Below are 72,089 nucleotides of genomic sequence, written 5' to 3' on the forward strand. Positions count from 1 at the left end.
CACACACATTCTCTCTCACACACACACATTCTCTCTCACACACACGCATTGTCTCTCTCACACACACATTCTCGCTCTCTCACACACATTCTCTCTCTATCACACACACATTCTCTCTCACACACACGCATTCTCTCTGACACACGCATTCTCTCTCTCACACACACATTCTCTCTCTCACACACACATTCTCCCTCTCTCACACACATTTTCTCTCTCACACACACATTCTCCCTCTCTCACACACATTCTCTCTCTCACACACACATTCTCTCTCACACACACATTCTCTCTCTCACTCGCACATTCTCTCTCTCACATACGCGCATTCTCTCACACACACGCATTCTCTCTCACACGCACATTCTCTCTCTCACTCGCACATTCTCTCTTTCTCACACATGGATTTTCTCTCTCACACACACATTCTCTCTCCCTCACACACATTCTCTCTCACACACACACATTCTCTCTCACACACACATTCTCTCTCTCACTCGCACATTCTCTCTCTCACACACACGCATTCTCTCTCACACACGCATTCTCTCTCACACGCACATTCTCTCACACACACACATTCTCTCACACACACATTCTCTCTCACACACACGTTCTCCCTTTCACACACATTCTCTCTCACACACACACATTCTCTCTCACACAAACTTTATATCACACACACATTCTCCCTCTCACGCACACATTCTCTCTCACACACACATTCTCTCACACACACATTCTCTCTAACACACGCATTCTCTCTCACACACACATTCTCTCTCACACACACATTCTCTCTCTCACACACACATTCTCTCTCACACACACATTCTCTTTCACACACGCATTCTCTCTCACACACACATTCTCTCTCACACACATTCTCTCTCTCACACACGCATTCTCTCTCACTCACACACACGCATTCTCTCTCTCACACACACATTCTCTCTCACACACACACACGTATTCTCTCTCACTCGCACACACGCATTCTCTCTCTCTCTCACACATTCTCTCTCTCTCTCACACACGCATTCTCTCTCTCTTGCACACACGCATTCTCTCTCTCACACACATTCTCTCTCTCTCTGACACACATTCTATCTCACACACACATTCTCTCTCTCACATACGCATTCTCTCTCTCACTCGCATTCTTTCTCACACACACACATTCTCTCTCGCTCTCACACACACACTCTCTCTCACACACATGCATTCTGTCACACACACACATTCTCACTCACACACACGCATTCTCTTTCTCAAACACGCGCATTCTCTTTCTCACACACATTCTCTCTCACACACATTCTCTCTCTCACACACATATTCTCTCTCTCACACGCACATTCTCTCTCCCACACACACACACATTCTCTCTCTCACACACACATTCTCTCTCTCACACACATTCTCTCTCTCACACACACATTCTCTCTCTCACACACACTTTCTCTCTCTCACACACGCATTCTCTCTCTCACACACATTCTCTCTCTCTCACACGCATTCGCATTCTCTCTCTCACGCGCATTCTCTCTCTCACACACATTCTCTCTCTCACACACGCATTATCTCTCTCACACACACGCATTCTCTCTCTCGCACACGCATTCTCTCTCTCTCACACACACGCATTCTCTGTCTCACACGCACACGCATTCTCTCACACACGCATTCTCTCTCGAGCACACACGCATTCTCTCTCTCGCCCACACGCATTCTCTCTCACACACATTCTCTCTCTCACACACTCATTCTCTCTCTCTCACACACACGCATTCTCTCACACACACACACATTCTCTCTCACACACGCATTCTCTGTCACACACACTCATTCTCTCTCTCACACACACACGCATTTTATCTCACACACAAACATTCTCTCTCTCACACACACTCATTCACTCTCTCACACGCACACGCATTCTCTCCCTCACACACGCATTCTCTCTCACACACGCATTCTCTGTCACACACACTCATTCTCTCTCTCACACGCACACGCATTCTCTCTCTCTCACACACATTCTCTCTCTCACACACTCATTCTCTCTCTCACACACACACGCATTCTCTCTCACACACACACATTCTCTCTCACACACGCATTCTCTGTCACACACACTCATTCTCTCTCTCACACGCACACGCATTCTCTCTCGCACACACACATTCTCTCTCTCACACACACTCATTCACTCTCTCACACGCACACGCATTCTCTCCCTCACTCACACATTCTCTCTCACACACGCATTCTCTGTCACACACACTCATTCTCTCTCTCACACGCACACGCATTCTCTCTCGCACACACACATTCTCTCTCTCACACACACGCATTCTCTCTCTCTCACAAACATTATCTCTCTCACACACACACATTCTCTCTCACACACGCATTCTCTCTCTCACACGCTCACACATTCTCTCTCACACACGCATTCTCTCTCACACACACTCATTCTCTCTCTCACACGCATACGCATTCTCTCTAGCACACACACATTCTCTCTCTCACACACACGCATTCTCTCTCTCTCACAAACATTCACTCTCTCTCACACACACATTCTCTCTCTCACACACGCATTCTCTCTCTCATGCATTCTCTCTCTCTCTCTCACACACGCATTCTCTCTCTCTTGCACACACGCATTCACTCTCTCACACACATTCTCACTCTCTCTGACACGCATTCTCTCTCACACACGCATTCTCTCTCACACACACATTCTCTCTCTCTCTCACACACACATTTTCTCTCTCACACACATTCTCTCACAGACACACACACATTCTCTCTCTCACACACGCATTCTCTCTCACACACACATTCTCTCTCTCACACACACACACACATTCTCTCTCTCACACATTCTCTCTCAGGCACACACACACATTCTCTCTCTCACACGCACATTCTTTCTCACACACTCATTTTTTCTCTCATGCACGCATTCTCTCTCTCGCACACTTATTCTCTCTCTGACGCATGCATTCTCTCTCTCGCATGCATTCTCTCTCTCGCATGCATTCTCTCTCTCGCACACTCATTCTCTCTCTCATGCACGCATTCTCTCTCTCACGCACGCATTCTCTCTTGCACACTCATTTTCTCTCTCTCGCACGCATTCGCTCTCTCTCTCCCACACTCATTCTCTCTCTCATGCACGTATTCTCTCTCTCGTGCACTCATTCCCTCTCTCACGTACACATTGTCTCTCTCAAAGACGCATTCTCTCTAAACACACATTCTCTCTCTCGCACACACACATTCTCTCTCTCGCACACACGCATTCTCTCTCTCACACGCAATCTCTCTCGCACACATGCATTCTCTCTGACACACGCATTCACTCTCTCTCACACACATTCTCTCTCTCATACACACATTCTCCCTCTCTCACATACATTCTCTCTCTCACAAACACATTCTCCCTCTCTCACACACATTCTCTCTCTCACACACACATTCTCTCTCACACACACATTCTCTCTCTCACTCGCACATTCTCTCTCTGACATACACTCATTCTCTCTCACACACGCATTCTCTCTCACACGCACATTCTCTCTCTCACTCGCACATTCTCTCTTTCACACACACGCATTCTCTCACAAACGCACATTCTCTCTCTCACTCGCACATTCTCTCTCTCACACACATACATTCTCTCTCTCACACACACATTCTCCCTCTCTCACACACATTCTCTCTCACACACACATTCTCTCTCACACACACATTCTCTCTCTCACTCGCACATTCTCTCTCTCACACACACATTCTCCCTTTCACACACATTCTCTCTCACACACACACATTCTCTCTCACACAAACATTCTCTCACTCACACACAATCTCTCTCTCACACACGCATTCTCTCTCACACACACATTCTCTCACACACACATTCTCTCTAACACACGCATTCTCTTTCACACACACATTCTCTCTCACACACACATTCTCTCTCTCACATACACATTCTCTCTCACACACACATTCTCTCTCACACACACATTCTCTCTCACACACATTCTCTCTCTCACACACGCATTCTCTCTCTCACTCGCACACACGCATTCTCTCTCTCACACACACATTCTCTCTCTCACACACACACGTATTCTCTCTCACTCGCACACACGTATTCTCTCTCTCTCACCCAGATTCTCTCTCTCTCTCAGACTCGCATTCTCTCTCTCTTGCACACACGCATTCTCTCTCTCACACACATTCTCTCTCTCTCTGACACACATTCTCTCTCACACACACATTCTCTCTCTCACACACGCATTCTCTCTCGCACATACGCATTCTCTCTCTCACTCGCATTTTCTCTCTCTCTCACACACATTCTCTCTTGCGCTCACACACACACTCTCTCTCTCACACACGCATTCTGTCACACACACACATTCTCTCTCACACACACGCATTCTCTTTCTCACACACGCATTCTCTTTCTCACACACATTCTCTCTCACACACGCATTCTCTCTCTCACACGCACACACATTCTCTCTCACACACTCATTCTCTCTCACACACACTCATTCTCTCTCTCACACGCATACGCATTCTCTCTCGCACACACACATTCTCTCTCTCACACACATGCAATCTCTCTCTCTCACAAACATTCTCTCTCTCTCACACACACATTCTCTCTCACACACACGCATTCTCTCTCTCACGCATTCTCACTCTCTCTCTCACACAATCATTCTCTCTCTCTTGCACACACGCATTCACTCTCTCACACACATTCTCTCTCTCTCTCACACGCATTCTCTCTCACACACGCATTCTCTCTCACACACACATTCTCTCTCTCACACACGCATTCTCTCTCACACACACATTCTCTCTCTCTCACACACACACATTCTCTCTCTCACACATTCTCTCTCAGACACACACACACATTCCCTCTCTCACACGCACATTCTCTCTCACACATACATTCTCTCTCTCTCTCACACGCATTTTCTCTCTCTCACACACACGCATTCCCTCTCTCTCACACGCATTCTCTCTCACACACGCATTCTCTCTCTCTCTGACACGCATTCTCTCTCTCTCTCTCTAACACGTATTTTCTCTCTCTTGCACACACGCATTCTCTCTCACACACACATTCTCTCTCTCACACACGCATTCTCTCTGACACACGCATTCTCTCTCTCACACACATTCTCTCTCTCACACACGCATTCTCTCTCTCTCACATACGCATTCACTCTCACACACACATTCTCTCTCTCTCACACACACATTCTCTCTCTCTCACACACGCATTCTCTCTCACACATGCATTCTCTCTCACATGCACGAATCCTCTCTCTCTCACACACTCATTCTCTCTCTCTCACGCACGCATTCGCTCTCTTTCACACTAACTCTCTCTCTCACACTCATCCTCTCTCTCACGCACGCATTCTCTCTCTCGCACACACGCATTCTCTCTCTCTCTCACACACGCATTCTCACTCTCAGACACGCATTCTCTCTCTCACACACGCATTCTCTCTCTCGCACACGCATTCTCTCTCTCTCACACATGCATTCTCTCTCTTTCACACGCACACGGATTCTCTGTCACACACGCATTCTCTCTCTCACACACAAAAATGCATTCCCTCTCTCACACACATTCTCTCTCACACACGCATTATCTCTCTCTCTCACACACGCATTCTCTCTCTCAAGACACGCATTCTCTCTCTCTCACACACGCATTCTCTCTCGCACACACGCATTCTCTCTCACACACACTCATTCTCTCTCTCACACGCACACGCATTCTCTTTCTCTCACACACTCATTCTCTCTCTCACACACACGCATTCTCTCTCGCACGCATTCTCTCTCTCTCACACACACATTCTCTCTCTTGCACACACGCATTCACTCTCTCACACACATTCTCTCTCTCTCTCACACGCATTCTCTCTCACACGCGCATTCTCTCTCTCACACACATTCTCTCTCTCTCTCACACGTATTCTCTCTCACACACACATTCTCTCTCTCACACACACATTCTCTCTCTCAGACACGCATTCTCTCTCTCTCTCTCACACACGCATTCTCTCGCACATGCATTCTCTCTCACACACACGCACACGCATTCTCTGTCACACACGCATTCTCTCTCTCTCACATGCATTCTCTCTCTCTCTCACACGCATTCTCTCTCTTACACATGCATTCTCTCTCTCTCACACGCACACGCATTCTCTGTCACACACGCATTCTCTCTCTCTCACATGCACACGCATTCTCTCTCTCACACACATTCTCTCTCTATCACACACACATTCTCTCTCACACACACGCATTCTCTCTGACACACGCATTCTCTCTCTCTCACACACATTCTCTCTCTCACACACACATTCTCCCTCTCTCACACACATTCTCTCTCTCACACACACATTCTCCCTCTCTCACACACATTCTCTCTCTCACACACACATTCTCTCTCACACACACATTCTCTCTCTCACTCGCACATTCTCTCTCTCACATACACGCATTCTCTCTCATACACGCATTCTCTCTCACACGCACATTCTCTCTCTCACTCGCACATTCTCTCTCTCACACACACGCATTCTCTCTCACACGCACATTCTCTCTCTCACTCGCACATTCTCTCTCTCTCACACACACATTCTCTCTCTCACACACACATTCTCCCTCTCTCACACACATTCTCTCTCACACACACACATTCTCTCTCTCACACACACATTCTCTCTCTCACTCGCACATTCTCTCTCTCACACACACGCATTCTCTCTCACACACGCATTCTCTCTCACACGCAAATTCTCTTTCACACACACATTCTCTCACACACACATTCTCTCTCTCACACACACATTCTCCCGTTCACACACATTCTCTCTCACACACACACACATTCTCCCTCACACACATTCTCTCACACACACATTCTCTCTCTCACACACACATTCTCTCTCTCACACACAATCTCTCTCACACACACGCATTCTCTCTCACACACACATTCTCTCACACACACATTCTCTCTAACACACGCATTCTCTCTCACACACACATTCTCTCTCACACACGCATTCTCTGTCACACACACTCATTCTCTCTCTCACACGCACACGCATTCTCTCTCGCACACACACATTCTCTCTCTCACACACACACATTCTCTCTCACACACATTCTCTCTCGCACACACACATTCTCTCTCTCACACACACGCATTCTCTCTCACACACATTCTCTCTCTCACACACGCATTCTCTCTCACACACACATTCTCTCTCTCACACACACACACATTCTCTCTCTCACACATTCTCTCTCAGACACACACACACATTCTCTCTCTCACACGCACATTCTTTCTCACACACTCATTTTCTCTCTCATGCACGCATTCTCTCTCTCGCACACTTATTCTCTCTCTCATGCATGCATTCTCTCTCTCGCATGCATTCTCTCTCTCGCACGCATTCTCTCTCTCGCACACTCATTCTCTCTCTCATGCACGCATTCTCTCTCTCACGCACGCATTCTCTCTTGCACACTCATTTTCTCTCTCTCGCACGCATTCGCTCTCTCTCTCCCACACTCATTCTCTCTCTCATGCACGTATTCTCTCTCTCGTGCACTCATTCCCTCTCTCACGTACACATTGTCTCTCTCTCAAAGACGCATTCTCTCTAAACACACATTCTCTCTCTCGCACACACACATTCTCTCTCTCGCACACACGCATTCTCTCTCACACACGCAATCTCTCTCGCACACATGCATTCTCTCGGACACACGCATTCACTCTCTCTCACACACATTCTCTCTCTCATACACACATTCTCCCTCTCTCACATACATTCTCTCTCTCACAAACACATTCTCCCTCTCTCACACACATTCTCTCTCTCACACACACATTCTCTCTCACACACACATTCTCTCTCTCACTCGCACATTCTCTCTCTGACATACACTCATTCTCTCTCACACACGCATTCTCTCTCACACGCACATTCTCTCTCTCACTCGCACATTCTCTCTCTCACACACACGCATTCTCTCACAAACGCACATTCTCTCTCTCACTCGCACATTCTCTCTCTCACACACATACATTCTCTCTCTCACACACACATTCTCCCTCTCTCACACACATTCTCTCTCACACACACACATTCTCACTCACACACACATTCTCTCTCTCACTCGCACATTCTCTCTCTCACACACACATTCTCCCTTTCACACACATTCTCTCTCACACACACACATTCTCTCTCACATAAACATTCTCTCACACACACATTCTCTCTCTCACGCACACATTCTCTCTCTCACACACAATCTCTCTCTCACACACGCATTCTCTCTCACACACACATTCTCTCACACACACATTCTCTCTAACACACGCATTCTCTTTCACACACACATTCTCTCTCACACACACATTCTCTCTCTCACATACACATTCTCTCTCACACACACATTCTCTCTCACACACACATTCTCTCTCACACACATTCTCTCTCTCACACACGCATTCTCTCTCTCACTCGCACACACGCATTCTCTCTCTCACACACACATTCTCTCTCTCACACACACACGTATTCTCTCTCACTCGCACACACGTATTCTCTCTCTCTCACCCAGATTCTCTCTCTCTCTCAGACTCGCATTCTCTCTCTCTTGCACACACGCATTCTCTCTCTCACACACATTCTCTCTCTCTCTGACACACATTCTCTCTCACACACACATTCTCTCTCTCACACACGCATTCTCTCTCGCACATACGCATTCTCTCTCTCACTCGCATTTTCTCTCTCTCTCACACACATTCTCTCTCGCGCTCACACACACACTCTCTCTCTCACACACGCATTCTGTCACACACACATTCTCTCTCACACACACGCATTCTCTTTCTCACACACGCATTCTCTTTCTCACACACATTCTCTCTCACACACATTCTCTCTCTCACACACATATTCTCTCTCTCACACACACATTCTCTCTCCCACACACACACACATTCTCTCTCTCACACACACATTCTTTCTCTCACACACATTCTCTCTCTCACACACACATTCTCTCTCTCACACACACATTCTCTCTCTCACACACGCATTCTCTCTCTCACACACACATTCCCTCTCTCTCGCACGCATTCGCATTCTCTCTCTCACGCGCATTCTCTCTCTCACACACATTCTCTCTCTCACACACGCATTATCTCTCTCACACACACGCATTCTCTCTCTCGCACACGCATTCTCTCACACACGCATTCTCTCTCACACACACATTCTCTCTCTCACTCGCACATTCTCTCTCTCACATACACGCATTCTCTCTCACACACGCATTCTCTCTCACACGCACATTCTCTCTCTCACTCGCACATTCTCTCTCTCACACACACGCATTCTCTCACACACGCACATTCTCTCTCTCACTCGCACATTCTCTCTCTCTCACACATACATTCTCTCTCTCACACACACATTCTCCCTCTCTCACACACATTCTCCCTCTCTCACACACATTCTCTCTCACACACACACATTCCCCCTCACACACACATTCTCTCTCTCACACACTCATTCTCTCTCTCTCACACACTCGCATTCTCTCACACACACACACATTCTCTCTCACACACGCATTCTCTGTCAACCACACTCATTCTCTCTCTCACACGCACACGCATTCTATCCCTCACACACACATTCTCTCTCTCACACACGCATTCTCTGTCACACACACTCATTCTCTCTCTCACACGCACACGCATTCTCTCTCGCACACACATTCTCTCTCTCACACACACGCATTCTCTCCCACTCACATTCTCTCTCTCACACACTCATTCTCTCTCTCTCACACACACGCATTCTATCTCACACACACATTCTCTCTCACATACGCATTCTCTGTCACACACACTCATTCTCTCTCACACGCACACGCATTCTCTCTCTCACACACACTCATTCTCTCTCTCTCACAAACATTCTCTCCCTCTCACACACACATTCTCTCTCACACACGCATTCTCTCTCTCACACGCACACACATTCTCTCTCACACACGCATTCTCTCTCACACACACTCATTCTCTCTCTCACACGCATACGCATTCTCTCTCGCACACACACATTCTCTCTCTCACACACATGCATTCTCTCTCTCTCACAAACATTCTCTCTCTCTCACACACACATTCTCTCTCACACACACGCATTCTCTCTCTCACGCATTCTCACTCTCTCTCTCACACAATCATTCTCTCTCTCTTGCACACACGCATTCACTCTCTCACACACATTCTCTCTCTCTCTCACACGCATTCTCTCTCACACACGCATTCTCTCTCACACACACATTCTCTCTCTCACACACGCATTCTCTCTCACACACACATTCTCTCTCTCTCACACACACACATTCTCTCTCTCACGCATTCTCTCTCAGACACACACACACATTCTCTCTCTCACACGCACATTCTCTCTCACACATACATTCTCTCTCTCTCTCACACGCATTTTCTCTCTCTCACACACACGCATTCCCTCTCTCTCACACGCATTCTCTCTCACACACGCATTCTCTCTCTCTCTGACACGCATTCTCTCTCACTCTCTCTAACACGTATTTTCTCTCTCTTGCACACACGCATTCTCTCTCACACACACATTCTCTCTCTCACACACGCATTCTCTCTGACACACGCATTCTCTCTCTCACACACATTCTCTCTCTCACACACGCATTCTCTCTCTCTCACATATGCATTCACTCTCACACAAACATTCTCTCTCTCTCACACACACATTCTCTCTCTCTCACACACGCATTCTCTCTCACACATGCATTCTCTCTCACATGCACGAATCCTCTCTCTCTCACACACTCATTCTCTCTCTCTCACTCACGCATTCGCTCTCTTTCACACTAACTCTCTCTCTCACACTCATCCTCTCTCTCACGCACGCATTCTCTCTCTCGCACACACGCATTCTCTCTCTCTCTCACACACGCATTCTCACTCTCAGACACGCATTCTCTCTCTCTCACACACGCATTCTCTCTCTCGCACACGCATTCTCTCTCTCTCACACATGCATTCTCTCTCTTTCACACGCACACGGATTCTCTGTCACACACGCATTCTCTCTCTCTCACACAAAAATGCATTCTCTCTCTCACACACATTCTCTCTCACACACGCATTATCTCTCTCTCTCACACACGCGTTCTCTCTCTCAAGACACGCATTCTCTCTCTCTCACACACGCATTCTCTCTCGCACACACGCATTCTCTCTCACACACACTCATTCTCTCTCTCACACGCACACGCATTCTCTCTCTCTCACACACGCATTCTCTCTCTCACACACACGCATTCTCTCTCGCACGCATTCTCTCTCTCTCACACACACATTCTCTCTCTTGCACACACGCATTCACTCTCTCACACACATTCTCTCTCTCTCTCACACGCATTCTCTCTCACACGCGCATTCTCTCTCTCACACACATTCTCTCTCTCTCTCACACGTATTCTCTCTCACACACACATTCTCTCTCTCACACACACATTCTCTCTCTCAGACACGCATTCTCTCTCTCTCACACACGCATTCTCTCTCTCGCACATGCATTCTCTCTCACACACACGCAAACGCATTCTCTGTCACACACGCATTCTCTCTCTCTCACATGCATTCTCTCTCTCTCTCACACGCATTCTCTCTCTTACACATGCATTCTCTCACTCTCACACGCACACGCATTCTCTGTCACACACGCATTCTCTCTCTCTCACATGCACACGCATTCTCTCTCTCACACACATTCTCTCTCTATCACACACAGATTCTCTCTCACACACACTTATTCTCTCTGACACACGCATTCTCTCTCTCTCACACACATTCTCTCTCTCACACACACATTCTCCCTCTCTCACACACATTCTCTCTCTCACACACACATTCTCCCTCTCTCACACACATTCTCTCTCTCACACACACATTCTCTCTCACACACACATTCTCTCTCTCACTCGCACATTCTCTCTCTCACATACACGCATTCTCTCTCATACACGCATTCTCTCTCACACGCACATTCTCTCTCTCACTCGCAAATTCTCTCTCTCACACACACGCATTCTCTCTCACACGCACATTCTCTCTCTCACTCGCACATTCTCTCTCTCTCACACACACATTCTCTCTCTCACACACACATTCTCCCTCTCTCACACACATTCTCTCTCTCACACACACATTCTCTCTCACACACACATTCTCTCTCTCACTCGCACATTCTCTCTCTCACACACACGCATTCTCTCTCACACACGCATTCTCTCTCACACGCAAATTCTCTTTCACACACACATTCTCTCACACACACATTCTCTCTCTCACACACACATTCTCCCGTTCACACACATTCTCTCTCACACACACACACATTCTCCCTCACACACATTCTCTCACACACACATTCTCTCTCTCACACACACATTCTCTCTCTCACACACAATCTCTCTCACACACACGCATTCTCTCTCACACACACATTCTCTCACACACACATTCTCTCTAACACACGCATTCTCTCTCACACACACATTCTCTCTCACACACGCATTCTCTGTCACACACACTCATTCTCTCTCTCACACGCACACGCATTCTCTCTCGCACACACACATTCTCTCTCTCACACACACGCATTCTCTCTCACACACATTCTCTCTCTCACACACTCATTCTCTCTCTCTCACACACACGCATTCTATCTCACACACACACATTCTCTCTCACATTCGCATTCTCTGTCACACACACTCATTCTCTCTCTCACACGCACACGCATTCTCTCTCTCACACACACTCATTCTCTCTCTCTCACAAACATTCTCTCCCTCTCACACACACATTCTCTCTCACACACGCATTCTCTCTCTCACACGCACACACATTCTCTCTCACACACGCATTCTCTCTCACACACACTCATTCCCTCTCTCACACGCAGACGCATTCTCTCTCGCACACACACATTCTCTCTCTCACACACATGCATTCTCTCTCTCTCACAAACATTCTCTCTCTCTCACACACACATTCTCTCTCACACACACGCATTCTCTCTCTCACGCATTCTCTCTCTCTCTCTCACACAATCATTCTCTCTCTCTTGCGCACACGCATTCACTCTCTCACACACATTCTCTCTCTCTCTCACACGCATTCTCTCTCACACACGCATTCTCTCTCACACACACATTCTCGCTCTCACACACGCATTCTCTCTCACACACACATTCTCTCTCTCTCACACACACACATTCTCTCTCTCACACATTCTCTCTCAGACACACACACACATTCTCTCTCTCACACGCACATTCTCTCTCACACATACATTCTCTCTCTCTCTCACACGCATTTTCTCTCTCTCACACACACGCATTCCCTCTCTCTCACACGCATTCTCTCTCACACACGCATTCTCTCTCTCTCTGACACGCATTCTCTCTCTCTCTCTAACACGCATTTTCTCTCTCTTGCACACACGCATTCTCTCTCACACACACATTCTCTCTCTCACACACGCATTCTCTCTGACACACGCATTCTCTCTCTAACACACATTCTCTCTCTCACACACGCATTCTCTCTCTCTCACATACGCATTCTCTCTCACACACACATTCTCTCTCTCTCACACACACATTCTCTCTCTCTCACACACGCATTCTCTCTCACACATGCATTCTCTCTCACATGCACGAATCCTCTCTCTCTCACACACTCATTCTCTCTCTCTCACGCACGCATTCGCTCTCTTTCACACTAACTCTCTCTCTCACACTCATCCTCTCTCTCACGCACGCATTCTCTCTCTCGCACACACGCATTCTCTCTCTCTCTCACACACGCATTCTCACTCTCAGACACGCATTCTCTCTCTCTCTCTCACACAATCATTCTCTCTCTCTTGCGCACACGCATTCACTCTCTCACACACATTCTCTCTCTCTCTCACACGCATTCTCTCTCACACACGCATTCTCTCTCACACACACATTCTCTCTCTCACACACGCATTCTCTCTCACACACACATTCTCTCTCTCTCACACACACACATTCTCTCTCTCACACATTCTCTCTCAGACACACACACACATTCTCTCTCTCACACGCACATTCTCTCTCACACATACATTCTCTCTCTCTCTCACACGCATTTTCTCTCTCTCACACACACGCATTCCCTCTCTCTCACACGCATTCTCTCTCACACACGCATTCTCTCTCTCTCTGACACGCATTCTCTCTCTCTCTCTAACACGCATTTTCTCTCTCTTGCACACACGCATTCTCTCTCACACACACATTCTCTCTCTCACACACGCATTCTCTCTGACACACGCATTCTCTCTCTAACACACATTCTCTCTCTCACACACGCATTCTCTCTCTCTCACATACGCATTCTCTCTCACACACACATTCTCTCTCTCTCACACACACATTCTCTCTCTCTCACACACGCATTCTCTCTCACACATGCATTCTCTCTCACATGCACGAATCCTCTCTCTCTCACACACTCATTCTCTCTCTCTCACGCACGCATTCGCTCTCTTTCACACTAACTCTCTCTCTCACACTCATCCTCTCTCTCACGCACGCATTCTCTCTCTCACACGCATTCTCTCTCTTACACATGCATTCTCTCACTCTCACACGCACACGCATTCTCTGTCACACACGCATTCTCTCTCTCTCACATGCATACGCATTCTCTCTCTCACACACATTCTCTCTCTATCACACACACATTCTCTCTCACACACACTTATTCTCTCTGACACACGCATTCTCTCTCTCTCACACACATTCTCTCTCTCACACACACATTCTCCCTCTCTCACACACATTCTCTCTCTCACACACACATTCTCCCTCTCTCACACACATTCTCTCTCTCACACACACATTCTCTCTCACACACACATTCTCTCTCTCACTCGCACATTCTCTCTCTCACATACACGCATTCTCTCTCATACACGCATTCTCTCTCACACGCACATTCTCTCTCTCACTCGCAAATTCTCTCTTTCACACACACGCATTCTCTCTCACACGCACATTCTCTCTCTCACTCGCACATTCTCTCTCTCTCACACACACATTCTCTCTCTCACACACACATTCTCCCTCTCTCACACACATTCTCTCTCTCACACACACATTCTCTCTCACACACACATTCTCTCTCTCACTCGCACATTCTCTCTCTCACACACACGCATTCTCTCTCACACACGCATTCTCTCTCACACGCAAATTCTCTTTCACACACACATTCTCTCACACACACATTCTCTCTCTCACACACACATTCTCCCGTTCACACACATTCTCTCTCACACACACACACATTCTCCATCACACACATTCTCTCACACACACATTCTCTCTCTCACACACACATTCTCTCTCTCACACACAATCTCTCTCACACACACGCATTCTCTCTCACACACACATTCTCTCACACACACATTCTCTCTAACACACGCATTCTCTCTCACACACACATTCTCTCTCACACACGCATTCTCTGTCACACACACTCATTCTCTCTCTCACACGCACACGCATTCTCTCTCGCACACACACATTCTCTCTCTCACACACACGCATTCTCTCTCACACACATTCTCTCTCTCACACACTCATTCTCTCTCTCTCACACACACGCATTCTATCTCACACACACACATTCTCTCTCACATACGCATTCTCTGTCACACACACTCATTCTCTCTCTCACACGCACACGCATTCTCTCTCTCACACACACTCATTCTCTCTCTCTCACAAACATTCTCTCCCTCTCACACACACATTCTCTCTCACACACGCATTCTCTCTCTCACACGCACACACATTCTCTCTCACACACGCATTCTCTCTCACACACACTCATTCCCTCTCTCACACGCAGACGCATTCTCTCTCGCACACACACATTCTCTCTCTCACACACATGCATTCTCTCTCTCTCACAAACATTCTCTCTCTCTCACACACACATTCTCTCTCACACACACGCATTCTCTCTCTCACGCATTCTCTCTCTCTCTCTCACACAATCATTCTCTCTCTCTTGCGCACACGCATTCACTCTCTCACACACATTCTCTCTCTCTCTCACACGCATTCTCTCTCACACACGCATTCTCTCTCACACACACATTCTCTCTCTCACACACGCATTCTCTCTCACACACACATTCTCTCTCTCTCACACACACACATTCTCTCTCTCACACATTCTCTCTCAGACACTCACACACATTCTCTCTCTCACACGCACATTCTCTCTCACACATACATTCTCTCTCTCTCTCACACGCATTTTCTCTCTCTCACACACACGCATTCCCTCTCTCTCACACGCATTCTCTCTCACACACGCATTCTCTCTCTCTCTGACACGCATTCTCTCTCTCTCTCTAACACGCATTTTCTCTCTCTTGCACACACGCATTCTCTCTCACACACACATTCTCTCTCTCACACACGCATTCTCTCTGACACACGCATTCTCTCTCTAACACACATTCTCTCTCTCACACACGCATTCTCTCTCTCTCACATACGCATTCTCTCTCACACACACATTCTCTCTCTCTCACACACACATTCTCTCTCTCTCACACACGCATTCTCTCTCACACATGCATTCTCTCTCACATGCACGAATCCTCTCTCTCTCACACACTCATTCTCTCTCTCTCACGCACGCATTCGCTCTCTTTCACACTAACTCTCTCTCTCACACTCATCCTCTCTCTCACGCACGCATTCTCTCTCTCGCACACACGCATTCTCTCTCTCTCTCACACACGCATTCTCACTCTCAGACACGCATTCTCTCTCTCTCTCTCACACAATCATTCTCTCTCTCTTGCGCACACGCATTCACTCTCTCACACACATTCTCTCTCTCTCTCACACGCATTCTCTCTCACACACGCATTCTCTCTCACACACACATTCTCTCTCTCACACACGCATTCTCTCTCACACACACATTCTCTCTCTCTCACACACACACATTCTCTCTCTCACACATTCTCTCTCAGACACACACACACATTCTCTCTCTCACACGCACATTCTCTCTCACACATACATTCTCTCTCTCTCTCACACGCATTTTCTCTCTCTCACACACACGCATTCCCTCTCTCTCACACGCATTCTCTCTCACACACGCATTCTCTCTCTCTCTGACACGCATTCTCTCTCTCTCTCTAACACGCATTTTCTCTCTCTTGCACACACGCATTCTCTCTCACACACACATTCTCTCTCTCACACACGCATTCTCTCTGACACACGCATTCTCTCTCTAACACACATTCTCTCTCTCACACACGCATTCTCTCTCTCTCACATACGCATTCTCTCTCACACACACATTCTCTCTCTCTCACACACACATTCTCTCTCTCTCACACACGCATTCTCTCTCACACATGCATTCTCTCTCACATGCACGAATCCTCTCTCTCTCACACACTCATTCTCTCTCTCTCACGCACGCATTCGCTCTCTTTCACACTAACTCTCTCTCTCACACTCATCCTCTCTCTCACGCACGCATTCTCTCTCTCGCACACACGCATTCTCTCTCTCTCTCACACACGCATTCTCACTCTCAGACACGCATTCTCTCTCTCACACACACGCATTCTCTCTCTCGCACACGCATTCTCTCTCTCTCACACATGCATTCTCTCTCTTTCACACGCACACGGATTCTCTGTCACACACGCATTCTCTCTCTCTCACACAAAAATGCATTCTCTCTCTCACACACATTCTCTCTCACACACGCATTATCTCTCTCTCACACATGCAATCTCTCTCGCACACACGCATTCTCTCTCTCTCTCACACACGCATTCTCTCTCTCAAGACACGCATTCTCTCTCTCTCACACACGCATTCTCTCTCGCACACACGCATTCTCTCTCACACACACTCATTCTCTCTCTCACACGCACACGCATTCTCTCTCTCTCACACACGCATTCTATCTCTCACACACACGCATTCTCTCTCGCACGCATTCTCTCTCTCTCACACACACATTCTCTCTCTTGCACACACGCATTCACTCTCTCACACACATTCTCTCTCTCTCTCACACGCATTCTCTCTCACACGCGCATTCTCTCTCTCACACACATTCACTCTCTCTCTCACACGTATTCTCTCTCACACACACATTCTCTCTCTCACACACACATTCTCTCTCTCAGACACGCATTCTCTCTCTCTCACACACGCATTCTCTCTCTCGCACATGCATTCTCTCTCACACACACGCACACGCATTCTCTGTCACACACGCATTCTCTCTCTCTCACATGCATTCTCTCTCTCTCTCACACGCATTCTCTCTCTTACACATGCATTCTCTCTCTCACACGCACACGCATTCTCTGTCACACACGCATTCTCTCTCTCTCACATGCACACGCATTATCTCTCTCTCTCACACGCATTCTCTCTCTCGCACATGCATTCTCTCTCACACACACGCACACGCATTCTCTGTCACACACGCATTCTCTCTCTCACACATGCATTCTCTCTCTCTCTCACACGCATTCTCTCTCTTACACATGCATTCTCTCTCTCTCACACGCACACGCATTCTCTGTCACACACGCATTCTCTCTCTCTCACATGCACACGCATTCTCTCTCTCTCACACATTCTCTCTCTGTCACACACACATTCTCTCTCACACACACGCATTCTCTCTGACACACGCATTCTCTCTCTCTCACACACATTCTCTCTCTCACACACACATTCTCCCTCTCTCACACACATTCTCTCTCTCACACACACATTCTCCCTCTCTCACACACATTCTCTCTCTCACACACACATTCTCTCTCACACACACATTCTCTCTCTCACTCGCACATTCTCTCTCTCACAGACACGCATTCTCTCTCATACACGCATTCTCTCTCACACGCACATTCTCTCTCTCACTCGCACATTCTCTCTCTCTCACACACGCATTCTCTCTCACACACACACATTCTCCCTCTCTCACACACATTCTCTCTCTCACACACACATTCTCTCTCACACACACATTCTCCCGTTCACACACATTCTCTCTCACACACACACATTCTCTCTCACACACACATTCTCTCACACACACATTCTCTCTCTCACACACACATTCTCTCTCTCACACACAATCTCTCTCACACACACGCATTCTCTCTCACACACACATTCTCTCACACACACATTCTCTCTAACACACGCATTCTCTCTCACACACACATTCTCTCTCACACACACATTCTCTCTCACACACACATTCTCTCTCACACACATTCTCTCTCTCACACACGCATTCTCTCTCTCACTCGCACACACGCATTCTCTCTCTCTCACACACATTCTCTCTCTCTCACACACACGCATTCTCTCTCACTCGCACACACGCATTCTCTCTCTCTCACACACATTCTCTCTCTCTCACACACGCATTCTCTCTCTCTTGCACACACGCATTCTCTCTCTCACACACATTCACTCTCTCTCTGACACACATTCTCTCTCACACACACATTCTCTCTCTCACACACGCATTCTCTCTCGCACATACGCATTCTCTCTCTCACTCGCATTCTCTCTCTCTCACACACACATTCTCTGTCGCTCTCACACACACACTCTCTCTCACACACGCATTCTGTCACACACACACATTCTCTCTCACACACATGCATTCTCTTTCTCACACATGCATTCTCTTTCTCACACACATTCTCTCTCACACGCATTCTCTCTCTCACACACACATTCTCTCTCTCACACACAAATTCTCTCTCTCACACATTCTCTCTCACACACACACATTCTCTCTCACACACACACATTCTCTCTCTCGCACACACATTCTCTCTCTCTCAAACTCGCACATTCTCTCTCTCTCTCACACACACATTTACACATTCTCTCTCTCTCACATACATTCTCTCTCTCTCTCACACGCATTCTCTCTCTCACACACATGCGCTCTCTCACACACATTCTCTCTCTCACACACGCACACGCATTCTCTGTCACACACGCATTCTCTCTCTCTCACACGCATTCTCTCTCTCTCTCACACGCATTCTCTCTCTCTCACACGCACGCATTCTCTATCTCTCTCCCACACTCACTCTCTCTCACGCACGCATTCTCTCTCTCGTGCAATCAATCTCTCTCTCACGTACACATTCTCTCTCTCTCACAGACGCATTCTCTCTAACACACACATTCTCTCTCTCGCACACACGCATTCTCTCTCTCTCTCACACCCAATCTCTCTCGCACACACGCAGTCTCTCTCTCTCTCACACACGCATTCTCACTCTCAGACACGCATTCTCTCTCTCACACACACGCATTCTCTCTCTCGCACACGCATTCTCTCTCTCACACACATGCATTCTCTCTCTTTCACACGCACACGCATTCTCTGTCACACACGCATTCTCTCTCTCTCACACAAAGATGCATTCTCTCTCTCACACACATTCTCTCCAACACACGCATTATCTCTCTCGCACACACGCATTCTCTCTCTCTCTCACACGCAATCTCTCTCGCACACACGCAGTTTCTCTCTCTCACACACACGCATTCTCACTCTCAGACACGCATTCTCTCTCTCTCACACACATTCTCTCTCTCACACACACATTCTCCCTCTCTCACACACATTCTCTCTCTCACACACACATTCTCCCTCTCTCACACACATTCTCTCTCTCACACACACATTCTCTTTCACACACACATTCTCTCTCTCACTCGCGCATTCTCTCTCTCACAGACACGCATTCTCTCTCATACACGCATTCTCTCTCACACGCACATTCTCTCTCTCACTCGCACATTCTCTCTCTCACACACACGCATTCTCTCTCACACGCACATTCTCTCTCTCACTCGCACATTCTCTCTCTCTCACACACACATTCTCTCTCTCACACACACATTCTCCCTCTCTCACACACATTCTCTCTCTCACACACACATTCTCTCTCACACACACATTCTCTCTCTCACTCGCACATTCTCTCTCTCAACCACACGCATTCTCTCTCACACACGCATTCTCTCTCACACGCAAATTCTCTCTCACACACAATTCTCTCACACACACATTCTCTCTCTCACACACACATTCTCCCGTTCACACACATTCTCTCTCACACACACACATTCTCTCTCACACACACATTCTCTCACACACACATTCTCTCTCTCACACACACATTCTCTCTCTCACACACAATCTCTCTCTCACACACGCATTCTCTCTCACACACACATTCTCTCTCTCACACACACTTTCTCCCTCTCTCACACACATTCTCTCTCTCACACACACATTCTCTCTCACACACACATTCTCTCTCTCACTCGCACATTTTCTCTCTCACACACACGCATTCTCTCACACACACGCATTCTCTCTCACACACGCATTCTCTCTCACACGCAAATTCTCTCTCACACACACATTCTCTCACACACACATTCTCTCTCTCACACACACATTCTCCCGTTCACACACATTCTCTCTCACACACACACATTCTCTCTCACACACACATTCTCTCACACACACATTCTCTCTCTCACACACACATTCTCTCTCTCACACACAATCTCTCTCTCACACACGCATTCTCTCTCACACACACATTCTCTCACACACACATTCTCTCTAACACACGCATTCTCTCTCACACACACATTCTCTCTCACACACACATTCTCTCTCACACACATTCTCTCTCTCACACACGCATTCTCTCTCTCACTCGCACACACGCATTCTCTCTCTCTCACACACATTCTCTCTCTCTCACACACACGCATTCTCTCTCACTCGCACACACGCATTCTCTCTCTCTCACACATTCTCTCTCTCTCTCACACACGCATTCTCTCTCTCTTGCACACACGCATTCTCTATCTCACACACATTCACTCTCTGTCTGACACACATTCTCTCTCACAAACACATTCTCTCTCTCACACACGCATTCTCTCTCGCACATACGCATTCTCTCTCTCACTCGCATTCTCTCTCTCTCTCACACACATTCTCTGTCGCTCTCACACACACACTCTCTCTCTCACACACGCATTCTGTCACACACACACATGCATTCTCTTTCTCACACACGCATTCTCTTTCTCACACACATTCTCTCTCACACGCATTCTCTCTCACACACATTCTCTCTCTCACACACACATTCTCTCTCTCACACACACACATTCTCTCTCTCACACATTCTCTCTCACGCACACACATTCTCTCTCGCACACACACATTCTCTCTCTCGCACACACGCATTCTCTCTCTCTCTCACACGCAATCTCTCTCGCACACACGCAGTCTCTCTCTCTCTCACACACGCATTCTCACTCTCAGACACGCATTCTCTCTCTCTCACACACGCATTCTCTCTCTCGCACACGCATTCTCTCTCTCACACACATGCATTCTCTCTCTTTAACACGCACACGCATTCTCTGTCACACACGCATTCTCTCTCTCTCACACAAAAATGCATTCTCTCTCTCACACACATTCTCTCCCACACACGCATTATCTCCCTCGCACACACGCATTCTCTCTCTCTCTCACACGCAATCTCTCTCGCACACACGCAGTCTCTCTCTCTCTCACACACGCATTCTCACTCACAGACACGCATTCTCTCTCTCTCACACACATTCTCTCTCACACACACATTCTCCCTCTCTCACACGCATTCTCTCTCTCTCACACACATTCTCCCTCTCTCACACACATTCTCTCTCTCACACACACATTCTCTCTCACACACACATTCTCTCTCTCACTCGCACATTCTCTCTCTCACAGACATGCATTCTCTCTCATACACGCATTCTCTCTCACACGCACATTCTCTCTCTCACTCGCACATTCTCTCTCTCACACACACGCATTCTCTCTCACACGCACATTCTCTCTCTCACTCGCACATTCTCTCTCTCTCACACGCACATTCTCTCTCTCACACACACATTCTCCCTCTCTCACACACATTCTCTCTCTCACACACGCATTCTCTCTCACACACACATTCTCTCTCTCACTCGCACATTCTCTCTCTCACACACACGCATTCTCTCTCACACACGCATTCTCTCTCAAACGCAAATTCTCTCTCACAGACAATTCTCTCACACACACATTCTCTCTCTCACACACACATTCTCCCGTTCACACACATTCTCTCTCACACACACACATTCTCTCTCACACACACATTCTCTCACACACACATTCTCTCTCTCACACACACATTCTCTCTCTCACACACAATCTCTCTCTCACACACGCATTCTCTCTCACACACACATTCTCTCACACACACATTCTCTCTAACACACGCATTCTCTCTCACACACACATTCTCTCTCACACACACATTCTCTCTCACACACATTCTCTCTCTCACACACGCATTCTCTCTCTCACTCGCACACACGCATTCTCTCTCTCTCACACACATTGTCTCTCTCTCACACACACGCATTCTCTCTCACTCGCACACACGCATTCTCTCTCTCACACACATTCTCTCTCTCTCTCACACACGCATTCTCTCTCTCTTGCACACACGCATTCTCTCTCTCACACACATTCACTCTCTCTCTCACACACATTCTCTCTCTCTCTCACACACGCATTCTCTCTCTCTCTCACACACGCATTCTCTCTCGCACATACGCATTCTCTCTCTCACTCGCATTCTCTCTCTCACACACACATTCTCTGTCGCTCTCACACACACACTATCTCTCTCACACACGCATTCTGTCACACACACACATTCTCTCTCACACACATGCATTCTCTTTCTCACACACGCATTCTCTTTCTCACACACATTCTCTCTCACACGCATTCTCTCTCACACACACATTCTCTCTCTCACACACACATTCTCTCTCTCGCACACACACATTCTCTCTCTCACACACACATTATCTCTCTCTCACACACACATTCTCTCTCTCGCACACACATTCTCTCTCTCTCTCACACGCATTCTCTCTCTCTCTCACACACATATTTACGCATTCTCTCTCATTCACACACATTCTCTCTCTCTCTCACACGCATTCTCTCTCTCACACACAAGCGCTCTCTCACACAAATTCTCTCTCTCACACACGCACACGCATTCTCTGTCACACACGCATTCTCTCTCTCTCACACGCATTCTCTCTCTCTCACACACGCATTCTCTCTTACACATGCATTCTCTCTCTCTCACACGCACACGAAATCTCTGTCACACACGCATTCTCTCTCTCTCACACGCACACGCATTCTCTCTCACTCACACATTCTCTCTCTCCCACACATTCTCTCTCTCACACACGCATTATCTCTCTCTCACACACGCATTCTCTCTCTCTCACAGGCACGCCTTCTCTATCTCTCTCCCACACTCACTCTCTCTCACGCACGCATTCTCTCTCTCGTGCAATCAATCTCTCTCTCACGGACACATTCTCTCTCTCTCACAGACGCATTCTCTCTAACACACATTTTCTCTCGCACACACACATTCTCTCTCTCGCACACACGCATTCTCTCTCTCTCTCACACCCAATCTCTCTCGCACACACGCAGTCTCTCTCTCTCACACACGCATTCTCACTCTCAGACACGCATTCTCTCTCTCTCACACACGCATTCTCTCTCTCGCACACGCATTCTCTCTCTCACACACATGCATTCTCTCTCTTTCACACGCACACGCATTCTCTGTCACACACGCATTCTCTCTCTCTCACACAAAAATGCATTCTCTCTCTCACACACATTCTCTCCCACACACGCATTATCTCTCTCGCACACACGCATTCTCTCTCTCTCTCACACGCAATCTCTCTCGCACACACGCAGTTTCTCTCTCTCTCACACACGCATTCTCACTCTCAGACACGCATTCTCTCTCTCTCACACACGCATTCTCTCTCTCGCACACGCATTCTCTCTCTCACACACATGCATTCTCTCTCTTTCACACGCACACGCATTCTCTGTCACACACGCATTCTCTCTCTCTCACACAAAAATGCATTCTCTCTCTCTCACACATTCTCTCCCACACACGCATTATCTCTCTCTCACACACACAAACTCTCTCGCACACACGCATTCTCTCTCTCTCTCACACACGCATTCTCTCTCTCCGCCACGCATTCTCTCTCTCTCACACACGCATTCTCTCTCGCACACACGCAATCTCTCTCACACAAACTCATTCTCTCTCTCACACGCACACGCATTCTCTCTCTCTCACACACGCATTCTCTCTCTCACACACACGCATTCTCTCTCACACGCATTCTCTCTCTCTCACACACACATTCTCTCTCTCTTGCAAACACGCATTTACTCTCTCACACACATTCTCTCTCTCTCTCACACACATTCTCTCTCACACACGCATTCTCTCTCACACACAAATTCTCTCTCTCTCTCACACGCATTCTCTCTCACACACGCATTCTCTCTGACACACGCATTCTCTCTCTCTCTCACACACATTCTCTCACTCACACACATTCTCTCTCTCACACACATTCTCTCTCTCACACACGCATTCTCTCTCACACACACATTCTCTCGCTCACACACGCATTCTCTCTGACACACACATTCTCTCTCTCACACACATTCTCTCTCTCACACACACCTTCTCTCTCTCTCACACACGCATTCTCGCTCTCACACACATTCTCTCTCTCTCACACACGCATTCTCTCTGACACACGCATTCTCTCTCTCACACACATTCTCTCTCTCACACACGCATTCTCTCTGACACACGCATTCTCCCTCACACACGCATTCTCTCTATCACAGATGCATTCTCTCTCACACACACATTCTCTCTCACACACAAATTCTCTCACGCACACACATTCTCTCTCTCACACACACATTCTCTCTCTCTCACACACGCATTCCCTCTCACACACTCATTCTCTCTGACACACACATTCTCTCTCTCACACACACATTCTCTCTCTCTCACACACATTCTCTCTCTCACACACGCATTCTCTCTGACACACGCATTCTCTCTCACACACGCATTCTCTCTCTCCCACACGCATTTTCTCTCACACACGCATTCTCTCTCACACGCACATTCTCTCTCTCTCACACACGCATTCTCTCTCACACACGCATTCTCTCTGACACACGCATTCTCTCTCTCACACACATTCTCTCTCTCACACACATTCTCTCTCTCACACACGCATTCTCTCTGACACACGCATTCTCTCTCTCACACACATTCTCTCTCTCACACACATTCTCTCTCTCACACACACTTTCTCTCTCTCACACACGCATTCTCTCTCACACACACACATTCTCTCTCACACACATTCTCTCTCTCACACACGCATTCTCTCTGACACACGCATTCTCTCTCTCACAGACGCATTCTCTCTCTCTCTGACACACATTCTCTCTTACACACAATTCTCTCTCTCTCTGACACACATTCTCTCTCACACACACACATTCTCTCTCTGACACACACATTCTCTCTCACACACACATTCTCTCTCACACACGCATTCTCCCTCACACACGCATTCTCTCTCACACACGCATTCTCTCTCTCACACACGCATTCTCTCTGTCACACACATTCTCTCTCACACACACATTCTCTCTCTCACACACATTCTCTCTCTCACACACACATTCTCTCTCTCTCACACACATTCTCTCTCACACACACATTATCTCTCTCACACACACATTCTCTCTCACACACACATTCTCTCTCACACACACGCATTCTCTCACACACGCATTCTCTCTCACACACACTCATTCTCTCTCTCACACGCATTCTCTCTCTCACACAAACATTCACTCTCTCACAAACATTCTCTCTCTCACACACACATTCTCTCTCTCACACACACGCTTTCTCTCTCTCTCACACACACATTCTCTCACTCTCACACACACATTCTCTCTCTCACACACATTCTCTCTCTCACACACGCATTCTCTCTGACACACGCATTCTCTCTCTCACACACATTCTCTCTCTCACACACATTCTCTCTCTCACACACACTTTCTCTTTCTCACACACGCATTCTCTCTCACACACACACATTCTCTCTCACACACATTCTCTCTCTCACACACGCATTCTCTCTGACACACGCATTCTCTCTCTCACAGACGCATTCTCTCTCTGACACACATTCTCTCTTACACACAATTCTCTCTCTCTCTGACACACATTCTCTCTCACACACACACATTCTCTCTCTGACACACACATTCTCTCTCACACACACATTCTCTCTCACACACGCATTCTCCCTCACACACGCATTCTCTCTCATACACGCATTCTCTCTCTCACACACGCATTCTCTCTGTCACACACCTTCTCTCTCACACACACACATTCTCTCTCTCACACACATTCTCTCTCTCACACACACATTCTCTCTCTCTCACACACATTCTCTCTCTCACACACATTATCTCTCACACACACACATTCTCTCTCACACACACATTCTCTCTCTCACACACGCATTCTCTCTCTCACACACATTCTCTCTCACACGCACATTCTCTCTCTCACACACACGCATTCTCTCACACACGCATTCTCTCTCACACACACTCATTCTCTCTCTCACACGCATTCTCTCTCTCACACAAACATTCACTCTCTCACAAACATTAGCTCTCTCACACACACATTCTCTCTCTCACACACACGCGTTCTCTCTCTCACACACACACATTCTCTCACTCTCACACACACATTCTCTCTCTCACACACATTCTCTCTCTCACACACGCATTCTCTCTGACACACGCATTCTCTCTCTCACACACATTCTCTCTCTCACACACGCATTCTCTCTGACACACGCATTCTCTCTCTCACAGACGCATTCTCTCTCTCTCTGACACACATTCTCTCTTACACACAATTCTCTCTCTCTCTGACACACATTCTCTCTCACACACACACATTCTCTCTCTGACACACACAATCTCTCTCACACACACATTCTCTCTCACACACGCATTCTCCCTCACACACGCATTCTCTCTCACACACGCATTCTCTCTCTCACACACGCATTCTCTCTGTCACACACATTCTCTCTCACACACATTCTCTCTCTCACACACATTCTCTCTCTCACACACACATTCTCTCTCTCACACACACATTCTCTCTCACACACACATTATCTCTCTCACACACACATTCTCTCTCACACACACATTCTCTCTCACACACACGCATTCTCTCTCTCACACACATTCTGTCTCACACGCACATTCTCTCTCTCACACACACGCATTCTCTCACACACGCATTCTCTCTCACACACACTCATTCTCTCTCTCACACGCATTCTCTCTCTCACACAAACATTCACTCTCTCACAAACATTCTCTCTCTCACACACACATTCTCTCTCTCACACACACGCTTTCTCTCGCTCTCACACACACATTCTCTCACTCTCACACACACATTCTCTCTCTCACACACATTCTCTCTCTCACACACGCATTCTCTCTGACACACACATTCTCTCTCACACACACATTCTCTCTCTCACACACGCATTGTCTCTCTCACACACATACTCTCCCACACGCACATTCTCTCTCTCACACACACGCATTCTCTCACACACGCATTCTCTCTCACACACACTCATTCTCTCTCTCACACGCATTCTCTCTCTCACACAAACATTCACTCTCTCACAAACATTCGCTCTCTCACACACACATTCTCTCTCTCACACACACGCGTTCTCTCTCTCACACACACACATTCTCTCACTCTCACACACACATTCTCTCTCTCACACACACATTCTCTCTCACTCACACGCATTCTCTCTGACACACGCATTCTCTCTCTCACACACATTCTCTCTCTCACACACGCATTCTCTCTGACACACGCATTCTCTCTCTCACAGACGCATTCTCTCTCTCTCTGACACACATTCTCTCTTACACACAATTCTCTCTCTCTCTGACACACATTCTCTCTCACACACACACACATTCTCTCTCTGACACACACATTCTCTCTCACACACACATTCTCTCTCACACACGTTTTCTCCCTCACACACGCATTCTCTCTCACACACGCATTCTCTCTCTCACACACGCATTCTCTCTGTCACACACATTCTCTCTCACACACATTCTCTCTCTCACACACATTCTCTCTCTCACACACACATTCTCTCTCTCTCACACACATTCTCTCTCACACACACATTATCTCTCTCACACACACATTCTCTCTCACACACACATTCTCTCTCACACACACGCATTCTCTCTCTCACACACATTCTGTCTCACACGCACATTCTCTCTCTCACACACACGCATTCTCTCACACAGGCATTCTCTCTCACACACACTCATTCTCTCTCTCACACGCATTCTCTCTCTCACACAAACATTCACTCTCTCACAAACATTCTCTCTCTCACACACACATTCTCTCTCTCACACACACGCTTTCTCTCGCTCTCACACACACATTCTCTCACTCTCACACACACATTCTCTCTCTCACACACATTCTCTCTCTCACACACGCATTCTCTCTGACACACGCATTCTCTCTCTCACATACATTCTCTCTCTCACACACATTCTCTCTCTCACACACACTTTCTCTTTCTCACACACGCATTCTCTCTCACACACACACATTCTCTCTCACACACATTCTCTCTCTCACACACGCATTCTCTCTGACACACGCATTCTCTCTCTCACAGACGCATTCTCTCTCTCTCTGACACACATTCTCTCTTACACACAATTCTCTCTCTCTCTGACACACATTCTCTCTCACACACACACATTCTCTCTCTGACACACACATTCTCTCTCACACACACATTCTCTCTCACACACGCATTCTCCCTCACACACGCATTCTCTCTCACACACGCATTCTCTCTCTTACACACGCATTCTCTCTGTCACACACATTCTCTCTCACACACACACATTCTCTCTCTCTCACACATTCTCTCTCTCACACACACATTCTCTCTCTCTCACACACATTCTCTCTCTCACACACATTATCTCTCTCACACACACATTCTCTCTCACACACACATTCTCTCTCTCACACACGCATTCTCTCTCTCACACACATTCTCTCTCACACGCACATTCTCTCTCTCACACACACGCATTCTCTCACACACGCATTCTCTCTCACACACACTCATTCTCTCTCTCACACGCATTCTCTCTCTCACACAAACATTCACTCTCTCACAAACATTCGCTCTCTCACACACACATTCTCTCTCTCACACACACGCGTTCTCTCTCTCTCACACACACATTCTCTCACTCACACACACACATTCTCTCTCTCACACACATTCTCTCTCTCACACACGCATTCTCTCTGACACACGCATTCTCTCTCTCACACACATTCTCTCTCTCACACACATTCTCTCTCACACACACACATTCTCTCTCTCACACACGCATTCTCTCTCACACACACACATTCTCTCTCACACACATTCTCTCTCTCACACACGCATTCTCTCTGACACACGCATTCTCTCTCTCACAGACGCATTCTCTCTCTCTCTGACACACATTCTCTCTTACACACAATTCTCTCTCTCTCTGATACACATTCTCTCTCACACACACACATTCTCTCTCTGACACACACATTCTCTCTCGCACACACAGTCTCTCTCACACACGCATTCTCCCTCACACACGCATTCTCTCTCACACACGCATTCTCTCTCTCACACACGCATTCTCTCTCTCTCACACACACATTCTCTCACTCTCACACACACATTCTCTCTCTCACACACATTCTCTCTCTCACACACGCATTCTCTCTCACACACACATTCTCTCGCTCACACACGCATTCTCTCTGACACACACATTCTCTCTCACACACACATTCTCTCTCACACACACACCTTCTCTCTCTCTCACACACGCATTCTCGCTCTCACACACATTCTCTCTCTCTCACACACGCATTCTCTCTGACACACGCATTCTCTCTCTCACACAAATTCTCTCTCTCACACACGCATTCTCTCTGTCACACGCATTCTCCCTCACACACGCATTCTCTCTATCACAGATGCATTCTCTCTCACACTCACATTCTCTCTCACACACAAATTCTCTCACACACTCACATTCTCTCTCTCTCACACACATTCTCTCTCTCTCACACACGCATTCCCTCTCACACACTCATTCTCTCTGACACACGCATTCTCTCTCTCACACACATTCTCTCTCTCACACACACATTCTCTCTCTCTCACACACATTCTCTCTCTCACACACGCATTCTCTCTGACACACGCATTCTCTCACACACACGCATTCTCTCTCTCCCACACGCATTCTCTCTCACATACGCATTCTCTCTCACACACACATTCTCTCTCACACAGACATTCTCTCTCACACACACACATTCTCTCTCTCTCACACACGCATTCTCTCTCACACACGCATTCTCTCTGACACACGCATTCTCTCTCTCACACACATTCTCTCTCTCACACACATTCTCTCTCTCACACACGCATTCTCTCTGACACACGCATTCTCTCTCTCACACACATTCTCTCTCTCACACACATTCTCTCTCTCACACACACATTCTCTCTCTCACACACGCATTCTCTCTGACACACGCATTCTCTCTCACACAGACGCATTCTCTCTCTCTCTGACACCCATTCTCTCTTGCACACAATTCTCTCTCTCTCTGACACACATTCTCTCACACACACACACATTCTCTCTCTGACACACACATTCTCTCTCACACACACATTCTCTCTCACACACGCATTCTCCCTCACACACGCATTCTCTCTCACACACGCATTCTCTCTCTCACACACGCATTCTCTCTGTCACACACATTCTCTCTCACACACACATTCTCTCTCTCACACACGCATTCTCTCTCTCCCACACGCATTTTTTCTCACACACGCATTCTCTCTCACACACACATTCTCTCTCACACACACATTCTCTCTGTCACACGCACATTCTCTCTCTCTCACACACGCATTCTCTCTCACACACGCATTCTCTCTGACACACGCATTCTCTCTCTCACACACATTCTCTCTCTCACACACATTCTCTCTCTCACACACACATTCTCTCTCTCACACACGCATTCTCTCTCACACACACACATTCTCTCTCACACACATTCTCTCTCTCACACACGCATTCTCTCTGACACACGCATTCTCTCTCTCACAGACGCATTCTCTCTCTCTCTGACACACATTCTCTCTTACACACAATTCTCTCTCTCTCTGACACACATTCTCTCTCACACACACACATTCTCTCTCTGACACACACATTCTCTCTCACACACACATTCTCTCTCACACACGCATTCTCCCTCACACACGTATTCTCTCTCTCCCACACGCATTTTCTCTCACACACGCATTCTCTCTCACACACACATTCTCTCTCACACACACATTCTCTCTCTCACACGCACATTCTCTCTCTCTCTCACACACGCATTCTCTCTCACACACGCATTCTCTCTGACACACGCATTCTCTCTCTCACACACATTCTCTCTCTCACACACATTCTCTCTCTCACACACACATTCTCTCTCTCACACACGCATTCTCTCTCACACACACACATTCTCTCTCACACACATTCTCTCTCTCACACACGCATTCTCTCTGACACACGCATTCTCTCTCTCACAGACGCATTCTCTCTCTCTCTGACACACATTCTCTCTTACACACAATTCTCTTTCTCTCTGACACACATTCTCTCTCACACACACACATTCTCTCTCTGACACACACATTCTCTCTCACACACACATTCTCTCTCACACACGCATTCTCCCTCACACACGCATTCTCTCTCTCACACACGCATTCTCTCTGTCACACACATTCTCTCTCACACACACACATTCTCTCTCTCACACACATTCTCTCTCTCACACACACATTCTCTCTCTCACACACATTCTCTCTCACACACACATTATCTCTCTCACACACACATTCTCTCTCACACACACATTCTCTCTCACACACACGCATTCTCTCTCTCACACACATTCTGTCTCACACGCACATTCTCTCTCACACACACACGCATTCTCTCACACACGCATTCTCTCTCACACACACTCATTCTCTCTCTTACACGCATTCTCTCTCTCACACAAACATTCACTCTCTCACAAACATTCTCTCTCTCACACACACATTCTCTCTCTCACACACACGCTTTCTCTCTCTCTCACACACACATTCTCTCACTCTCACACACACATTCTCTCTCTCACACACATTCTCTCTCTCACACACGCATTCTCTCTGACACACGCATTCTCTCTCTCACACACATTCTCTCTCTCACACACATTCTCTCTCTCACACACACTTTCTCTTTCTCACACACGCATTCTCTCTCACACACACACATTCTCTCTCACACACATTCTCTCTCTCACACACGCATTCTCTCTGACACACGCATTCTCTCTCTCACACACGCATTCTCTCTCTCTCTGACACACATTCTCTCTTACACACAATTCTCTCTCTCTCTGACACACATTCTCTCTCACACACACACATTCTCTCTCTGACACACACATTCTCTCTCACACACACATTCTCTCTCACACACGCATTCTCCCTCACACACGCATTCTCTCTCACACACGCATTCTCTCTCTCACACACGCATTCTCTCTGTCACACACATTCTCTCTCACACACACACATTCTCTCTCTCACACACATTCTCTCTCTCACACACACATTCTCTCTCTCTCACACACATTCTCTCTCTCACACACATTATCTCTCTCACACACACATTCTCTCTCACACACACATTCTCTCTCTCACACACGCATTCTCTCTCTCACACACATTCTCTCTCACACGCACATTCTCTCTCTCACACACACGCATTCTCTCACACACGCATTCTCTCTCACACACACTCATTCTCTCTCTCACACGCATTCTCTCTCTCACACAAACATTCACTCTCTCACAAACATTCGCTCTCTCACACACACATTCTCTCTCTCACACACACGCGTTCTCTCTCTCTCACACACACATTCTCGCACTCTCACACACACATTCTCTCTCTCACACACATTCTCTCTCTCACACACGCATTCTCTCTGACACACGCATTCTCTCTCTCACACACATTCTCTCTCTCACACACATTCTCTCTCACACACACACATTCTCTCTCTCACACACGCATTCTCTCTCACACACACACATTCTCTCTCACACACATTCTCTCTCTCACACACGCATTCTCTCTGACACACGCATTCTCTCTCTCACAGACGCATTCTCTCTCTCTCTGACACACATTCTCTCTTACACACAATTCTCTCTCTCTCTGATACACATTCTCTCTCACACACACACATTCTCTCTCTGACACACACATTCTCTCTCACACACACATTCTCTCTCTCACACACAATCTCTCTCACACACACGCATTCTCTCTCACACACGCATTCTCTCTCTCACACACGCATTCTCTCTCTCACACACACACATTCTCTCACTCTCACACACATTCTCTCTCTCACACACGCATTCTCTCTCACACACACATTCTCTCGCTCACACACGCATTCTCTCTGACACACACATTCTCTCTCTCACACACATTCTCTCTCACACACACACCTTCTCTCTCTCTCACACACGCATTCTCGCTCTCACACACATTCTCTCTCTCTCACACACGCATTCTCTCTGACACACGCATTCTCTCTCTCACACAAATTCTCTCTCTCACACACGCATTCTCTCTGACACACGCATTCTCCCTCACACACGCATTCTCTCTATCACAGATACATTCTCTCTCACACTCAAATTCTCTCTCACACACAAATTCTCTCACACACACACATTCTCTCTCTCACACACACATTCTCTCTCTCTCACACACGCATTCCCTCTCACACACTCATTCTCTCTGACACACGCATTCTCTCTCTCACACACATTCTCTCTCTCACACACACATTCTCTCTCTCTCACACACATTCTCTCTCTCACACACGCATTCTCTCTGACACACGCATTCTCTCTCACACACGCATTCTCTCTCTCCCACACGCATTCTCTCTCACACACGCATTCTCTCTCACACACACATTCTCTCTCACACAGACATTCTCTCTCTCACACACACATTCTCTCTCTCTCACACACGCATTCTCTCTCACACACGCATTCTCTCTGACACACGCATTCTCTCTCTCACACACATTCTCTCTCTCACACACATTCTCTCTCTCACACACGCATTCTCTCTGACACACGCATTCTCTCTCACACACACATTCTCTCTCTCACACACATTCTCTCTCTCACACACACATTCTCTCTCTCACACACGCATTCTCTCTCACACACACACATTCTCTCTGACACCCATTCTCTCTCTCACACACGCATTCTCTCTGACACACGCATTCTCTCTCACACAGACGCATTCTCTCTCTCTCTGACACCCATTCTCTCTTGCACACAATTCTCTCTCTCTCTGACACACATTCTCTCTCACACACACACATTCTCTCTCTGACACACACATTCTCTCTCACACACACATTCTCTCTCACACACGCATTCTCCCTCACACACGCATTCTCTCTCACACACGCATTCTCTCTCTCACACACGCATTCTCTCTGTCACACACATTCTCTCTCACACACACACATTCTCTCTCACACACACATTCTCTCTCTCTCACACACATTCTCTCTCTCACACACATTATCTCTCTCACACACACATTCTCTCTCACACACACATTCTCTCTCTCACACACGCATTCTCTCTCTCACACACACATTCTCTCTCACACACACATTCTCTCTCTCACACACACGCATTCTCTCACACACGCATTCTCTCTCACACACACTCATTCTCTCTCTCACACGCATTCTCTCTCTCACACAAACATTCACTCTCTCACAAACATTCTCTCTCTCACACACACATTCTCTCTCTCACACACACGCATTCTCTCTCTCTCACACACACATTCTCTCACTCTCACACACACATTCTCTCTCACACACACAATTCTCTCTCTCACACAAACATTCTCAATCTCACAAACATTCTCTCTCTCACACACACATTCTCTTTCTCACACACACGCATTCTCTCTCTCTCACACACACATTCTCTCTCTCTCTCACAGACATTCTCTCTCACACACGCATTCTCTCTCTCTCACACACACATTCTCTCTCTCTCACACACACATTCTCTCTCACACACACAGTCTCTCTCTCAAACACAAACATTCTCTCTCAAACACGCAATCTCTCTCACACACGCATTCTCTCTCACCCGCACATTCTCTCTCTGACACACACATTCTCTCTCACACACACATTCTCTCTCACACACGCATTCTCCCTCACACACGCATTCTCTCTCACACACGCATTCTCTCTCTCACACACGCATTCTCTCTGTCACACACATTCTCTCTCAGACACACACATTCTCTCTCTCACACACATTCTCTCTCTCACACACACATTCTCTGTCTCTCACGCACATTCTCTCTCTCACACACATTATCTCTCTCACACACACATTCTCTCTCACACACACATTCTCTCTCACACACACGCATTCTCTCTCTCACCCACATTCTCTCTCACACACACATTCTCTCTCTCACACACACGCATTCTCTCACACACGCATTCTCTCTCACACACACTCATTCTCTCTCTCACACGCATTCTCTCTCTCACACAAACATTCACTCTCTCACAAACATTCTCTCTCTCACACACACATTCTCTCTCTCACACACACGCATTCTCTCTCTCTCACACACACATTCTCTCACTCTCACACACACATTCTCTCTCTCACACACATTCTCTCTCTCACACACGCATTCTCTCTGACACATGCATTCTCTCTCTCACACACATTCTCTCTCTCACACACATTCTCTCTCTCACACACACATTCTCTCTCTCACACACGCATTCTCTCTCACACACACACATTCTCTCTCACACACATTCTCTCTCTCACACACGCATTCTCTCTGACACACGCATTCTCTCTCTCACAGACGCATTCTCTCTCTCTCTGACACACATTCTCTCTTACACACAATTCTCTCTCTCTCCGACACACATTCTCTCTCACACACACACATTCTCTCTCTGACACACACATTCTCTCTCACACACACATTCTCTCTCACACACGCATTCTCCCTCACACACGCATTCTCTCTCACACACGCATTCTCTCTCTCACACACGCATTCTCTCTCTCCCACACACACATTCTCTCACTCTCACACACACATTCTCTCTCTCACACACATTCTCTCTCTCACACACGCATTCTCTCTCACACACACTTTCTCTCGCTCACACACGCATTCTCTCTGACACACACATTCTCTCTCTCACACACATTCTCTCTCTCACACACACCTTCTCTCTCTCTCACACACGCATTCTCGCTCTCACACACATTCTCTCTCTCTCACACACGCATTCTCTCTGACACACGCATTCTCCCTCACACACGCATTCTCTCTATCACAGATGCATTCTCTCTCACACACACATTCTCTCTCACACACAAATTCTCTCACACACACACATTCTCTCTCTCTCACACACACATTCTCTCTCTCTGACACACGCATTCTCTCTCTCACACACATTTTCTCTCTCACACACACATTCTCTCTCTCTCACACACATTCTCTCTCTCACACACGCATTCTCTCTGACACACGCATTCTCTCTCACACACGCAATCTCTCTCTCCCACACGCATTCTCTCTCACACACGCATTCTCTCTCACACACACATTCTCTCTCACACAGACATTCTCTCTCTCACACACACATTCTCTCTCTCTCACACACGCATTCTCTCACACATACGCATTCTCTCTGACACACGCATTCTCTCTCTCACACACACATTCTCTCTCTCACACACATTCTCTCTCTCACACACGCATTCTCTCTGACACACGCATTCTCTCTCTCACACACATTCTCTCTCTCACACACATTCTCTCTCTCACACACACATTCTCTCTCTCACACACGCATTCTCTCTCACACACACACATTCTCTCTCACACACATTCTCTCTCTCACACACGCATTCTCTCTGACACACGCATTCTCTCTCTCACAGACGCATTCTCTCTCTCTCTGACACACATTCTCTCTTACACACAATTCTCTCTCTCTCTCTGACACACATTCTCTTTCACACACACACATTCTCTCTCTGACACACACATTCTCTCTCACACACACATTCTCTCTCACACACGCATTCTCCCTCACACACGCATTCTCTCTCTCACACACGCATTCTCTCTGACACACGCATTCTCCCTCACACACGCATTCTCTCTCTCACAGATGCATTCTCTCTCACACACACATTCTCTCTCACACACAAATTCTCTCACACACACACATTCTCTCTCTCACACACATTCTCTCTCTCTCACACACATTCTCTCTCTCTCACACACATTCTCTCTCTCACACACATTATCTCTCTCACACACACATTCTCTCTCACACACACATTCTCTCTCTCACACACGCATTCTCTCTCTCACACACATTCTCTCTCACACACACATTCTCTCTCTCACACACACGCATTCTCTCACACACGCATTCTCTCTCACACACACTCATTCTCTCTCTCACACGCATTCTCTCTCTCACACAAACATTCACTCTCTCACAAACATTCTCTCTGACACACACACATTCTCTCTCTCACACACACGCATTCTCTCTCTCACACACACACATTCTCTCACTCTCACACACACATTCTCTCTCACACACACAATCTCTCTCTCTCACACACGCATTCTCTCTCACACACACTCATTCTCTCTCTCACACGCATTCTCTCTCTCACACAAACATTCTCTCTCTCACAAACATTCTCTCTCTCACGCACACATTCTCTCTCTCACACACACGCATTCTCTCTCTCTCACACACACATTCTCTCTCTCTCTCACACACATTCTCTCTCACACACGCATTCTCTCTCTCTCACACACACATTCTCTCTCTCTCACACACACATTCTCTCTCACACACACATTCTCTCTCTCACACACACGCATTCTCTCTCAAACACGCATTCTCTCTCACGCACGCATTCTCTCTCACACGCACATTCTCTCTCACACGCACATTCTCTCTCACACACGCATTCTCTCTCACACACGCATTCTCTCTCTCACACACACATTCTCACACACAGATTCTCTCTCTCACACACCCATTCTCTCTCACACACACATTCTATCTCACACACACACATTCTCTCTCACACACACATTCTCTCACACACACATTCTCTCTCTCACACACACATTCTCTCTCACACACACAATCTCTCTCACACACACGCATTCTCTCTCACACACACATTCTCTCACACACACATTCTCTCTAACACACGCATTCTCTCTCACACACACATTCTCTCTCACACACACATTCTCTCTCACACACACATTCTCTCTCACACACATTCTCTCTCTCACACACGCATTCTCTCTCTCACTCGCACACACGCATTCTCTCTCACATACACACACTCTCTCTCTCTCACACACATGCATTCTCTCTCACTCGCACACACGCATTCTCTCTCTCTCACACACATTCTCTCTCTCTCTCACACACGCATTCTCTCTGTCACACACATTCTCTCTCACACACACACATTCTCTCTCACACACACATTCTCTCTCTCACACACACATTCTCTCTCTCACACACATTCTCTCTCTCACACACATTATCTCTCTCACACACACATTCTCTCTCACATACACATTCTCTCTCTCACACACGCATTCTCTCTCTCACACACATTCTCTCTCACACACACATTCTCTCTCTCACACACACGCATTCTCTCACACACGCATTCTCTCTCACACACACTCATTCTCTCTCTCACACGCATTCTCTCTCTCACACAAACATTCACTCTCTCACAAACATTCTCTCTCTCACACACACATTCTCTCTCTCACACACACGCATTCTCTCTCTCACACACACACATTCTCTCACTCTCACACACACATTCTCTCTCACACACACAATCTCTCTCTCTCACACACGCATTCTCTCTCACACACACTCATTCTCTCTCTCACACGCATTCTCTCTCTCACACAAACATTCTCTCTCTCACAAACATTCTCTCTCTCACACACACATTCTCTTTCTCACACACACGCATTCTCTCTCTCTCACACACACATTCTCTCTCTCTCACACACACATTCTCTCTCACACACGCATTCTCTCTCTCTCACACACACATTCTCTCTCTCTCACACACACATTCTCTCTCACACACACAGTCTCTGTCTCACACACACGCATTCTCTCTCAAACACGCAATCTCTCTCACACACGCATTCTCTCTCACACGCACATTCTCTCTCTGACACACATTCTCTCTCACACACACATTCTCTCTCACACACGCATTCTCCCTCACACACGCATTCTCTCTCACACACGCATTCTCTCTCTCACACACGCATTCTCTCTGTCACACACATTCTCTCTCAGACACACACATTCTCTCTCTCACACACATTCTCTCTCTCACACACACATTCTCTCTCTCTCACACACATTCTCTCTCTCACACAGATTATCTCTCTCACACACACATTCTCTCTCACACACATATTCTCTCTCACACACACGCATTCTCTCTCTCACACACATTCTCTCTCACACACACATTCTCTCTCTCACACACACGCATTCTCTCACACACGCATTCTCTCTCACACACACTCATTCTCTCTCTCACACGCATTCTCTCTCTCACACAAACATTCACTCTCTCACAAACATTCTCTCTCTCACACACACATTCTCTCTCTCACACACACGCATTCTCTCTCTCTCACACACACATTCTCTCACTCTCACACACATATTCTCTCTCTCACACACATTCTCTCTCTCACACACGCATTCTCTCTGACACACGCATTCTCTCTCTCACACACATTCTCTCTCTCACACACATTCTCTCTCTCACACACACATTCTCTCTCTCACACACGCATTCTCTCTCACACACACACAATCTCTCTCACACACATTCTCTCTCTCACACACGCATTCTCTCTGACACACGCATTCTCTCTCTCACAGACGCATTCTCTCTCTCTCTGACACACATTCTCTCTTACACACAATTCTCTCTCTCTCCGACACACATTCTCTCTCACACACACACATTCTCTCTCTGACACACACATTCTCTCTCACACACACATTCTCTCTCACACACGCATTCTCCCTCACACACGCATTCTCTCTCACACACGCATTCTCTCTCTCACACACGCATTCTCTCTCTCCCACACACACATTCTCTCACTCTCACACACACATTCTCTCTCTCACACACATTCTCTCTCTCACACACGCATTCTCTCTCACACACACATTCTCTCGCTCACACACGCATTCTCTCTGACACACACATTCTCTCTCTCACACACATTCTCTCTCTCACACACACCTTCTCTCTCTCACACACACGCATTCTCGCTCTCACACACATTCTCTCTCTCTCACACATGCATTCTCTCTGACACACGCATTCTCTCTCTGACACACATTCTCTCTCTCACACACGCATTCTCTCTGACACACGCATTCTCCCTCACACACGCATTCTCTCTATCACAGATGCATTCTCTCTCACACACACATTCTCTCTCACACACAAATTCTCTCACACACACACATTCTCTCTCTCACACACACATTCTCTCTCTCTCACACACGCATTCCCTCTCACACACTCATTCTCTCTGACACACGCATTCTCTCTCTCACACACATTCTCTCACTCACACACACACATTCTCTCTCTCTCACACACATTCTCTCTCTCACACACGCATTCTCTCTGACACACGCATTCTCTCTCACACACGCAATCTCTCTCTCCCACACGCATTCTCTCTCACACACGCATTCTCTCTCACACACACATTCTCTCTCACACAGACATTCTCTCTCTCACACACACATTCTCTCTCTCTCACACACGCATTCTCTCTCACACACGCATTCTCTCTGACACACGCATTCTCTCTCTCACACACATTCTCTCTCTCACACACATTCTCTCTCTCACACACGCATTCTCTCTGACACACGCATTCTCTCTCTCACACACATTCTCTCTCTCACACACATTCTCTCTCTCACACACACATTCTCTCTCTCACACACGCATTCTCTCTCACACACACACATTCTCTCTCACACACATTCTCTCTCTCACACACGCATTCTCTCTGACACACGCATTCTCTTTCTCACAGACGCATTCTCTCTCTCTCTGACACACATTCTCTCTTACACACAATTCTCTCTCTCTCTGACACACATTCTCTTTCACACACACACATTCTCTCTCTGACACACACATTCTCTCTCACACACACATTCTCTCTCACACACGCATTCTCCCTCACACACGCATTCTCTCTCACACACGCATTCTCTCTCTCACACACGCATTCTCTCTGACACACGCATTCTCCCTCACACACGCATTCTCTCTATCACAGATGCATTCTCTCTCACACACACATTCTCTCTCACACACAAATTCTCTCTCACACACACATTCTCTCTCTCACACACATTCTCTCTCTCTCACACACATTCTCTCTCTCTCACACACATTCTCTCTCTCACACACATTATCTCTCTCACACACACATTCTCTCTCACACACACATTCTCTCTCTCACACACGCATTCTCTCTCTCACACACATTCTCTCTCACACACACATTCTCTCTCTCACACACACGCATTCTCTCACACACGCATTCTCTCTCACACACACTCATTCTCTCTCTCACACGCATTCTCTCTCTCCCACAAACATTCACTCTCACACAAACATTCTCTCTCTCACACACACATTCTCTCACACACACACATTCTCTCACTCTCACACACGCATTCTCTCTCACACACACTCATTCTCTCTCTCACACGCATTCTCTCTCTCACACAAACATTCTCTCTCTCACAAACATTCTCTCTCTCACGCACACATTCTCTCTCTCACACACACGCATTCTCTCTCTCTCACACAAACATTCTCTCTCTCACGCACACATTCTCTCTCTCACACACACGCATTCTCTCTCTCTCACACACGCATTCTCTCTCTCTTGCACACACGCATTCTCTCTCTCACACACATTCACTCTCTCTCTGACACACATTCTCTCTCACACACACATTCTCTCTCTCACACACGCATTCTCTCTCGCACATACGCATTCTCTCTCTCACTCGCATCTCTCTCTCTCACACACACATTCTCTGTCGCTCTCACACACACACTCACTCTCTCACACACACATTCTGTCACACACACACATTCTCTCTCACACACATGCATTCTCTTTCTCACACACGCATTCTCTTTCTCACACACATTCTCTCTCACACGCATTCTCTCTCACACACACATTCTCTCTCTCACACACACATTCTCACACACAGATTCTCTCTCTCACACACGCATTCTCTCTCACACACACATTCTATCTCACACACACATTCTCTCTCACACACACATTCTCTCACACACACATTCTCTCTCTCACACACACATTCTCTCTCTCACACACAATCTCTCTCACACACACGCATTCTCTCTCACACACACATTCTCTCTAACACACGCATTCTCTCTCACACGCACATTCTCTCTCACACACACATTCTCTCTCACACACATTCTCTCTCTCACACACGCATTCTCTCTCTCACTCGCACACACGCATTCTCTCTCTCACACACACATTCTCTCTCTCTCACACACATGCATTCTCTCTCACTCGCACACACGCATTCTCTCTCTCACAGACACATTCTCTCTCTCTCTCACACACGCATTCTCTCTCTCTTGCACACACGCATTCTCTCTCTCACACACATTCACTCTCTCTCTGACACACATTCTCTCTCACACACACATTCTCTCTCTCACACACGCATTCTCTCTCGCACATACGCATTCTCTCTCTCACTCGCATCTCTCTCTCTCACACACACATTCTCTGTCGCTCTCACACACACACTCTCTCTCTCACACACGCATTCTGTCACACACACACATTCTCTCTCACACACATGCATTCTCTTTCTCACACACGCATTCTCTTTCTCACACACATTCTCTCTCACACGCATTCTCTCTCACACACACATTCTCTCTCTCAAACACACATTCTCTCTCTCACACACACACATTCTCTCTCTCACACATTCTCTCTCACACACACACATTCTCTCTCACACACACACATTCTCTCTCTCACACACACATTCTCTCTCTCGCACACACATTCTCTCTCTCTCTCACACGCATTCTCTCTCTCTCTCTCACACACACATTTACGCATTCTCTCTCTCTCACACACATTTTCTCTCTCTCTCACACGCATTCTCTCTCTCACACACATGCGCTCTCTCACACACGCAGTCTCTCTCTCACACACGCACACGCATTCTCTGTCACACACGCATTCTCTCTCTCGCACACGCATTCTCTCTCTCACACACATGCATTCTCTCTCTTTCACACGCACACGCATTCTCTGTCACACACGCATTCTCTCTCTCTCACACAAAAATGCATTCTCTCTCTCACACACATTCTCTCCCACACACGCATTATCGCTCTCGCACACACGCATTCTCTCTCTCTCTCACACGCAATCTCTCTCGCACACACGCAGTTTCTCTCTCTCACACACACGCATTCTCACTCTCAGACACGCATTCTCTCTCTCTCACACACATTCTCTCTCTCACACACACATTTTCCCTTCTCACACACATTCTCTCTCTCACACACACATTCTCCCTCTCTCACAGACATTCTCTCCCTCACACACACATTCTCTCTCACACACACATTCTCTCTCTCACTCGCACATTCTCTCTCTCACAGACGCGCATTCTCTCTCATACACGCATTCTCTCTCACACGCAAATTCTCTCTCTCACTCGCACATTCTCTCTCTCACACACACGCATTCTCTCTCACACGCACATTCTCTCTCTCACTCGCACATTCTCTCTCTCTCACACACACATTCTCTCTCTCACACACACATTCTCCCTCTCTCACACACATTCTCTCTCACACACACACATTCTCCCTCTCTCACACACATTCTCTCTCTCACACACGCATTCTCTCTCACACACACATTCTCTCTCTCACTCGCACATTCTCTCTCTCACAGACACGCATTCTCTCTCATACACGCATTCTCTCTCACACGCACATTCTCTCTCTCACTCGCACATTCTCTCTCTCACACACACGCATTCTCTCTCACACGCACATTCTCTCTCTCACTCGCACATTCTCTCTCTCTCACACACACATTCTCTCTCTCACACACACATTCTCCCTCTCTCACACACATTCTCTCTCTCACACACACATTCTCTCTCACACACACATTCTCTCTCACACACACATTCTCTCTCTCTCTCGCACATTCTCTCTCTCACACACACGCATTCTCTCTCACACACGCATTCTCTCTCACACGCAAATTCTCTCTCACACACAATTCTCTCACACACACATTCTCTCTCTCACACACACATTCTCCCGTTCACACACATTCTCTCTCACACACACACATTCTCTCTCACACACACATTCTCTCACACACACATTCTCTCTCTCACACACACATTCTCTCTCTCACACACAATCTCTCTCTCACACACGCATTCTCTCTCACACACACATTCTCTCTCTCACACACACATTCTCCCTCTCTCACACACATTCTATCTCTCACACACACATTCTCTCTCACACAAACATTCTGTCTCTCACTCGCACATTCTCTCTCTCACACACACGCATTCTCTCTCACTCGCACACACGCATTCTCTCTCTCTCACACACATTCTCTCTCTCTCTCACACACGCATTCTCTCTCTCTTGCACACACGCATTCTCTCTCTCACACATTCACTCTCTCTCTGACACACATTCTCTCTCACACACACATTCTCTCTCTCACACACGCATTCTCTCTCGCACATACGCATTCTCTCTCTCACTCGCATTCTCTCTCCCTCTCACACACATTCTCTGTCGCTCTCACACACACACTCTCTCACACACGCATTCTGTCACACACACACATTCTCTCTCACACACATGCATTCTCTTTCTCACACACGCATTCTCTTTCTCTCACACACATTCTCCCTCTCTCACACACATTCTCTCCCTCACACACACATTCTCTCTCACACACACATTCTCTCTCTCACTCGCACATTCTCTCTCTCACAGACGCGCATTCTCTCTCATACACGCATTCTCTCTCACACGCACATTCTCTCTCTCACTCGCACATTCTCTCTCTCACACACACGCATTCTCTCTCACACGCACATTCTCTCTCTCACTCGCACATTCTCTCTCTCTCACACACACATTCTCTCTCTCACACACACATTCTCCCTCTCTCACACACATTCTCTCTCTCACACACACATTCTCCCTCTCTCACACACATTCTCTCTCTCACACACACATTCTCTCTCACACACACATTCTCTCTCTCACTCGAACATTCTCTCTCTCACAGACACGCATTCTCTCTCATACATGCATTCTCTCTCACACGCACATTCTCTCTCTCACTCGCACATTCTCTCTCTCACACACACGCATTCTCTCTCACACGCACATTCTCTCTCTCACTCGCACATTCTCTCTCACTCACACACACATTCTCTCTCTCACACACACATTCTCCCTCTCTCACACACATTCTCTCTCTCACACACACATTCTCTCTCACACACACATTCTCTCTCACACACACATTCTCTCTCTCACTCGCACATTCTCTCTCTCACACACACGCATTCTCTCTCACACACGCATTCTCTCTCACACGCAAATTCTCTCTCACACACAATTCTCTCTCACACACATTCTCTCTCTCACACACACATTCTCCCGTTCACACACATTCTCTCTCACACACACACATTCTCTCTCACACACACATTCTCTCACACACACATTCTCTCTCTCACACACACATTCTCTCTCTCACACACAATCTCTCTCTCACACACGCATTCTCTCTCACACACACATTCTCTCTCTCACACACACATTCTCCCTCTCTCACACACATTCTCTCTCTCACACACACATCCTCTCTCACACAAACATTCTCTCTCTCACTCGCACATTCTCTCTCTCACACACACGCATTCTCTCTCACACACGCATTCTCTCTCACACGCAAATTCTCTCTCACACACACATTCTCTCACACACACATTCTCTCTCTCACACACACATTCTCCCGTTCACACACATTCTCTCTCACACACACACATTCTCTCTCACACACACATTCTCTCACACACACATTCTCTCTCTCACACACACATTCTCTCTCTCACACGCAATCTCTCTCTCACACACGCATTCTCTCTCACACGCACATTCTCTCTCTCACTCGCACATTCTCTCTCTCTCACACACACATTCTCTCTCTCACACACACATTCTCCCTCTCTCACACACATTCTCTCTCTCACACACACATTCTCCCTCTCTCACACACATTCTCTCTCTCACACACACATTCTCTCTCACACACACATTCTCTCTCTCACTCGCACATTCTCTCTCTCACAGACACATATTCTCTCTCATACAGGCATTCTCTCTCACACGCACATTCTCTCTCTCACTCGCACATTCTCTCTCTCACACACACGCATTCTCTCTCACACGCACATTCTCTCTCTCACTCGCACATTCTCTCTCTCTCTCACACACACATTCTCTCTCTCACACACACATTCTCCCTCTCTCACACACATTCTCTCTCTCACACACACATTCTCTCTCACACACACATTCTCTCTCACACACACATTCTCTCTCTCACTCGCACATTCTCTCTCTCACACACACGCATTCTCTCTCACACACGCATTCTCTGTCACACGCAAATTCTCTCTCACACACAATTCTCTCACACACACATTCTCTCTCTCATACACACATTCTCCCGTTCACACACATTCTCTCTCACACACACACATTCTCTCTCACACACACATTCTCTCACACACACATTCTCTCTCTCACACACACATTCTCTCTCTCACACACAATCTTTCTCTCACACACGCATTCTCTCTCACACACACATTCTCTCTCTCACACACACATTCTCCCTCTCTCACACACATTCTCTCTCTCACACACACATTCTCTCTCACACAAACATTCTCTCTCTCACTCGCACATTCTCTCTCTCACACACACGCATTCTCTCTCACACACGCATTCTCTCTCACACGCAAATTCTCTCTCACACACACATTCTCTCACACACACATTCTCTCTCTCACACACACATTCTCCCGTTCACACACATTCTCTCTCACACACACACATTCTCTCTCACACACACATTCTCTCACACACACATTCTCTCTCTCACACACACATTCTCTCTCTCACACACAATCTCTCTCTCACACACGCATTCTCTCTCACACACACATTCTCTCACACACATATTCTCTCTAACACACGCATTCTCTCTCACACACACATTCTCTCTCACACACACATTCTCTCTCACACACATTCTCTCTATCACACACACACGCATTCTCTCTCACTCGCACACACGCATTCTCTCTCTCACACACACATTCTCTCTCTCTCTCACACACGCATTCTCTCTCTCTTGCACACACGCATTCTCTCTCTCACACATTCACTCTCTCTCTGACACACATTCTCTCTCACACACACATTCTCTCTCTCACACACGCATTCTCTCTCGCACACACGCATTCTCTCTCTCACACACATTCTCTCTCTCTCACACACACGCATTCTCTCTCACTCGCACACACGCATTCTCTCTCTCACACACACATTCTCTCTCTCTCTCACACACGCATTCTCTCTCTCTTGCACACACGCATTCTCTCTCTCACACATTCACTCTCTCTCTGACACACATTCTCTCTCACACACACATTCTCTCTCTCACACACGCATTCTCTCTCGCACATACGCATTCTCTCTCTCACTCGCATTCTCTCTCTCTCACACACACATTCTCTGTCGCTCTCACACACACACTCTCTCTCTCACACACGCATTCTGTCACACACACACATTCTCTCTCACACACATGCATTCTCTTTCTCACACACGCATTCTCTTTCTCACACACATTCTCTCTCACACGCATTCTCTCTCACACACACATTCTCTCTCTCACACACACATTCTCTCTCTCACACACACACATTCTCTCTCACACACATTCTCTCTCACACACACACATTCTCTCTCTCACACACACATTCTCTCTCTCGCACACACATTCTCTCTCTCTCAAACGCATTCTCTCTCTCTCTCACACACACACATTTACGCATTCTCTCTCTCTCACACACATTCTCTCTCTCTCTCACACGCATTCTCTCTCTCACACACATGCGCTCTCTCACACGCATTCTCTCTCTCACACACGCACACGCATTCTCTGTCACACACGCATTCTCTCTCTCTCACACGTATTCTCTCTCTCTCACACACGCATTCTCTATTACACATGCATTCTCTCTCTCTCACACGCACACGAAATCTCTGTCACACACGCATTCTCTCTCTCTCACACGCACACGCATTCTCTCTTACACATGCATTCTCTCTCTCTCACACGCACACGAAATCTCTGTCACACACGCATTCTCTCTCTCTCACACGCACACGCATTCTCTCTCACTCACACATTCTCTCTCTCCCACACATTCTCTCTCTCACACATGCATTATCTCTCTCACACACACGCATTCTCTCTCTCTCACACGCACGCATTCTCTATCTCTCTCCCACACTCACTCTCTCTCTCACGCACGCATTCTCTCTCTCGTGCAATCAATCTCTCTCTCACGTACACATTCTCTCTCTCTCACAGACGCATTCTCTCTAACACACATTTTCTCTCTCTCGCACACACACATTCTCTCTCTCGCACACACGCATTCTCTCTCTCTCTCACACGCAATCTCGCTCGCACACACGCAGTCTCTCTCTCTCTCACACACGCATTCTCACTCTCAGACACGCATTCTCTCTCTCTCACACACATGCATTCTCTCTCTTTCACACGCACACGCATTCTCTGTCACACACGCATTCTCTCTCTCTCACACAAAAATGCATTCTCTCTCTCACACACATTCTCTCCCACACACGCATTATCTCTCTCGCACACACGCATTCTCTCTCTCTCACACGCAATCTCTCTCGCACACACGCAGTTTCTCTCTCTCTCACACGCGCATTCTCACTCTCAGACACGCATTCTCTCTCTCTCACACACATTCTCTCTCTCACACACACATTCTCACTCTCTCACACACATTCTCTCTCACACACACACATTCTCCCTCTCTCACACACATTCTCTCTCTCACACACACATTCTCTCTCACACACACATTCTCTCTCTCACTCGCACATTCTCTCTCTCACAGACACGCATTCTCTCTCATACATGCATTCTCTCTCACACGCACATTCTCTCTCTCACTCGCACATTCTCTCTCACACACACACGCATTCTCTCTCACACGCACATTCTCTCTCTCACTCGCACATTCTCTCTCTCTCACACACACATTCTCTCACTCACACACACATTCTCCCTCTCTCACACCCATTATCTCTCTCACACACACATTCTCTCTCACACACACATTCTCTCTCTCACTCGCACATTCTCTCTCTCACACACACGCATTCTCTCTCACACACGCATTCTCTCTCACACGCAAATTCTCTCTCACACACAATTCTCTCACACACACATTCTCTCACACACACATTCTCTCTCACACACACATTCTCTCTCACACACACATTCTCTCTCACACACATTCTCTCTCTCACACACGCATTCTCTCTCTCACTCGCACACACGCATTCTCTCTCTCACACACACATTCTCTCTCTCTCACACACATGCATTCTCTCTCACTCGCACACACGCATTCTCTCTCTCTCACACACATTCTCTCTCTCTCTCACACACGCATTCTCTCTCTCTTGCACACACGCATTCTCTCTCTCACACACATTCACTCTCTCTCTGACACACATTCTCTCTCACACACACATTCTCTCTCTCACACACGCATTCTCTCTCGCACATACGCATTCTCTCTCTCACTCGCATCTCTCTCTCTCACACACACATTCTCTGTCGCTCTCACACACACACTCTCTCTCTCTCACACACGCATTCTGTCACACACACACATTCTCTCTCACACACATGCATTCTCTTTCTCACACACGCATTCTCTTTCTCACACACATTCTCTCTCACACGCATTCTCTCTCACACACACATTCTCTCTCTCACACACACATTCTCTCTCTCACACACACACATTCTCTCTCTCACACATTCTCTCTCACACACACACATTCTCTCTCTCACACACACATTCTCTCTCTCGCACACACATTCTCTCTCTCTCTCACACGCATTCTCTCTCTCTCTCTCACACACACATTTACGCATTCTCTCTCTCTCACACACATTCTCTCTCTCTCTCACACGCATTCTCTCTCTCACACACATGCGCTCTCTCACTCACGCAGTCTCTCTCTCACACACGCACACGCATTCTCTGTCACACACGCATTCTCTCTCTCGCACACGCATTCTCTCTCTCACACACATGCATTCTCTCTCTTTCACACGCACACGCATTCTCTGTCACACACGCATTCTCTCTCTCTCACACAAAAATGCATTCTCTCTCTCACACACATTCTCTCCCACACACGCATTATCTCTCTCGCACACACGCATTCTCTCTCTCTCTCACACGCAATCTCTCTCGCACACACGCAGTTTCTCTCTCTCTCACACACGCATTCTCACTCTCAGACACGCATTCTCCCTCTCTCACACACATTCTCTCTCTCACACACACATTCTCCCTCTCTCACACACATTCTCTCCCTCACACACACGCATTCTCTCTCACACGCACATTCTCTCTCTCACTCGCACATTCTCTCTCTCACACACACACATTCTCTCTCACACACACATTCTCTCTCTCACTCGCACATTCTCTCTCTCACAGACACGCATTCTCTCTCACACGCACATTCTCTCTCTCACTCGCACATTCTCTCTCTCACACACACGCATTCTCTCTCACACGCACATTCTCTCTCTCACTCGCACATTCTCTCTCTCTCACACACACATTCTCTCTCTCACACACACATTCTCCCTCTCTCACACACATTCTCTCTCACACACACACATTCTCCCTCTCTCACACACATTCTCTCTCTCACACACGCATTCTCTCTCACACACACATTCTCTCTCTCACTCGCACATTCTCTCTCTCACAGACACGCATTCTCTCTCATACACGCATTCTCTCTCACACGCACATTCTCTCTCTCACTCGCACATTCTCTCTCTCACACACACGCATTCTCTCTCACACGCACATTCTCTCTCTCACTCGCACATTCTCTCTCTCTCACACACACATTCTCTCTCTCACACACACATTCTCCCTCTCTCACACACATTCTCTCTCTCACACACACATTCTCTCTCACACACACATTCTCTCTCACACACACATTCTCTCTCTCTCTCGCACATTCTCTCTCTCACACACACGCATTCTCTCTCACACACGCATTCTCTCTCACACGCAAATTCTCTCTCACACACAATTCTCTCACACACACATTCTCTCTCTCACACACACATTCTCCCGTTCACACACATTCTCTCTCACACACACACATTCTCTCTCACACACACATTCTCTCACACACACATTCTCTCTCTCACACACACATTCTCTCTCTCACACACAATCTCTCTCTCACACACGCATTCTCTCTCACACACACATTCTCTCTCTCACACACACATTCTCCCTCTCTCACACACATTCTATCTCTCACACACACATTCTCTCTCACACAAACATTCTGTCTCTCACTCGCACATTCTCTCTCTCACACACACGCATTCTCTCTCACTCGCACACACGCATTCTCTCTCTCTCACACACATTCTCTCTCTCTCTCACACACGCATTCTCTCTCTCTTGCACACACGCATTCTCTCTCTCACACACATTCACTCTCTCTCTGACACACATTCTCTCTCACACACACATTCTCTCTCTCACACACGCATTCTCTCTCGCACATACGCATTCTCTCTCTCACTCGCATTCTCTCTCCCTCTCACACACATTCTCTGTCGCTCTCACACACACACTCTCTCACACACGCATTCTGTCACACACACACATTCTCTCTCACACACATGCATTCTCTTTCTCACACACGCATTCTCTTTCTCTCACACACATTCTCCCTCTCTCACACACATTCTCTCCCTCACACACACATTCTCTCTCACACACACATTCTCTCTCTCACTCGCACATTCTCTCTCTCACAGACGCGCATTCTCTCTCATACACGCATTCTCTCTCACACGCACATTCTCTCTCTCACTCGCACATTCTCTCTCTCACACACACGCATTCTCTCTCACACGCACATTCTCTCTCTCACTCGCACATTCTCTCTCTCTCACACACACATTCTCTCTCTCACACACACAGTCTCCCTCTCTCACACACATTCTCTCTCTCACACACACATTCTCCCTCTCTCACACACATTCTCTCTCTCACACACACATTCTCTCTCACACACACATTCTCTCTCTCACTCGAACATTCTCTCTCTCACAGACACGCATTCTCTCTCATACACGCATTCTCTCTCACACGCACATTCTCTCTCTCACTCGCACATTCTCTCTCTCACACACACGCATTCTCTCTCACACGCACATTCTCTCTCTCACTCGCACATTCTCTCTCACTCACACACACATTCTCTCTCTCACACTCACATTCTCCCTCTCTCACACACATTCTCTCTCTCACACACACATTCTCTCTCACACACACATTCTCTCTCATACACACATTCTCTCTCTCACTCGCACATTCTCTCTCTCACACACACGCATTCTCTCTCACACACGCATTCTCTCTCACACGCAAATTCTCTCTCACACACAATTCTCTCTCACACACATTCTCTCTCTCACACACACATTCTCCCGTTCACACACATTCTCTCTCACACACACACATTCTCTCTCACACACACATTCTCTCACACACACATTCTCCCGTTCACACACATTCTCTCTCACACACACACATTCTCTCTCACACACACATTCTCTCTCACACACACACATTCTCTCTCACACACATTCTCTCTCTCACACACACATTCTCCCGTTCACACACATTCTCTCTCACACACACACATTCTCTCTCACACACACATTCTCTCACACACACATTCTCTCTCTCACACACACATTCTCTCTCTCACACACAATCTCTCTCTCACACACGCATTCTCTCTCTCACACACATTCTCTCTCTCACACACACATTCTCCCTCTCTCACACACATTCTCTCTCTCACACACACATCCTCTCTCACACAAACATTCTCTCTCTCACTCGCACATTCTCTCTCTCACACACACGCATTCTCTCTCACACACGCATTCTCTCTCACACGCAAATTCTCTCTCACACACACATTCTCTCACACACACATTCTCTCTCTCACACACACATTCTCCCGTTCACACACATTCTCTCTCACACACACACATTCTCTCTCACACACACATTCTCTCACACACACATTCTCTCTCTCACACACACATTCTCTCTCTCACACACAATCTCTCTCTCACACACGCATTCTCTCTCACACGCACATTCTCTCTCTCACTCGCACATTCTCTCTCTCTCACACACACATTCTCTCTCTCACACACACATTCTCCCTCTCTCACACACATTCTCTCTCTCACACACACATTCTCCCTCTCTCACACACATTCTCTCTCTCACACACACATTCTCTCTCACACACACATTCTCTCTCTCACTCGCACATTCTCTCTCTCACAGACACATATTCTCTCTCATACAGGCATTCTCTCTCACACGCACATTCTCTCTCTCACTCGCACATTCTCTCTCTCACACACACGCATTCTGTCTCACACGCACATTCTCTCTCTCACTCGCACATTCTCTCTCTCTCTCACACACACATTCTCTCTCTCACACACACATTCTCCCTCTCTCACACACATTCTCTCTCTCACACACACATTCTCTCTCACACACACATTCTCTCTCACACACACATTCTCTCTCTCACTCGCACATTCTCTCTCTCACACACACGCATTCTCTCTCACACACGCATTCTCTCTCACACGCAAATTCTCTCTCACACACAATTCTCTCACACACACATTCTCTCTCTCATACACACATTCTCCCGTTCACACACATTCTCTCTCACACACACACATTCTCTCTCACACACACATTCTCTCACACACACATTCTCTCTCTCACACACACATTCTCTCTCTCACACACAATCTTTCTCTCACACACGCATTCTCTCTCACACACACATTCTCTCTCTCACACACACATTCTCCCTCTCTCACACACATTCTCTCTCTCACACACACATTCTCTCTCACACAAACATTCTCTCTCTCACTCGCACATTCTCTCTCTCACACACACGCATTCTCTCTCACACACGCATTCTCTCTCACACGCAAATTCTCTCTCACACACACATTCTCTCACACACACATTCTCTCTCTCACACACACATTCTCCCGTTCACACACATTCTCTCTCACACACACACATTCTCTCTCACACACACATTCTCTCACACACACATTCTCTCTCTCACACACACATTCTCTCTCTCACACACAATCTCTCTCTCACACACGCATTCTCTCTCACACACACATTCTCTCACACACATATTCTCTCTAACACACGCATTCTCTCTCACACACACATTCTCTCTCACACACACATTCTCTCTCACACACATTCTCTCTATCACACACACACGCATTCTCTCTCACTCGCACACACGCATTCTCTCTCTCACACACACATTCTCTCTCTCTCTCACACACGCATTCTCTCTCTCTTGCACACACGCATTCTCTCTCTCACACATTCACTCTCTCTCTGACACACATTCTCTCTCACACACACATTCTCTCTCTCACACACGCATTCTCTCTCGCACACACGCATTCTCTCTCTCACACACATTCTCTCTCTCTCACACACACGCATTCTCTCTCACTCGCACACACGCATTCTCTCTCTCACACACACATTCTCTCTCTCTCTCACACACGCATTCTCTCTCTCTTGCACACACGCATTCTCTCTCTCACACATTCACTCTCTCTCTGACACACATTCTCTCTCACACACACATTCTCTCTCTCACACAAGCATTCTCTCTCGCACATACGCATTCTCTCTCTCACTCGCATTCTCTCTCTCTCACACACATTCTCTGTCGCTCTCACACACACACTCTCTCTCTCACACACGCATTCTGTCACACACACACATTCTCTCTCACACACATGCATTCTCTTTCTCACACACGCATTCTCTTTCTCACACACATTCTCTCTCACACGCATTCTCTCTCACACACACATTCTCTCTCTCACACACACATTCTCTCTCTCTCACACACACATTCTCTCTCACACACATTCTCTCTCACACACACACATTCTCTCTCTCACACACACATTCTCTCTCTCGCACACACATTCTCTCTCTCTCAAACGCATTCTCTCTCTCTCTCTCACACACACATTTACGCATTCTCTCTCTCTCACACACATTCTCTCTCTCTCTCACACGCATTCTCTCTCTCACACACATGCGCTCTCTCACACACATTCTCTCTCTCACACACGCACACGCATTCTCTGTCACACACGCATTCTCTCTCTCTCACACGCATTCTCTCTCTCTCACACACGCATTCTCTATTACACATGCATTCTCTCTCTCTCACACGCACACGAAATCTCTGTCACACACGCATTCTCTCTCTCTCACACGCACACGCATTCTCTCTTACACATGCATTCTCTCTCTCTCACACGCACACGAAATCTCTGTCACACACGCATTCTCTCTCTCTCACACGCACACGCATTCTCTCTCACTCACACATTCTCTCTCTCCCACACATTCTCTCTCTCACACATGCATTATCTCTCTCACACACACGCATTCTCTCTCTCTCACACGCACGCATTCTCTATCTCTCTCCCACACTCACTCTCTCTCACGCACGCATTCTCTCTCTCGTGCAATCAATCTCTCTCTCACGTACACATTATCTCTCTCTCACAGACGCATTCTCTCTAACACACATTTTCTCTCTCTCGCACACACACATTCTCTCTCTCGCACACACGCATTCTCTCTCTCTCTCACACGCAATCTCGCTCGCACACACGCAGTCTCTCTCTCTCTCACACACGCATTCTCACTCTCAGACACGCATTCTCTCTCTCTCACACACATGCATTCTCTCTCTTTCACACGCACACGCATTCTCTGTCACACACGCATTCTCTCTCTCTCACACAAAAATGCATTCTCTCTCTCACACACATTCTCTCCCACACACGCATTATCTCTCTCGCACACACGCATTCTCTCTCTCTCACACGCAATCTCTCTCGCACACACGCAGTTTCTCTCTCTCACACGCGCATTCTCACTCTCAGACACGCATTCTCTCTCTCACACACACATTCTCTCTCTCACACACACATTCTCACTCTCTCACACACATTCTCTCTCACACACACACATTCTCCCTCTCTCACACACATTCTCTCTCTCACACACACATTCTCTCTCACACACACATTCTCTCTCTCACTCGCACATTATCTCTCTCACAGACACGCATTCTCTCTCATACATGCATTCTCTCTCACACGCACATTCTCTCTCTCACTCGCACATTCTCTCTCACACACACACGCATTCTCTCTCACACGCACATTCTCTCTCTCACTCGCACATTCTCTCTCTCTCACACACACATTCTCTCACTCACACACACATTCTCCCTCTCTCACACCCATTATCTCTCTCACACACACATTCTCTCTCACACACACATTCTCTCTCTCACTCGCACATTCTCTCTCTCACACACACGCATTCTCTCTCACACACGCATTCTCTCTCACACGCAAATTCTCTCTCACACACAATTCTCTCACACACACATTCTCTCACACACACATTCTCTCTCACACACACATTCTCTCTCACACACACATTCTCTCTCACACACATTCTCTCTCTCACACACGCATTCTCTCTCTCACTCGCACACACGCATTCTCTCTCTCACACACACATTCTCTCTCTCTCACACACATGCATTCTCTCTCACTCGCACACACGCATTCTCTCTCTCTCACACACATTCTCTCTCTCTCTCACACACGCATTCTCTCTCTCTTGCACACACGCATTCTCTCTCTCACACACATTCACTCTCTCTCTGACACACATTCTCTCTCACACACACATTCTCTCTCTCACACACGCATTCTCTCTCGCACATACGCATTCTCTCTCTCACTCGCATCTCTCTCTCTCACACACACATTCTCTGTCGCTCTCACACACACACTCTCTCTCTCTCACACACGCATTCTGTCACACACACACATTCTCTCTCACACACATGCATTCTCTTTCTCACACACGCATTCTCTTTCTCACACACATTCTCTCTCACACGCATTCTCTCTCACACACACATTCTCTCTCTCACACACACATTCTCTCTCTCACACACACACATTCTCTCTCTCACACATTCTCTCTCACACACACACATTCTCTCTCTCACACACACATTCTCTCTCTCGCACACACATTCTCTCTCTCTCTCACACGCATTCTCTCTCTCACACACATGCGCTCTCTCACACACGCAGTCTCTCTCTCACACACGCACACGCATTCTCTGTCACACACGCATTCTCTCTCTCGCACACGCATTCTCTCTCTCACACACATGCATTCTCTCTCTTTCACACGCACACGCATTCTCTGTCACACACGCATTCTCTCTCTCTCACACAAAAATGCATTCTCTCTCTCACACACATTCTCTCCCACACACGCATTATCTCTCTCGCACACACGCATTCTCTCTCTCTCTCACACGCAATCTCTCTCGCACACACGCAGTTTCTCTCTCTCTCACACACGCATTCTCACTCTCAGACACGCATTCTCCCTCTCTCACACACATTCTCTCTCTCACACACACATTCTCCCTCTCTCACACACATTCTCTCCCTCACACACACGCATTCTCTCTCACACGCACATTCTCTCTCTCACTCGCACATTCTCTCTCTCACACACACGCATTCTCTCTCACACGCACATTCTCTCTCTCACTCGCACATTCTCTCTCTCTCACACACACATTCTCTCTCTCACACACACATTCTCCCTCTCACACACATTCTCTCTCTCACACACACATTCTCTCTCACACACACCTTCTCTCTCTCACTCGCACATTCTCTCTCTCACACACACGCATTCTCTCTCACACACGCATTCTCTCTCACACGCAAATTCTCTCTCACACACGATTCTCTCACACACACATTCTCTCTCTCACACACACATTCTCCCGTTCACACACATTCTCTCTCTCACACACACATTCTCTCTCACACACACATTCTCTCACTCGCACATTCTCTCTCTCTCACACACATTCTCTCTCTCACACACAATCTCTCTCTCACACACGCATTCTCTCTCACACACACATTCTCTCACACACACATTCTCTCTAACACACGCATTCTCTCTCACACACACATTCTCTCTCTCACACACATTCTCTCTCACACACATTCTCTCTCTCACACACGCATTCTCTCTCTCACTCGCACACACGCATTCTCTCTCTCTCACACACATTCTCTCTCTCTCACACACACGCATTCTCTCTCACTCGCACACACGCATTCTCTCTCTCTCACACACATTCTCTCTCTCTCACACACACGCATTCTCTCTCTCTTGCACACACGCATTCTCTCTCTCACACACATTCACTCTCTCTCTGACACACATTCTCTCTCACACACACATTCTCTCTCTCACACACGCATTCTCTCTCGCACATACGCATTCTCTCTCTCACTCGCATTCTCTTTCTCTCTCACACACATTCTCTGTCGCTCTCACACACACACTCTCTCTCTCACACACGCATTCTGTCACACACACACATTCTCTCTCACACACATGCATTCTCTTTCTCACACACGCATTCTCTTTCTCACACACATTCTCTCTCACACGCATTCTCTCTCACACACACATTCTCTCTCTCACACACACATTCTCTCTCTCACACACCCACATTCTCTCTCTCACACACACATTCTCTCTCTCTCACACACACATTCTCTCTCTCGCACACACATTCTCTCTCTCTCTCACACGCATTCTCTCTCTCTCTCTCACACACACATTTACGCATTCTCTCTCTCTCACACGCACACGAAATCTCTGTCACACACGCATTCTCTCTCTCTCACACGCACACGCATTCTCTCTCACTCACACATTCTCTCTCTCCCACACATTCTCTCTCTCACACACGCATTATCTCTCTCTCACACACGCATTCTCTCTCTCTCACACGCACGCATTCTCTATCTCTCTCCCACACTCACTCTCTCTCACGCACGCATTCTCTCTCTCGTGCAATCAATCTCTCTCTCACGTACACATTCTCTCTCTCTCACAGACGCATTCTCTCTAACACACATTTTCTCTCTCTCGCACACACACATTCTCTCTCTCGCACACACGCATTCTTTCTCTCTCTCACACGCAATCTCTCTCGCACACACGCAGTCTCTCTCTCTCACACACGCATTCTCACTCTCAGACACGCATTCTCTCTCTCTCACACACATGCATTCTCTCTCTTTCACACGCACACGCATTCTCTGTCACACACGCATTCTCTCTCTCGCACACACGCATTCTCTCTCTCTCTCACACGCAATCTCTCTCGCACACACGCAGTTTCTCTCTCTCTCACACACGCATTCTCACTCTCAGACACGCATTCTCTCTCTCTCACACACATTCTCTCTCTCACACACACATTCTCCCTCTCTCACACACATTCTCTCTCTCACACACACATTCTCCCTCTCTCACACACATTCTCTCTCTCATACACACATTCTCTCTCACACACACATTCTCTCTCTCACTCGCACATTCTCTCTCTCACAGACACGCATTCTCTCTCATACACGCATTCTCTCTCACACGCACATTCTCTCTCTCACTCGCACATTCTCTCTCTCACACACACGCATTCTCTCTCACACGCACATTCTCTCTCTCACTCGCACATTCTCTCTCTCTCACACACACATTCTCTCTCTCACACACACATTCTCCCTCTCTCACACACATTCTCTCTCTCACACACACATTCTCTCTCACACACACATTCTCTCTCTCACTCGCACATTCTCTCTCTCACACACACGCATTCTCTCTCACACACGCATTCTGTCACACACACACATTCTCTCTCACACACATGCATTCTCTTTCTCACACACGCATTCTCTTTCTCACACACATTCTCTCTCACACGCATTCTCTCTCACACACACATTCTCTCTCTCACACACACATTCTCTCTCTCACACACCCACATTCTCTCTCTCACACACACATTCTCTCTCTCTCACACACACATTCTCTCTCTCGCACACACATTCTCTCTCTCTCTCACACGCATTCTCTCTCTCTCTCTCACACACACATTTACGCATTCTCTCTCTCTCACACGCACACGAAATCTCTGTCACACACGCATTCTCTCTCTCTCACACGCACACGCATTCTCTCTCACTCACACATTCTCTCTCTCCCACACATTCTCTCTCTCACACACGCATTATCTCTCTCTCACACACGCATTCTCTCTCTCTCACACGCACGCATTCTCTATCTCTCTCCCACACTCACTCTCTCTCACGCACGCATTCTCTCTCTCGTGCAATCAATCTCTCTCTCACGTACACATTCTCTCTCTCTCACAGACGCATTCTCTCTAACACACATTTTCTCTCTCTCGCACACACACATTCTCTCTCTCGCACACACGCATTCTTTCTCTCTCTCACACGCAATCTCTCTCGCACACACGCAGTCTCTCTCTCTCACACACGCATTCTCACTCTCAGACACGCATTCTCTCTCTCTCACACACATGCATTCTCTCTCTTTCACACGCACACGCATTCTCTGTCACACACGCATTCTCTCTCTCGCACACACGCATTCTCTCTCTCTCTCACACGCAATCTCTCTCGCACACACGCAGTTTCTCTCTCTCTCACACACGCATTCTCACTCTCAGACACGCATTCTCTCTCTCTCACACACATTCTCTCTCTCACACACACATTCTCCCTCTCTCACACACATTCTCTGTCTCACACACACATTCTCCCTCTCTCACACACATTCTCTCTCTCACACACACATTCTCTCTCACACACACATTCTCTCTCTCACTCGCACATTCTCTCTCTCACAGACACGCATTCTCTCTCATACACGCATTCTCTCTCACACGCACATTCTCTCTCTCACTCGCACATTCTCTCTCTCACTAACACGCATTCTCTCTCACACGCGCATTCTCTCTCTCACTCGCACATTCTCTCTCTCTCACACACACATTCTCTCTCTCACACACACATTCTCCCTCTCTCACACACATTCTCTCTCTCACACACACATTCTCTCTCACACACACATTCTCTCTCTCACTCGCACATTCTCTCTCTCACACACACGCATTCTCTCTCACACACGCAATTCTCTCTCACACGCAAATTCTCTCTCACACACAATTCTCTCACACACACATTCTCTCTCTCACACACACATTCTCCCGTTCACACACATTCTCTCTCACACACACACATTCTCTCTCACACACACATTCTCTCGCACACACATTCTCTCTCTCACACACACATTCTCTCTCTCACACACAATCTCTCTCTCACATACGCATTCTCTCTCACACACACATTCTCTCACACACACATTCTCTCTAACACACGCATTCTCTCTCACACACACATTCTCTCTCACACACACATTCTCTCTCACACACACATTCTCTCTCTCACTCGCACATTCTCTCTCTCACAGACACGCATTCTCTCTCATACATGCATTCTCTCTCACACGCACATTCTCTCTCTCACTCGCACATTCTCTCTCACACACACACGCATTCTCTCTCACACGCACATTCTCTCTCTCACTCGCACATTCTCTCTCTCTCACACACACATTCTCTCACTCACACACACATTCTCCCTCTCTCACACCCATTATCTCTCTCACACACACATTCTCTCTCACACACACATTCTCTCTCTCACTCGCACATTCTCTCTCTCACACACACGCATTCTCTCTCACACACGCATTCTCTCTCACACACGCATTCTCTCTCACACACAATTCTCTCACACACACATTCTCTCACACACACATTCTCTCTCACACACACATTCTCTCTCACACACACATTCTCTCTCACACACATTCTCTCTCTCACACACGCATTCTCTCTCTCACTCGCACACACGCATTCTCTCTCTCACACACACATTCTCTCTCTCTCACACACATGCATTCTCTCTCACTCGCACACACGCATTCTCTCTCTCTCACACACATTCTCTCTCTCTCTCACACACGCATTCTCTCTCTCTTGCACACACGCATTCTCTCTCTCACACACATTCACTCTCTCTCTGACACACATTCTCTCTCACACACACATTCTCTCTCTCACACACGCATTCTCTCTCGCACATACGCATTCTCTCTCTCACTCGCATCTCTCTCTCTCACACACACATTCTCTGTCGCTCTCACACACACACTCTCTCTCTCTCACACACGCATTCTGTCACACACACACATTCTCTCTCACACACATGCATTCTCTTTCTCACACACGCATTCTCTTTCTCACACACATTCTCTCTCACACGCATTCTCTCTCACACACACATTCTCTCTCTCACACACACATTCTCTCTCTCACACACACACATTCTCTCTCTCACACATTCTCTCTCACACACACACATTCTCTCTCTCACACACACATTCTCTCTCTCGCACACACATTCTCTCTCTCTCTCACACGCATTCTCTCTCTCTCTCTCACACACACATTTACGCATTCTCTCTCTCTCACACACATTCTCTCTCTCTCTCACACGCATTCTCTCTCTCACACACATGCGCTCTCTCACACACGCAGTCTCTCTCTCACACACGCACACGCATTCTCTGTCACACACGCATTCTCTCTCTCGCACACGCATTCTCTCTCTCACACACATGCATTCTCTCTCTTTCACACGCACACGCATTCTCTGTCACACACGCATTCTCTCTCTCTCACACAAAAATGCATTCTCTCTCTCACACACATTCTCTCCCACACACGCATTATCTCTCTCGCACACACGCATTCTCTCTCTCTCTCACACGCAATCTCTCTCGCACACACGCAGTTTCTCTCTCTCTCACACACGCATTCTCACTCTCAGACACGCATTCTCCCTCTCTCACACACATTCTCTCTCTCACACACACATTCTCCCTCTCTCACACACATTCTCTCCCTCACACACACGCATTCTCTCTCACACGCACATTCTCTCTCTCACTCGCACATTCTCTCTCTCACACACACGCATTCTCTCTCACACGCACATTCTCTCTCTCACTCGCACATTCTCTCTCTCTCACACACACATTCTCTCTCTCACACACACATTCTCCCTCTCACACACATTCTCTCTCTCACACACACATTCTCTCTCACACACACCTTCTCTCTCTCACTCGCACATTCTCTCTCTCACACACACGCATTCTCTCTCACACACGCATTCTCTCTCACACGCAAATTCTCTCTCACACACGATTCTCTCACACACACATTCTCTCTCTCACACACACATTCTCCCGTTCACACACATTCTCTCTCTCACACACACATTCTCTCTCACACACACATTCTCTCACTCGCACATTCTCTCTCTCACACACACATTCTCTCTCTCACACACAATCTCTCTCTCACACACGCATTCTCTCTCACACACACATTCTCTCACACACACATTCTCTCTAACACACGCATTCTCTCTCACACACACATTCTCTCTCTCACACACATTCTCTCTCACACACATTCTCTCTCTCACACACGCATTCTCTCTCTCACTCGCACACACGCATTCTCTCTCTCTCACACACATTCTCTCTCTCTCACACACACGCATTCTCTCTCACTCGCACACACGCATTCTCTCTCTCTCACACACATTCTCTCTCTCTCACACACACGCATTCTCTCTCTCTTGCACACACGCATTCTCTCTCTCACACACATTCACTCTCTCTCTGACACACATTCTCTCTCACACACACATTCTCTCTCTCACACACGCATTCTCTCTCGCACATACGCATTCTCTCTCTCACTCGCATTCTCTTTCTCTCTCACACACATTCTCTGTCGCTCTCACACACACACTCTCTCTCTCACACACGCATTCTGTCACACACACACATTCTCTCTCACACACATGCATTCTCTTTCTCACACACGCATTCTCTTTCTCACACACATTCTCTCTCACACGCATTCTCTCTCACACACACATTCTCTCTCTCACACACACATTCTCTCTCTCACACACCCACATTCTCTCTCTCACACACACATTCTCTCTCTCTCACACACACATTCTCTCTCTCGCACACACATTCTCTCTCTCTCTCACACGCATTCTCTCTCTCTCTCTCACACACACATTTACGCATTCTCTCTCTCTCACACGCACACGAAATCTCTGTCACACACGCATTCTCTCTCTCTCACACGCACACGCATTCTCTCTCACTCACACATTCTCTCTCTCCCACACATTCTCTCTCTCACACACGCATTATCTCTCTCTCACACACGCATTCTCTCTCTCTCACACGCACGCATTCTCTATCTCTCTCCCACACTCACTCTCTCTCACGCACGCATTCTCTCTCTCGTGCAATCAATCTCTCTCTCACGTACACATTCTCTCTCTCTCACAGACGCATTCTCTCTAACACACATTTTCTCTCTCTCGCACACACACATTCTCTCTCTCGCACACACGCATTCTTTCTCTCTCTCACACGCAATCTCTCTCGCACACACGCAGTCTCTCTCTCTCACACACGCATTCTCACTCTCAGACACGCATTCTCTCTCTCTCACACACATGCATTCTCTCTCTTTCACACGCACACGCATTCTCTGTCACACACGCATTCTCTCTCTCGCACACACGCATTCTCTCTCTCTCTCACACGCAATCTCTCTCGCACACACGCAGTTTCTCTCTCTCTCACACACGCATTCTCACTCTCAGACACGCATTCTCTCTCTCTCACACACATTCTCTCTCTCACACACACATTCTCCCTCTCTCACACACATTCTCTCTCTCACACACACATTCTCCCTCTCTCACACACATTCTCTCTCTCATACACACATTCTCTCTCACACACACATTCTCTCTCTCACTCGCACATTCTCTCTCTCACAGACACGCATTCTCTCTCATACACGCATTCTCTCTCACACGCACATTCTCTCTCTCACTCGCACATTCTCTCTCTCACACACACGCATTCTCTCTCACACGCACATTCTCTCTCTCACTCGCACATTCTCTCTCTCTCACACACACATTCTCTCTCTCACACACACATTCTCCCTCTCTCACACACATTCTCTCTCTCACACACACATTCTCTCTCACACACACATTCTCTCTCTCACTCGCACATTCTCTCTCTCACACACACGCATTCTCTCTCACACACGCATTCTGTCACACACACACATTCTCTCTCACACACATGCATTCTCTTTCTCACACACGCATTCTCTTTCTCACACACATTCTCTCTCACACGCATTCTCTCTCACACACACATTCTCTCTCTCACACACACATTCTCTCTCTCACACACCCACATTCTCTCTCTCACACACACATTCTCTCTCTCTCACACACACATTCTCTCTCTCGCACACACATTCTCTCTCTCTCTCACACGCATTCTCTCTCTCTCTCTCACACACACATTTACGCATTCTCTCTCTCTCACACGCACACGAAATCTCTGTCACACACGCATTCTCTCTCTCTCACACGCACACGCATTCTCTCTCACTCACACATTCTCTCTCTCCCACACATTCTCTCTCTCACACACGCATTATCTCTCTCTCACACACGCATTCTCTCTCTCTCACACGCACGCATTCTCTATCTCTCTCCCACACTCACTCTCTCTCACGCACGCATTCTCTCTCTCGTGCAATCAATCTCTCTCTCACGTACACATTCTCTCTCTCTCACAGACGCATTCTCTCTAACACACATTTTCTCTCTCTCGCACACACACATTCTCTCTCTCGCACACACGCATTCTTTCTCTCTCTCACACGCAATCTCTCTCGCACACACGCAGTCTCTCTCTCTCACACACGCATTCTCACTCTCAGACACGCATTCTCTCTCTCTCACACACATGCATTCTCTCTCTTTCACACGCACACGCATTCTCTGTCACACACGCATTCTCTCTCTCGCACACACGCAGTTTCTCTCTCTCTCACACACGCATTCTCACTCTCAGACACGCATTCTCTCTCTCTCACACACATTCTCTCTCTCACACACACATTCTCCCTCTCTCACACACATTCTCTGTCTCACACACACATTCTCCCTCTCTCACACACATTCTCTCTCTCACACACACATTCTCTCTCACACACACATTCTCTCTCTCACTCGCACATTCTCTCTCTCACAGACACGCATTCTCTCTCATACACGCATTCTCTCTCACACGCACATTCTCTCTCTCACTCGCACATTCTCTCTCTCACTAACACGCATTCTCTCTCACACGCGCATTCTCTCTCTCACTCGCACATTCTCTCTCTCTCACACACACATTCTCTCTCTCACACACACATTCTCCCTCTCTCACACACATTCTCTCTCTCACACACACATTCTCTCTCACACACACATTCTCTCTCTCACTCGCACATTCTCTCTCTCACACACACGCATTCTCTCTCACACACGCAATTCTCTCTCACACGCAAATTCTCTCTCACACACAATTCTCTCACACACACATTCTCTCTCTCACACACACATTCTCCCGTTCACACACATTCTCTCTCACACACACACATTCTCTCTCACACACACATTCTCTCGCACACACATTCTCTCTCTCACACACACATTCTCTCTCTCACACACAATCTCTCTCTCACATACGCATTCTCTCTCACACACACATTCTCTCACACACACATTCTCTCTAACACACGCATTCTCTCTCACACACACATTCTCTCTCACACACACATTCTCTCTCACACACACATTCTCTCTCTCACTCGCACATTCTCTCTCTCACAGACACGCATTCTCTCTCATACATGCATTCTCTCTCACACGCACATTCTCTCTCTCACTCGCACATTCTCTCTCACACACACACGCATTCTCTCTCACACGCACATTCTCTCTCTCACTCGCACATTCTCTCTCTCTCACACACACATTCTCTCACTCACACACACATTCTCCCTCTCTCACACCCATTATCTCTCTCACACACACATTCTCTCTCACACACACATTCTCTCTCTCACTCGCACATTCTCTCTCTCACACACACGCATTCTCTCTCACACACGCATTCTCTCTCACACACGCATTCTCTCTCACACACAATTCTCTCACACACACATTCTCTCACACACACATTCTCTCTCACACACACATTCTCTCTCACACACACATTCTCTCTCACACACATTCTCTCTCTCACACACGCATTCTCTCTCTCACTCGCACACACGCATTCTCTCTCTCACACACACATTCTCTCTCTCTCACACACATGCATTCTCTCTCACTCGCACACACGCATTCTCTCTCTCTCACACACATTCTCTCTCTCTCTCACACACGCATTCTCTCTCTCTTGCACACACGCATTCTCTCTCTCACACACATTCACTCTCTCTCTGACACACATTCTCTCTCACACACACATTCTCTCTCTCACACACGCATTCTCTCTCGCACATACGCATTCTCTCTCTCACTCGCATCTCTCTCTCTCACACACACATTCTCTGTCGCTCTCACACACACACTCTCTCTCTCTCACACACGCATTCTGTCACACACACACATTCTCTCTCACACACATGCATTCTCTTTCTCACACACGCATTCTCTTTCTCACACACATTCTCTCTCACACGCATTCTCTCTCACACACACATTCTCTCTCTCACACACACATTCTCTCTCTCACACACACACATTCTCTCTCTCACACATTCTCTCTCACACACACACATTCTCTCTCTCACACACACATTCTCTCTCTCGCACACACATTCTCTCTCTCTCTCACACGCATTCTCTCTCTCTCTCTCACACACACATTTACGCATTCTCTCTCTCTCACACACATTCTCTCTCTCTCTCACACGCATTCTCTCTCTCACACACATGCGCTCTCTCACACACGCAGTCTCTCTCTCACACACGCACACGCATTCTCTGTCACACACGCATTCTCTCTCTCGCACACGCATTCTCTCTCTCACACACATGCATTCTCTCTCTTTCACACGCACACGCATTCTCTGTCACACACGCATTCTCTCTCTCTCACACAAAAATGCATTCTCTCTCTCACACACATTCTCTCCCACACACGCATTATCTCTCTCGCACACACGCATTCTCTCTCTCTCTCACACGCAATCTCTCTCGCACACACGCAGTTTCTCTCTCTCTCACACACGCATTCTCACTCTCAGACACGCATTCTCCCTCTCTCACACACATTCTCTCTCTCACACACACATTCTCCCTCTCTCACACACATTCTCTCCCTCACACACACGCATTCTCTCTCACACGCACATTCTCTCTCTCACTCGCACATTCTCTCTCTCACACACACGCATTCTCTCTCACACGCACATTCTCTCTCTCACTCGCACATTCTCTCTCTCTCACACACACATTCTCTCTCTCACACACACATTCTCCCTCTCACACACATTCTCTCTCTCACACACACATTCTCTCTCACACACACCTTCTCTCTCTCACTCGCACATTCTCTCTCTCACACACACGCATTCTCTCTCACACACGCATTCTCTCTCACACGCAAATTCTCTCTCACACACGATTCTCTCACACACACATTCTCTCTCTCACACACACATTCTCCCGTTCACACACATTCTCTCTCTCACACACACATTCTCTCTCACACACACATTCTCTCACTCGCACATTCTCTCTCTCACACACACATTCTCTCTCTCACACACAATCTCTCTCTCACACACGCATTCTCTCTCACACACACATTCTCTCACACACACATTCTCTCTAACACACGCATTCTCTCTCACACACACATTCTCTCTCTCACACACATTCTCTCTCACACACATTCTCTCTCTCACACACGCATTCTCTCTCTCACTCGCACACACGCATTCTCTCTCTCTCACACACATTCTCTCTCTCTCACACACACGCATTCTCTCTCACTCGCACACACGCATTCTCTCTCTCTCACACACATTCTCTCTCTCTCACACACACGCATTCTCTCTCTCTTGCACACACGCATTCTCTCTCTCACACACATTCACTCTCTCTCTGACACACATTCTCTCTCACACACACATTCTCTCTCTCACACACGCATTCTCTCTCGCACATACGCATTCTCTCTCTCACTCGCATTCTCTTTCTCTCTCACACACATTCTCTGTCGCTCTCACACACACACTCTCTCTCTCACACACGCATTCTGTCACACACATTCTCTCTCACACACATGCATTCTCTTTCTCACACACGCATTCTCTTTCTCACACACATTCTCTCTCACACGCATTCTCTCTCACACACACATTCTCTCTCTCACACACACATTCTCTCTCTCACACACCCACATTCTCTCTCTCACACACACATTCTCTCTCTCTCACACACACATTCTCTCTCTCGCACACACATTCTCTCTCTCTCTCACACGCATTCTCTCTCTCTCTCTCACACACACATTTACGCATTCTCTCTCTCTCACACGCACACGAAATCTCTGTCACACACGCATTCTCTCTCTCTCACACGCACACGCATTCTC

The sequence above is a fragment of the Chiloscyllium plagiosum genome, unplaced genomic scaffold (assembly GCF_037043375.1).
Source record: "Chiloscyllium plagiosum isolate Xiang-an unplaced genomic scaffold, Cpla_swu_hap1 HiC_scaffold_38, whole genome shotgun sequence".
NCBI lineage: Eukaryota > Metazoa > Chordata > Chondrichthyes > Orectolobiformes > Hemiscylliidae > Chiloscyllium > Chiloscyllium plagiosum.